This window comes from Petaurus breviceps, unplaced genomic scaffold (genome assembly GCF_028583685.1).
Source record: "Petaurus breviceps papuanus isolate PSGF00001 unplaced genomic scaffold, PetGlider_PUasm1.0 400, whole genome shotgun sequence".
Taxonomy (NCBI): Eukaryota; Metazoa; Chordata; class Mammalia; order Diprotodontia; family Petauridae; genus Petaurus; species Petaurus breviceps.
Genome location: NW_027186316.1, coordinates 2,076,514 through 2,148,602, shown reverse-complemented (window position 1 = coordinate 2,148,602; position 72,089 = coordinate 2,076,514). Strand labels below are relative to the sequence as shown.

The 72,089-nt window shown below is 39.6% G+C and overlaps 1 protein-coding gene across 1 annotated transcript; it reads left to right on the top strand.

Annotated features, from left to right (window-relative positions):
• The first annotated feature begins 50,056 nt into the window (after window positions 1-50,056).
• On the top strand, window positions 50,057-50,854 carry LOC138170962 (zinc finger protein ZFP2-like). The gene is made up of 2 exons (XM_069100380.1): window positions 50,057-50,367; window positions 50,461-50,854. Exons 1-2 carry the CDS (start codon window positions 50,057-50,059, stop codon window positions 50,852-50,854), a joined length of 705 nt encoding a protein of 234 aa, XP_068956481.1.
• Window positions 50,855-72,089: the final 21,235 nt, after the last annotated feature.

The following is a 72,089-nucleotide window of genomic DNA, read 5'->3' as shown; positions in this document are numbered from 1 at the left end:
CTAGTTGATTCCCTTCATTTTACAGAAAAGAAAACTGAGGCCCAGGGGAAGGGAAGGAGAACTTCCAAAATATTCACATCTCCCCAAATATTAAAGTACAGCCTTCATTTGACCTTTTAAATATATCACTCTCCCCTGGAGATTCTGTAACAGTGGGCCACCCCTATCCTCAAAACTAGGATAATTTCCCCTTTTGGACACCAGTTTGAAAAATTGTGTCTCCTAGTGTTCCAGGCAGTGCCATAGAGTCAAGGGACCTGACAGGAGGTCTGCTGGTTAGGAGGGGTTGATGCATCCTGAGCAACCTGCCCCTCAAGTCATACCCTTGGGAAGTCATCTAGGATTCAAACAGGGGGTCCTCTGATTTCAAATCAAGGGTTCTTTTCACTGTGCCTCAGTGGTTTTGGAAATTTAATCATTCCTTTTGTTTGGGGACATTCATTTTTCCTCATTGGTCTTTGCCAGATAAGTGGCACCCAGAGCCCAGAGTATGGTATGCAGAGTATACAGAAAGTGCTTCCCCTTCCTTTCGCCCCACAAACACACAACATGTGGCTCAGCCCCACCTAAGGAACAGAACTGAGTTTGACCTTCAGTTTCCTTACTCCAAATTTACTCTTGCCACTCTAACCACATTGCCAGGCATGCACTGGGATGGAACACAATATTCTTTGGGACCTTCCCATTTTTTGTACTAATTTATCTTTCCAAGCACTGGGTATATCCTGTGGGAGGGTCTTGGGGACTTTTGAAAAAGCCATTCCCCAAAGCCTCCAAGACAAGTGGTCTCCAGGGCCAGAAAGACAGTCTGAAGCCATCCTTGGCAGCCCTTAGAGAGTTTCCCCACCTAGATTCAATAGAAGCAAAGCTAGGCCAGTCCAGGTGCTTGGGAATGAAGAGATAAGCAATGAGCTCCCAGGGGTAGCACTGACTGGTAGCTATCTGAGCAGCTGACCTCTGCTGAGCATTTGCAGGCTGGGGACCAATCCCTTTACTATCCTTCAGTGCTCAGACACCCTTAGTTAACCCATGCATGAGTCATCGAATCAATGTGAATCAATTAATCAATCAACAACAAGAATTTATAAAGCACTAGCTGTTCCAGGCACTGTGCTAAGCTCTGGGGAAAAAGCCAAAAGAGCCCCTGCCCTCAGGGAGCTTACCTTCTTATGAGAAAGTCAACCTGTTTTGATCAGTTACACACAAGACAAGCACAGATTAGATAGAAGGTAACTTCAGAGGGGATGGCACTAGGAGCTGGCAGTGGGGACCAGGAAAGATCTCCCGGTGGAGTCAGTGCTAAATCTAAAAAGAAACCAGGAGTTCTAAGACAAAGAGGTTAGGATGGAGGACATTTTAGGCATGGGAGATAGTCAGTGTGTAAAGGCACAGAGATAGGAAATGGAGCATCATATGCCATAAATAGCATGCAGACCAGTAGAGTTGGGCCATAGAGTGGGAAGAGACAGATAGGAATGAGAAACAGAGTAGTTTATATTTTATCCTAGAGGTAATAAGGGGCCACTGACACTTTATTGACTTGGAAGATAGTATGATTGGTCAGATCCAAACTTCAGGAAAACCACTTTTGCAGCTTAATGGAGGATGGATTGGAATGGGGGGAATTGAGGCAGGGAGGCCAAGTATGAAGTTATTGTCAGAATGAGCAATGATGAGAACCTGAACTATGTGTGTGACTATGTGATTAGAGGCAAGGGGAGATACACGCATATATGATATATGTATATGCCTCTCTTTCCCTCTCTCTCTCTGTCTCTCTCTCTCTATATATATATACATGTAGACACACACACACACACACACACATATATATATATATATATGTAATGTTAGAAAGAAAGAAATTATAAGATTTTGCAACTTATTGGATTGGAGAGGGAGAAAGAAGAGTCAAGGTTGTGTACCTTGACTGCAGAGTGGAAACAGAAAAAACAACAGAAGTAAAACAGCTGGGGGTTTGGGGACAAAGAGGATGAGTTCTATTTTTGGTTTGTTGAATTTGAGTTGTCCCTAGAACATCCTGTTTGAAATGTCAACAGGTAGTTGGTGATATGGGACTGAGTCTCAGGAGAGAGACCAGTGCAGGGTGTATAGATATCTGAGAATCATCCATATAGAGTTGATAATTGAACCCATAGTAATTGATGAGACCATCAAATGAGAGTATAGAGAGAAAGCAGACTAAACTTCTCTCTTGGAGACACCTACAATTAGTTATTGAGACATGGATGAAGATCCAAAATGAGACTGAGAAAGAGCTCTAGGACAGGTAGGAGAACCATGAAAGACTAGAGTCATGAAAACCCAGAGAGGAGAAAGTATCCAGGAGTAGAAGATGGTCAACAGTATAATATACTATTCAAGAAGGAAGAAGATCAAGAAGGGGCCATTATATTGGGCAATGAAGACATCATTTGTATCTTTGGAGAGAGCAGTTTCAGTTGAATATTGAGGTCAGACTATAGAGGATTTTAAGAGAAGATGATGTGAGAAAACACAGAGGAACTAAGTATAGAAGGCTTTTTCAAGGAGGTTAGATGAGAAGGGGAAAGAAATGAGTAGGATGGTTGTTGCCAAACTTTGTAGGATCTAGTGACGGTTGATTTTTAGACATGGAGGAAACCCAGGTGTGCTTGTAGACAGCAAGAAATCAGCCCACAGACTAGGAGAGACTGAAGGGTAGAGGGAGAGTAGGGATGATAATGGGTACATTCTGCTAGAGAAGATGGGGAGGGGATAAGATGAATGTACACATGGAAGGGTTGGCCTTGACAAGAAGGGCCACATCATCATCAGAGACAGGAGTGAAGGAGAAAATGATGGGAGATCATATCAGGGAGATGTGAGAGGAGGAGGTAGAAGAGTTCTTGGTGAATGACCTTACTTTTTCAGTGAAGTATGAGGTGAGATTATCAGTTCAAAGAGTAGGAGAGGAAGATTTAAGGAGAGAAGAAAAGGCTTGGAACAGTCTTTGTGGCAAATAGAATAGTAAATCTGTTAGAGTGAATCATGGGATTGCTTCACCTCAGTGAGAATACAGTTGAGATTAGGCAGCAAGCACCCTAGCATCCCCAGGGTGGCTGCCAACACAGGTTCTTAGATCTGCTTTTCTAAAGGAAAGCAACTCAAAATGAGTTAACAATATTGCTTTAATCAATCAAACATATCATTTACCTAGTTCAGGGGAAAAAGTCAGCAAACTGAACTTCAGAGTACACAGACAGGTTACAAGCAGAAGTTATAAGCAGACAGAGAAGCAGATCAGCAGACAGGCTTCCAGCTGTCTGACCATTACATCCATACCTAGTCAGTTACCAGAGAGGGAAGCATCAACATCTGGGTTTTCAAAGTTGGGGGAATCGATGGCTGCCCAGAGTCTCCTCTGTGAGTGCCAAAACAAAGCCTCACATCAGGGTTTATATTGCTTTCTCCTGGCTCAGAGAATTTAACAACCTTCTTGTCCCACTGCCCAATCAAAAAACATTCCCCAAAACCAAGCCTCCCACCACAGGCTCCAGGTGCACTTAAGCCTATCAAAGGGCCTAAGGGCAGGGAAGATCTTAAATTCCCATTCCTATAACAGCAGGCTAATTTTCTAGTGGGCCCAGTCAATCAATTCGTCAATTAATGAACACTTATTAAGCACCTAATGTATGCCAGGCACCATGCTAAGTGCTAAGCCTGAAGGTTTTTGTGATTTCCTCTAGTTCTGTGAGTAGGAATGGAAAAGGTGAATGGTGAGAATAATCTTGAGATTGGGTTTGGGAGGGTTCCAAAAGCAATAGAATGAGGGAGCAAGGGAATGGAGCATAGATGATGGGAGAGTTGATCTGATTCGCTAAGGGATAGGGATTAGGAAGGGAGGAGAGTGTCACCAGAGCAGGGCTGATGGTCTGGGAAAGGACTGAAGAGTAGAGAGACTATAGGTCATAGTGAAGATTTAGGAGTAGGCTTAGGAGGAATGAGGAGAGATGGGATGATAAGAAATTATAAACACATAAAAGAATTTCAAGAGTTCCTAAACATGGAAATTCAATACTTGTGGGTTATGGCAAGATCAAGAGTATGATGATCTCTAAGATATATATGTACATATATATGTGTGTGTTTGTGTGTGTGCGAGTGTGTGTGTGTGTGTGTGTGTAAGTCTTCTAGAACCTAATGTGGGTTGTAATAAGACATTATAGTCAGCAGCAAGCTATGCTGTGAGGGTTTTTGATAAATGAATCCATGAACATTTATGTCCTAAGTGCTTACTGTAATCATGTCCCTGTGTCTGGTGCAAGGGATACAAAGATGTATCCAGTCTCCACCTTGCTGTCAAGGAGCTAACAGTCTAACAGGAGAGAAACAAGTACATACATAATTGTGATAGGAGGGAGAGTGAAATACGTGCAAAAGGGAAAGCCAGACCAAGTTCCTTGAGACATTTGAGGGGACCTCATTTTTTAGCTAGGTAAGGTAGGTGTAGTCAGGGAAGGCTTTCTGTTCATGTAACAGGTGGCATTTGAGCTGGACCTTGAAAGATGAATGGTCCTTCAGATGGAGATGGGTGCCATTCCAGGCATGGGGAGGATGTAAGCAAAGTCCTGGAGTAGAGAGAGGACAGAAGAAATCCCCTCCCACCCTTTGCTGGAAGTCCGAGTGATTCACCAAGAGGTCCATGCTGTACTCTCTAGGCTTTATTCCTTACTTATCCTTCGCTTTTGAGACTTATGTCTCTATCATGCCATACCACCTTCTCACCTGAGAAGATGACACCACTCCCATGGTTCCCTCTTCTGGTTGATCAGTTCTTCGTAAGGAAAGTTCTCAGGCCAACCATAGTCACTCCTTCATTCCTTTCTAGGTTCCATTCCTGACTCTTCTGACTTCTTTATCCAATGTACCCCCTTCTGGGTACCTTCTCTGCCTTCCCCTCCACTCCACTCCCTTTCTGTTTCCTTTTTATGTGTAGCCTCCCCCACCTCCTATTAAAATCTAAGCTCTTGGAAGGCAGGGACTTGGCTTTCTTTTTGCTTGTATTTATAATCTTAACACGAATAATGGTTCAAGCATATAAGAAGTGCTTTATAACAGCTTGTTGACTTGATTTGAAAAGTGTAGAGGGCTATAAAATGGATTAATGGGGTTATTTTCACAGCTCTTACAATTCCACAAATCACTGGGGGTTAGAAGCTCCTGGTGTTATCCTTGGGTCAGAGTACGTGTCTAGCTCCATGGAAAGTATCCCAGTTCAGCAAATCAGGATTTTCTCTGGCCCAAATCATTCTATATTTCCCTGGCTTGAAAGATGAGCACAAAACTCAAACCCCAGAAATCCATATGGTTCTTAGCCTTTCCTCCCAACCTGGGAGCAGGATGGGACAGATCTGTCCTCCATTTTCAATAGGGTGGAAATGTCCTGATCACCTCTCTGACAATATTTACTATTGTTATTATTTTATTTCTTGTATTTGTTTATTGTCAGCTACAGCAAAGGACTTCTCTGTCTGCAAGTTCTCTAACTAGCTGGAAGAGTTATTAGTTAGAGGTGGAGAGAGGGACTAGTCCTTTACCTGGGTCTCAATCATTTATGTGATTCACTCTCACATGCCATCCTAGCCCATGGATTTACCTATCCATGGTCAGCTGGGGATGTTAACTTAGCTGTTTCTTATATCATTTTTCCTGCCTTTATTGTTACAATGGGACCCCTGAAGATCCTCCAGGTGGGCCTTCAGATGTTCCATCATGGCCCAATATCTCATGAATCTGAATGTTGAGAATATATCCCTTAAATCTATCCATGCTTTGGATACTGGCCTGAATTTAAGATTGCCTGAATGCTGAGGGAGAAAAGCCAGACATCACCTCATTAGTGTCTCATAAGAAGTGGTGCCAGTGGCTCTTTATTTTCAGGGAGGGGTCAGTGGTGGCAACGGGACTAGTTGGGAGATGTGATCAGCAGAGTCTCTTTCTCCTTGTGCTCAGCTCCCCCTGTATTGGCCTGTGGATGTGAAATAAGGGTCAGTGTTTTGTGATTGTCTTTATGTGATGTGGGCTTTCAGTATAAGACTGTAACCACATAGAAGGTAGATGTCTTCTTTGGGGGTAGTAGTTAGATAGAATTGTACCATAGTATTGATAGTATGATAGTATTAGAGAATTACAGAAATTCGTAGTTAGAAGTGGGTTTGGTGTTAAGAAACTGAGGTTCATGTCCCAGATCTGCCCCCTTGGTAGTTGTGTGACTTTGTCTAAATTATATAATTATGTAGTTTCTAAGTTGGAGGGGATCTCAATGGACATCTTGTTCAACTGATACCTGAATCAAGAAAATTCTCCATCCACCCTGACAAATGGATATCCAGTCATTGCTATACAGTGAAGTCATTGGGTACTGAGGCAATCCATTCTACTTTGGGGCAGTTGCTGTCATTAGAAAGTGTGCCCCAAATCTACCTCTGTAACATTACACTCTTAGTGTGCTCTGAAGGCAAGCAAAATAAGGCTGCACTTCGAGTATATGAAGACAATTATTGTAGCCCCTCTACGTCACCACAGCTCACTAGACTTCAGATTCTTCATTTATAAAATGGGGCTGATAAACTCCATCTTACATACCTAATCACAGAATCATAGTTCCCTCAAAATATAGAAGGAACCTTGGCATCTAGTTCAATACTTAGCCAAAAAGCTCATTATAACATAAGATCTTCAAGGAAAGGGAAACTATCCCTTCTTGAGGTCACCAATTCTTTAGGAAGTTTTTTTTTTCTGACAAAATTTAATTTTCATTTATTTTTTCAACTTCCATTCCATCAGTCCTAGATCTGTCCACCAAGAACATGAGCAAGCCTAATCCCTTTCCCACATGACCACTCTTCAGATATTTGAACCCACGTATTTAGTCCTACCCCTAGTAGGACTCCAAGCTAAGCATTCCCATTACCTTTATACTCTCCTAAAGTGACATGGACTGAGTCCATTCATATTGGATGATGGCACTCCTCCTCTGCATGTGTTCTGGACTATCAATGTCCTTTTTAACATGTGTGCAGAATCAAATCCAGATGTGGTCTGATCAGGGAAGAATACAGGGAGACTATCATTGCCCTATTTCTGGGGACTTAGACTCTAAAAGAAGCCCAAGATGTCATTTGCTTTTTTGGGTACCATATCACAATGTTGATTCAAATTGAGCTGGTACTACACTGTAACCTCCACATCTTTTTCAGCCAAATTTCTGACTATGACCCCTTAACCCTCTTTTGTGAAGTTTATTTTTGAACCCAAGTGAAAGACTTTACATTTATTTCTATCGAATTATATTTTAGTAGATCAAATTTAATACTTCTGTGAGCAAATCCTCTGTGGAGGATATGTGAGAGGAAATAGATCAGAATTGCCCTGAACCAAAAGGTATAAATAGTTTACATTTTGCAGTCTAATGGGAGACAACATGCAAATAAAGAAAGAAAGTGACCTGTATACAGGATAAATGGGAGAAAATTACAAAAAAGGCAATAGAATTAGGAGGTAATATTGTATTTCAAAATATAAAAAACAAAGAGGCAGTGGCCATATTTGGCCCTCCCTTGTTATTTTCCAGTGCCTTATGTGACCAACACTACATGACTTTTTTGCCTCCATTTTAAATCAGATTTTATTGGATGATACACCTTCTACCACTTTCTTACATAGGCCATCCCTAGAAACATATCTAGTCTATTTATAGATATTGTGTGCTACTTTCTTACCCTTTGGGTTCTCTGTAACCTCATTTTTTTTCAAGTATGGAGGGTTTCAACATCCAAAGGAAATATGGCATTATGGGGAGAAATTTGGAGTTAAACAGAAGAGGAAGTATAGTATAGTTGATAGGGAGATGGCCTTGAAGTTAGGATCTGAGTTCAAGCCCTGACTCTGAAATATACTGGTTATATGATCCTTGTTAGATCACTCAACCTCTCTGTGCTTTAGGCAGCTAATCCTAAATGGTAGAGAAAGTGGTAACTTTAGTCACTAGTAAGTAGTACATTAGCAAAGGGAGTTTTGTCATCTGGGAGTTCACTATATCAATGAAATAACTGATCTAGTCCAAGTCCCAGTCGATTGTTCCATAGCTCTGGTCACAGCACCTCACAGAAAAGTACCTTCTCAAAACTCAGGGAGCCTCCTTGAAAAGTCAGCCTAAGGCTTACCCAGGAAATGGCCTAATTCCAAAGATGTTGTCCAGTACTTCCTAAGAGTCAGAATATTGCAGTAATAAGTCCTTGACAGATGGCTGAAGATTGTGAATTTAAAACTTCTGACGATGCAAGAATGTTCCACTAATATCATAGCACAAATACTAACAGAGCCTGTCTTACTTATGGACACCGTAATGCCCAATTGGCAATCTACATCATCCTATCATCAGTTACCTCCCGACCAATTCCTGAAATTCCTTCTTCAGAATCAGCATGATAGAATTACAGAAATTCATAGTTAGAAAGCAGCTTAGAGGCCACCTAGTCCAACCCATACCTGAAAAACCATTATCTATAAAATATATCTGATTAAGTCATCTGCTTGAAGTCTTACAGTGAGAGTGAATACTTCTACCTCCTGTTAGGTTAAAGGTTATGAACAGTGCGTTGGAAACCTATGACCTTGAGAACACATGTAGCTTTCTAAGTCCTTGGATGTGACCTTTTGACTGAGTTCACTTTTTATAGAACAAATCCTTTTATTAGGGGGATTTGTTCTGTGAAGTCTGGATTCAGTCAAAGGACTGCACTTGAGAACCTAGAGGGCCACATGTGACCTTGAGGCTGCAGATTCCCAACCCCTGGAACTTCTCTGGTGACTTCTCTTGCATAATTCCTCATTGTTTCCAGAGATGTTTGGTCAATTCAAATCTTCGCTAAGTCTCTGTGTGCCTGTCTTCCCATAGCCCCTCCAACACTGACTATTTCTGTGTTTTATGATATTTGCCAACTTAATGGGTATATGATAAAACCTCTGTGATTTTTTAATCTGCATTTTGCTTTCTGATTGTTTTATTGCCTGGCAACCTTTTCTACCCATAGTAGCCTGGGGGATACAGAATAGCTTGAACTCTTCACGAGTAATCATTTAGTATAGCTTTAATTATCTTTCAATTAATAATCTACTGAGCTAGTGGGTTGGTGTGCTCCCAAAGCTCCACTCAATTTTGTGGTTTTCTACAGAAATGTCATGCATATTTGGGTGCCTCTCATATGCACACAGGGTTCCTTGGTCCCCATTTAGGAGATCCCCATTAGTATCATGAGCCTAAGTAACCTGACCCCTGGAAGGCATGTGACCTTTTCTCATTTCTTTCTGTTCAATTAGCCATTGGTCCATGGAACATCTTGTCAGACCCATTTCCCATAGTGTGACCTTGACGTCCAACTCACCAGCAAAGTTGTTTTCCACTATTACCAGTCTCTTTTCCAGTTACTGCTTCCCAACAATTGCTCCTTCACTGGTTTCTTCTCCACTGTCATGTTGTTTCATCATTCTGCTCCTGCTGCCCTCTATTCACAGCACTCACCATTGTGGGTCCCTTCAGACATGGTCGCCTCCCCTCTACTCCTGATCCTGCTTGGCCTCCTTCTTGTCACTGTCAATGTCCTAAGTTCTTTTTGGGTGTTCAGATGCTTCATTCATTGCTTCTCCTCTTGAGGAAATAATGTTTGCTTTATATCAAGGGTTCTTAACCTGAAGTCTGTGAACTTATTTATTTTTCAAATATTTTGATAACTGTATTATGATATAATTGGTTTCTGTTGTAATTCTCTGTGTTTTATTTTATACATTCAGAACACGATTCTGAGAAGGTGTTCCTCAATGTCCCCCAACTTTATTCCCGGAGGGGCCCTAGACACAGGAAAAAGCTAAGAATCCCTGATGTAGAGGGATTATACTAGAGTGCTCACTGGTCAACCTGGTAATAGCCCTTCCATACATAGAGCCAAAGGACTCCTGGCTTTTTGAAACTTCCCATCTCTTTCACACTTGGGATCTGGATGTCTTTGGCCTTGGAATAATTTTAAGCTTTCTGTTCTTTCTAACCAAGTCCTCCCAGTTCTAGACATCCCCTCACTTCCTCAGAGGCTCTGAGGGCCACATTCTATTCAGTCTTGGAGTCTGAGGCTCCCTGTGCCCCTTCTGGAGAAATTTGAAGGCATCCATCTCTTCTCCCGACCCCTACCCCCACCCCCCAAGGCAGAATGCCTTAAGCTGTTGAAGAATCTCCCAGTGATTCTTTTTCTGGTTGGAAACATACTATCAGAGCATCTTCACTTGTTTCTCTGTCTCTGACATCTCTCTGAGGCAGCTGGATCAGGGTCCATTCATTTATGGAATGGATAAATTGGATATATGGATAAAATATGGTCTTTGAGGGCAGAGACTATTTCAATTTTGTCTTTTATCCCTAGGAACCTAGTACATTTTCTGGCACACAGTAGGTGTTTAATAAAGACCTGTTGAGCAGAAAGTTATGCTAATTATCCTAGACGGTTGTCATAGATATCCAGAAGTTAGGGCAAAGCATCATTCACTCTGAGCTGCCCTGGATTCAAGGCCTTGTGTGGATCCACATTTTGCTCAAAAACACAAGAGACCAAAGAACCTTGAGAACCTCTGATATATTCTAGCGAAGGAAATAGTAGCTATGGAAGAATGGCGGCCAACGATGTACATTGTGGTTTGGATAGTTATAGGGATAGTGAGTGGAAGAATAGAGGTGGAGATTGATAGACCCTTTCTGGTAGCAATGAAGTGATTATGGTTCTGAAACCAGACAAGGGAAGAAGGGTCAACGTGGGTACCCAACATGGTTGGTGATAAGATGGCCTGGGAGGGAAGTATGGCTGGAGCTGGACCTGTATGCAGTATATAACTGAGGCAATCACCAATCAAGCCAGTGGGATTCCATGACAGGAGTTTCAGGTAACCAAAGAGTTAAGTCCTCCCTTAGCATTGTTTCTGGTCTAGGCAGGCTACAAGGAAAGCTTCTGAGTAGATTATAAGGAAGAGAGAGTATATGCCCATGTCCCATCAGCTGTAGTACATATATAACATGCCTTATAGGGTAGTGAGGTGGTGTGGTAGATAGTGTGCTGAGCCTGGAGTCAGGAAGACTCATCTTCCTGAGTTCAAATCTGGCCTGTGTAACTCTGGGAAAGACACTTCACTCTGTTTGCCTCAGTTTCCTCATCTATAAAATGAACCGGACGAGGAAATGGCAAACCACTCCAGTATCTTTGCCAAGGAAACCCCAAATGGGGTCACAGAAAGTCAGCCATGACCCCAAAATGACTGAACAACAACATGCATGTGGTATAACATAACCACAATAGCACATTGCATAGTAAAAGACATCTTATAACTTAATATATAACAATATATGTATATATATATTATAATTACATGCAAAGCATACATGCTAGGTTGTATCAATACTCATCATTTAATTGTATGGCTTGCCCTTTCTCCATTGTTCCTAAAGCATCATAAGTAAATTGGGCCTGGTCCTTTTGCTGGAATTCCCTGAGCTTGTCATTGGCCCAGGCTATCTTTCAATCTACATACACTGGCTCACCCATGGTCCCAAACCTGAACTGATGGATGGTTTGGGATGACTATATGGGGCAGGCAATAGCTAGGACTATGTGATATTACAAGAGAGGAATCAGGTTGGATGAAGCATCCAGAATCTCAAGGAGGGAAGTCCCAAGGCTGTGGTGTAGACAGAATTTCACAGTGGAAGTCCCCATCCTATAGCAGAGATAGGATTATGAGTCACTGAAAGGTCGAGAATGATGAGGGGCAGAAGCCCTCATATGCAGACACTGAGAGCATAAAGGTTTCCTTGTTTTGTGTATTGTTGAAGGCTTTGCAAGGTGATATGGTATCTGGTTGTCCCCCCCTCCCCCAGATACGTGAAATCGCCCAACTTGGGCAGAGTATCTTCTCAGGCCTCATAATTCTGCCATACAATGAAGTCTGGTACTAGCTATGAGCCACCAGTGAGAATAAAAGAGTGATAAGGAGAGTTTTGGCATCGGTGTAACTGGTATAACCTTCTTTAGAGGCTGACCTGTGGTTAATTCTGAGTGCCAGATGGCCACTGGCTGCCCAGACAGAGAAGGCTGCTTTAACAACATAATTCTCATAGAAAAAGAGCACCCCCAGCAGGAGAAGGATACCAGAGTAGAAGAACTAAAAGTGTGCCATGTTTGAGCTACCAGATTTCAACCTCGCCTGTCCTGATGCAGATCTGGGATGAATGGGGAGTATTAAGGATGGTGATGTCAGAGCCAGGATTCCTAGTGGCCATCTTCTACTTCCTCATTATTGAAATGAGGAAACTGAGACCCAGAGGGGATACGTGACTTGTCCAGGGTCCCACATCTAGCAATAGCCCAGAGAGAGAATTTGAACTCAGGTCTATTTTCTCTTTCTTTCACTTTCTATTGCACCTCATAGCTGACTCAGCTAACACCTTTCAGGAGAGCCTAACCAGTATACCTAGCTGGTCAAGTGTTTTTTATGTCTACTATATTTGTTGATGTGCCTGTGAATCCTTTGCCTTTGGCACTTTCTGTGGCAAAGAGATGAAAAATTCTTCCATGCCCAATACCCATGTTGTACCCTGGACTGAGTACCTTTGCCATAGGGTACCCACATATAGGAAGATCATTCATGAATCATACTTGAGTTTTGTTTTAGAAAGTTCCTTGGAGGTTTACTCATTATAACATAGGGGCAGAACCAAAGAGAAAACCTCACCTCCTTTGATGGTCAGACCCCACAAATTTAACCTTATCCCTATGAGGCCAGAATCCCTTGTGGGGTTGGTTCCAGGGCCTCAGATGAATCTAGGAAGCTGCTTCTGAACTCCAGAGGATTTTTTGTGTGTCCTTAAAGGCACAGGCACCAATTTAGAACCTGGGATTGTTCTATGTGTAGATTCCCCTCACCCCACCCCAGCACACAAACAGCTACCCACGCCCCTACTGCTTCAGTAAGGGTAGCTGGTTGAACTCTTTTAAATTTAAATTGGACGTACCAAAAAACCCAAACCCAATTTGGAATTTCCATTTCCCATGCCAACCAAGATTGGAGAGGGTCAAGAAGGGTGGCCCAAAGACATATCTTCTCTAGAAATTGGTTAAGGAAACATTTTTGGGAAGAATAAAAGTAAAAGGGATACTACTCTGTTTTGGGAGACCTGGGCTTGGATACTTGTGCCTTTAACTGGTTCTGTGACCTTGGGAGGTCATTCATCATCTCTAACTTCAGCTTCCTAGTCTGTAAAATGGTTATAATAATATGCTATCACTAAGTTGCTGTAAAGATAGAATGAATGAGTGAATGAATGGAGACCCCAGATGCAAAGAACTTGGAAAGCCTAAAGTCATATTATTCTTTTTATTGTTACTCCCTTCCCTCTCCCTCCCACTGGAGAACCAAAGATGACCTGTTTGGGTAGGTAAAGGCCAGCATCAGAGGAGAGACCCAAGATATGAATGTGCTTGAAAATCTTTGACCCTTGTTTAATGCTGAGTTAGATGCTCAGAAAATAGATTTACCCCCAGTATTCTGCCCCAGAAGAGCCTCTTCTGGAAGGTAGCTGGTTGTTAGAATAAAACATTTCACCCCAGCCTGGCTGGAGGGCAGAAAGACCTTCTTGTTTAGCAAAAATCATGACAGGAGCACAGTCCTCAAGAAACAAATAACTCATTGGAGTTTAAGAATGGCCAATTAAGGAGCCATTCTTTCCTGTTATGTGACCTTGGATAAGTCCCCTTCTTGGCTCTCAATTTCTTCCTCTGTAAAATAAAGGAGTTAGACAAGATGGCCCGCAGCTGCCTTCCAACTCTACAGCTAAGATTCTAGAATCTGTCTAGGACGATGGTGGATATCAGAGCCAATGAAAGATAGTCCTGCCTGGCCCTCTCTTCCTTCTCCCTCCAGATCTTTTCCTCTGTTTGCTCATGACTTTCCCAGTTAAGGGAGACTTCATTGGATATATAGAACTAAGGTTTAGATAGCTGATACCTCCCCCTAGAAGGGGAACAGGTCCTGGGCTCATTGGTGCCCACAGACCAGCCATTTGTCAGAGTAGGTTTGGATGGAGATGGAAAAGAGGAATGGGTCTTGACACAGTTATGCTTGCTGTTCTATCCCTAGTGCCTATCCTACCCAATACACCTTGGCCTGATCAGAGTGACTTAAGTGGGGCATGTCTTTCCCTCTCCCCAACCATCCAATTAAAATAAAAAGATACTGTGTGATTCACAGATTCTCAAGACTGAGAGAGGCCTCCAAGGCAATATCTCACTTTACAGAGAAGGAATCAAAGACCCAAAGAGTCCCAGAAGCACAAAGTTAAAGCCACTTGAGCTGGGCACACTCTCAGAGGTAGTCTAGTCCAATCTATAACTGAGCAACGACCCAGACAAGATGACAACTCCACTTCTTGTCTTTGGGTTATAAACCCCTTGAGATCAAGGATTCTGCCTTCCCCTTCTTCTGGTCCCTTTTGATCCCTCACTGAATGTTGGTGTTTGATAATAGTCACGGTTATATTCAGGATGCCCCAATAAGAGGCCCCCACAAAGACAACCTTCCTACCTTACCAAGGGTGGGAGAATGGAGGGGAGCTTTGGACACTCCATTGGAATTTAGATGTAGAAGACAAAGCCATGTAAGAGGAGGGTATCCTGGATTGGGTCAGAGCAAAGGGTTTGAAGTCTGGGCTCAGCTAGTAGCTCACCATGTGACTTCATATAATTCACCTTCCCCTTAATTTCCTTCACTGTCAAATGAGAGGTTTGGATTAAATGATTACTCAGGGCCCCTTTTACTGTAAACATTATGATCCTAAGGGAAAGTCATCCCTTTGGGGAATTTCTGCTGTTCTTTGTGGCTCAGGGTAGCTGACCCAGATCTTTGGGGCACTTGACCCATGCCCTACCTGCAGACACGCACACTCTCATGCTCTGAGCTGTGGAATTCTGAGCAAACACTGTCCTGATATGAACAATCTCATTGTAGTGCTGGTGTGCCAGCCAGACAGGAGACTCAGACGCTGCTTATGTCCCTGTAATAAATATGAATAAAATAAAAGGACAGAAAAATCCTGCAGACAAAACTTCCGGGCATGAGCTGTCTGAAGGTATTCCCTGGAGATGTTTGTCTTCCAAGCTCAGGCCTCTTTCTTTTATATGGGCTGTCTCACAGGGTAGGTTTCAAGCAACTAGACAGGGAGGTGTTCTGGGAGGGGGGAGCAAGCTGGAGGGAGGGGGAGGGGTTCCTGACATGCTGCCTAAAGTGAAGGAATCCAGAGCCAAGTCTGGGACACTGAAAACAATGAATAAGGGAGTAAGGTGGGAGGTGGGGGAAATGGGAAGGGGAGAAAGGCCACTGACTTGGGGGTCAGAGGACCCCACTTAACTCTGGCCTGACTCATGGCCTTTTCTGTAAAATCTGGGGCTTGGATTACATGACCCCTAAAGTTCCTTCCAGCTCTGACCTTTGATAACCCTGATAACCTTTGATAACTGATCACAGTCCTAGAAGCTGTTTTAGGCTGGAGCAAATAGGAGGAGTCAGCCATCTTCTATGGGGCAGGGCAGGGACAGGGGAGACAGGGAATTGAATCTCATCTGACTTTTTTCCTGGTGGCTGTCTCCATTAAGCACATGTTTCTAGGGAATGCAATCGGGATCGGGTCCACCCTCCCACCCCCAACAGATGATGACCTTTGCTCCACAAATTGGAGGATGTGTCAATGTTTTATGGCTAGTTCTGGTCTGCTAGCCACCTGATGAAGAGACAGACAGTTGATTGGCTATATGGCCAGAACTAAAGTGTAGACCCAGACAATCCTTCAGAGCCATACTCGTGCCTCTGGCTCTTCTTAGGATGGCTGGTATTGGAGGAGGCAAGAACTAGGGCCGCAGGAGAGAGAGGACTCAGGCCTTTTTCTCCTTCCCAAGGGCTGACGCCATGGAATCCATGAGCACATGCTGCTTCTGTCTCTGTTGTATCTATTCTAATGGGGTTTTAGGTAAAGGAGAGGGCTATAAAGCTGTCGGCTTTGGAAGGCCAAGGGAACAAGCTATAATTTTGGGAGCTGTGTCCATGCCAGCATTTGCCAGAAGCCAGATAATGAGGAGTAATAATCAGTCCAGCAGTAGCTGTGATGCAAACTCATCCACCCATCAGCCATGCTGTATCAGGAGGAGGGAAATGATTTGTCAGAGCCCAGAGACTAAGATGGTCTAGGGGACAATATGCCCTCCATCTGTTCTGGGCAGCTAGGTTGCTCAGTGGATAGAGCATTGGGCCTGGAGTAAGGAAGACAAGTTCAAATCCAGCCTCAGATACTGACTAGCAAGTCACTTTCCCTTTGTTGGCCTCTTGTCCTCTGCTGTAAAATGGTGATGATAATAACACCTACTTCTCAGGGTTGTTGCAAAGATCAATGAGATAAAATTGTAAAGTACTTAGCATAGTGCCTGTGTAGCAGCAAGCACCCCAGCGTCCCCAGAGTGGCTGTCAACACAAGTTCTTAGATCTGCTTTTCTAAAGGAAAGCAACTCAAAATGGGTTAACAAGCTTACTTTAATCAATCAAACATATATCGGTTGCCTAGTCCAGGGGAAAAAGGTCAGCACCCTGAACTTCAGACTATACAGACAGAAGTTACAAGACAGAGAAACAGATCAAGCAGAAAGGCTTCCACACTATCCAACCATTACATCCATACCAAATCACAGTTACCAGTGAGGGAAGCATCAACATCTGGGTTTTCTAAGGCGGGAGGGGGGGGGAGGCTCTCAACGGCTGTCCAGAGTCTCGTCTGGTGAAATCACACAACACTTCTCAAAGTGAGCCCCAAAGCAAAGCCTCCCATCAGGGCTTATATAGCCTTCTCCTAGGTCAGAGATTGTAACAACCCTTTTGGACCCACTGCCCAATCACAAAGTGTCTCCTGATAAACAAGCCTCCCACCACAGGCTCCAGGTGCACTGAAGCCTAGGGGCAGGGAAGATCTTAAAAATTTACATTCCCATTACAGCCTGGTACATAGCAGACACCACATAAACTGTTAATTATTGTTGTCATTGCTATGCCTTTGCAATAAATTTGTTGTTGTTCAGTCACGTCTAACTCCTCATAACCCTGTGAGCTATACTGTCCCTGGGGTTTTCTTGCTAAAGACATTAGAGTGGTTTGTCATTTCCTTCTCCAGTGTGTTAAGTCAAACAGAGGTTAATTGACTTGCCCGGGGTCATAGTGTCTGAGTGGTCTAAGTGTCTGAGGCTGAATTTGAATTCCAGTCTTCCTGACTCCAGGTTCAGTGCTTCATCCCCTGAGCCACTTAGCTGGTATAACTTGTTTTAATGAAGCTGGAATATTAATCACTGATAGCTAACAGTTGAGAGAAAACACTGGAAAGAAGGGAGCAAATTCAAGTTGATAGCATTAGAGAAATAGACCCCTAACCCTTCAGGAGTACCTTTAGGATCCTGAGTGGGAGATGTAGCAGCCTTCTGTATTCTGGAAGAATTATCACTACACTTGAGACACATCAAATATGTCCCACCCTTCTTATAGATATGTTCTGCCATTTGGTGTTAGGAGACCTTCTTCTTACAAGTTCAAGCATCTTTTCTTGATGTAAATGTTCAGTCCTCAACTATTATTGGCATAGAATAAACCACCTTGGCCAACACCATTTAATAAATGAGATCAATATCAGTACAGCAATCCATTGACCATCTCTAACATCTGCCATCATCGAAATGGTAAGGTGTCCACTAGGGAACAGCCTTGAGTCCCTGAGAAGCTGTCCCTTGCTTCATGGTTTGCATCATATCTTATTGCCCTTTATCAGACAGTTGCTCTCCAAGGACAGCTACGTTCAATGCAACATGAAATTGTATTCAAAAGGTAAAGAGGATCTGTTCGATGCAATACAGTTTATTCCTGCTAATGGCACATGGTAGTGGACATCCTACACTCCCAGCTATATACTCCCACATGACAAAGATAGCATGCTTCAGAAGTAACACAGATGGCCTTTATTCATTTTATGAGTAATATGATAGCCTACAGAACCAGGCATCTACATTCACAGTTGTCTTCTCTGGCCTGTAGTGTACACTGAACTCATAAACAGCAGTGCTAAAAGCCTTCTCTGAACAAAAGGTAGAGCCCAACCTAGCACAGATGAATATGTCAGTGACTGATGGGTCCAAACACATGGGTTCAAGACTACTCAGTGATAGGTCACTTTGAAACCAAGAACTCCAATTTGTATCAGAGATAACATAATCTAGATATTGAATCCAAATTTATTAGCTATAGTATTTTAACAAAACACCCTTCCCCCCACATCATAAGGGTAATTTGTTCTTGAAAAATTTCTCCTTAGGTAAATTTTCTGTAAAAATAAATATTATACATATACACACATATGCATACACACATGTATTTTTTTTTGTTTTTAGTCATTTTTCAGTTGGTCCAATTGTGACCCTATTTGGGGTTTTCTTGGCAAAGAGATTACAGTGGTTTTGCCATTTCCTTCTCCAGTTCATTTTATAGATGAGGAAACTGAGGCAAACAGGGTTAAGTGACTTGACTAACTAGGAAGTATCTAAGGTTGGATTAGAACTCAGGAAGATTCATCTTTCTGATTCTAAGCCCAGTGCTCTAACCACTCTACCACCTAGCTGCTATATGGCTGTGTATATGTATATATGTAAGTGTATGTATGTGTATATGTATATACACACATATATACATACATATATAAGCCAAAAGAAAAGAAAAACATCATTATCATCACCAATGGAATACATTTTATGTATTACTGAGCTCCCAAATGTGTATCATTTAAAACACCAATTGATACTCAATGACTACGTGACTAAAATTTTAGTGTAAAATGAAACAAAATAAAATTAAAACCCAGAATAGTAAAGACAGAGAAAGAGCTGAAAACAATACAAATGACATCACACTTACCAATCAAGTTGATATGATATGGAAGGGTGAGAGAGAATCCAGGAGGAAAGAGAACCATTTTCACAGTTTCTCCATTTTCAGGGTCATGATGCATCAGGTTATCACTAGTAGCAGATCACAATATCTGAGAGGAGAATGTAATAAAACGTGTCAACTGTATAGCTGCAAAGAGATATCATGCTGCATCTCATTTCTTTGTGCTTAACTGCTCCCAAAGCACATGAAATTTGAATTGTTCCTTGTGATGCAAAGAGGTGCCTCTCATGCCAAAGCAGGGATATTAAAGAAAACTAATTGTACAGTTGAATTCTCATAATTTTTTTTCTTTATTTTTTTTAAGCAATCGGGGTTAAGTAACTTGCTCAAGGTTAAACGGCCAGTTATTTCTGGGTGTGGTGCTGAGTATCTGAGCCTGGATTTGATCCCCAGGTCATCCCGACACTGGAGCCTCTGCTCTTACTCACTGAGCCACCTGGCCTCCCCTAAGCAATTGGGGTTAAGTAACTTGCTCAAGGTTACACGGCCAGGTGTTTCTGGGTGGGTGCTAAGTGTCTGAGCCTGGGATTCGATCTTCAGGTCATCCTGACACTGGAGACGGTGCTCTTACTCGCTGTACTACCTGGCCGCCCCTAGATTCTCATAATTTGAATGGATGTATTTCAGGATATTCCTGTACTCTGCTACAGAAATTGTACCAGAGTTTGTTACAATGAGATTGACACACCAGATTGTGGGAAAATGGTATCATGTTAGGACATAGAGGAGTCCCAGTCTCTCATAAAAAAAATCTGTAAAGCTGTAAAAATGAAACAGAATGAACAATAATAAAGAAAAACAAAAGAAAGTCAGCTACACTCTGATATTCAGTCTAGGATTGAATCTTGAAGAAACTTTGATAAGAAACCAGCCAAAATATGTGGAAGGCACAAATGTAAAGCAGCCTAGTATCACAGCAGCAGCAGCCAAGGGAGGACAGCCCCAAATCCTCAACCGAATAACAGCCCAGAGCAGCATACATGCAGTCTAGGTGGTGATAGAATGTCCCCTAAGATTCATGTGACTCCCTCCTCCTCAACTTTTTTTAATGTGAAAAATTATGAATTCAATCTCAACTGTCCCAAGCCCACAGTCAAGAAAATTCCTAACATTTAGGTAGAAGTTCTATCTCTGATTAACCCTTGCCTTTTTGTGGTTGAGGCAAAATCCAATTGACTTAAATTGCTTGGGTAATGCAACAATACATGTATTATAATGTCTGTAGGTATATGAGAGTATTAGGGACAAAGTTGAGGAAAGAGCTCTTCAGACTTTGCTCTCCAGGGTGCTTGTGTAAACTTGATGACTCTTCTCAATAACTCTCTTCTATGCTCTGATTCAGTTCCACCCCTATCCTTTAAAGGTGTGCTGGAAAGGGCATGCTTGCTCCAACTTCTCAATTCCAGACATTCAGAAATTTTCCCCTAGTCTGAGTTTGTTGCTGTTCAGTCATTTTCCAGTTGTGTCCAACTCTTCATGACTCCTTTGGGGATTTTCTTGGCAAAGATGCTGGAATGGTTTGCCATTTGCTTCTTCTTCTCATTTGACAGATGAGGAAACTGAGGCAAACAGTGACTTGCCCAGGGTCACACAGCTAGAAAGTGCCTGAGGTCAAATTTGAACTCAGGTCTTCCTGACTCCAGGCCTGGCACTCTATCCACTGCAGCACCACCTAGATGCCCCCATTCTGAATTCAGTCACAACTGTCCCAAGCTCCCAGTCAACACAGGCAGAAATTCTATTCAATTTTGAGTGATTTATGCAATCAAGAAGTATTTTTATCTAACAGAGGTAATTCTTTTTAAGTAGATGGGATAATCAATGTAGTTTGTACATATGTAGTTATTAATTTTATATTTGTACTGCATATATTTTGACACTCAATAGGATTATTTCATTCTCTGTGCATGTGTCCCTAGCACTAAGAAGAGTGCCTGTCCCGTAGTAGGAGCTTAATAAATACTTGTTCATTGATTGATTAATTGGAGAGAGGAGGAGGATACATAGAAGGAGGCATGGAATAAAGGTGACTAGTTAATTTCTAAGTCTCTCTCTCTCTCTATGGATACTGGAATATACCAGAGATTTTACTAACTTGTAGAACATACACAAGAATTTGTATGCTCCCCTGCAGTGTGTAACAAGTATTTCATACCCCCCTAAATTGTTCAAAGTACCACAAATCATTTTCTCAGTTTCTTTGTCCTCAATGCAAAGAGGCACTCAGAATAACTAAAATCCTTCATGGAGATTTCATCCTAAAGCTTTGCACCAGTAGTCCAAAGATTTAATATCTATCCTGATTATTTAATTTAAATTGAAATCAGCAGATATCAACTTAACCATGCAAAGAGATAAGCAAGACAGAACAGCTTCAGCATAAAATCAGAGGGGAAAAAATGAAATATGGCAATTCTGGTCTGAAGGGAATTCTCAGTAGGAACAATGAAAAAAACAAAACAGCATTTCTTTTAAAATTATTGAAATTCCCAACACACAAAATATGCCTGGGCTATGCCAGCAAACTTGAACAAAAATCCACATTTTGGAAACTCTTATCCCTGATGAATTCTCACATATTGGGCATGGAGAAGCGGGGAGGGAGAACAAGAGACTTTAACAGATGCCTGACATCATTCAATAATAAGGACCTCTCAATCAATTACTCATTGTTCTAGGGGTAACTGTCAGGCTGTCTGGCTCTCAGAGAGCTAGCTGCCTCTCTCCCTTTTCTTCTGCCTATATTGGAGTGTTATTATTTTATCATAGGTCTGGGACTCGACAAAATACTATATTTTAAAGCAGTGGTTTTTAAGTTCGGGTCCATGAACTTGCTGTTTAAAAAATATTTCAGTAACTATTTTGATGTAATTTTATTTCCTTTGTATTTTATTTTGTGCTTTAAAAAATCTTATTCTGAGAAAGGTTCACCAGACTTCCGAAGGGGTAAAGAACACTTAAAATGATTGAAAAACCTTGCTTTAAAGGAAAGTAAATCAAAAACCCCTAATAAAAAAGAGGATATTTTTAGGTCCCCCGAGATCATGGAACAAGAAGAAGAAACTTCAGGATGGTTCAAAAGAGAAATGTGATGCTTAAAAAGAAATAATTGGGTGAAAATTAAGTACCTAAGTTAAGTACTTAAGTAATTAAGTAACTCTTATAGAAGTTATATCAGAAAGGCAAGAGAACAGATATTTTAGAATATACAAGAGAGAATATTTCTGAAGTAGGAGATTTTCTAAGAGGGAAAACAATAGATTTGGATCTTAAAAAGAAAAAAAAGAGTGGCTTTCCCTCTGAAGAAAAGAAGTGAAGGACAAAATGTTGAAAGGATCCATGAATTCTATGCAAGAGCAAGTAACAAACCATGAAGGCAAAACGTACACAGATCATTTTGAGATCCTAAATATCCCAGAGTAACATAAATTAAAAAGTCCAAATATGATGCAAGAAGCAAAATTGCCCAGAACATTTTGAAAGCATATGGACAAGTACTAATCAATAGACTATACATGTTGCCAACAGAAATAAATCCCAAGGTTGAAACTCCAAAGTTGAATTAATTTTGATGCCAAACAATCAATTTTGCAAGCAAGTAACAGAAGAACCTTTATTTATGAAGGAAAGTCAACATAAATACCCACCATCTCTAAGAAATGAAAGAAAGTAGTGCAGAATTATTTTTAAAAAGCAAAGAAGTTTAGGATGGACCCCCAAAATAATTTATTTTGAAAAGCAGAATCTAATAACAATTGAAAATATGGGGGGCCATCAATATGGAAAATTAGTCATTCTCCAGACAAAGGAAATATGTACCAGATGAACAGTCATTAGATCTAAAATATCAAGATAAGAAGAAGACCAAACAACCTGGGTAAAGCAGGAGTCTTAAAAATTAACACCAAAAACTTTAAGACTTAGAATATTTCCTCGGCAATGCCCTGCTTCATCAATGACCCGACAGTAATAATGAGCTAATTGTCGGATTTGGCTGAAGACTGTCACTAGAGTAAGGATCCTTATACCCACTGTGGTTCTGTCTGACCACACAGCCCTCCTCCTACCTTGCAAATACAGACTCTGATCAGAAACCTGAAGGAAAGATAAAGTGGAGGGATGAATTGAACAGAGTAGGAACCTGTCAGGTAGCTACTTCAGCCATGAAGTAATGGAAACTAGGCATCCAGCTGGGTCCAGTCCTGCACCATGAAGACGAGATTACTCAGGGCAAGGAACAGCCAAGCCAGCAAACACATATATCTCCAATCTTAGGTGGTTGAGGCACCCCTTCACTCATTTTTTCCACGGTCTGTGGTGCCAGTAAGGAGGAGAAGCTGAGAGAAAATGATGAGAAATATATGCAAAAAGGTCAGCGATATCAAAAGTAAAAGTTCAGTTAATAAACAGATAAACCAACAAAGAGGAAACTAATGATTAAAAGAGAAAAGCAACAAGGTGAAACAAAAATAGGACTAACAAATGGCTCATAAAGGAAAGCGAACCTATAGTGCCTGATGAAAGACAGAATCCTGTGGACCCCCCATCGTTCATGGAACAACATTAAAAAATCTTGAAATATCTCCAAGGAGAAATACAACTCTTAAAAGAAGAAATTAAGAATGAATTTAGATCAGAAATTAGAGTTCTTTTTCTTCAAAATCTTATGTAATATTTTATTTTCCCAATTACACGTATAAACAATTTTAACATTGTTTTTTTTTTTATTATCAAATTTTCAGTTCCAAATTCTCTCTCTCCCTCCCCTGCCTCTTTCATTAAGAAGGCAGGTAATTTAACATAGGTTATACATGTGTAGTGATGCAAAACACATTTCCATGTAAGTCATTCTGTGAGAGAAGACAGACAAAAAATACAAGAAAAATAAAGAAAAAGTACCTATGATCTGTTCTTTGAACCTACCAGTTCTTTTTTCTGGAGATGGACAGCGACTTTCATCATAAGTCCTACAGAACTGTCTTGGATCATTGTATTGCTGAAAAGAGCTAAGTTATTTATAATACATCATCACATGATATTGCTGTTATTGTGTACGATTTTCTCCTGGTTCTGCTCATTTCACTTTGTATCATTTCATGTAAGTCTTTCCACATTTTTCTGAGAGCATCCTGCTCATCATTTCTTAAAGCATCACAATCACGTACAGCATATATTTTAGCTATTCCCAAATTGATGGACATATGCTCAATTTCCAATTATTTTCTACCACTAAAAGAACTTCTATTAATATTTTTGTGCCCATGGGTCATTTTCCTTTTTTATCTCTTTGGGATACAGACCTAGTAATGGTATTGCTGTGTCAAAGGGCTTTATAGCCCTTTGGGCATAGTTTCAAATTTCTCTCCAGAACTGATGAATCAGTATACAACTTCACCAATAGTACATTAGTGTTTTACTTTTCCCACATTCCCTCCAACATTTTCCTTTTCTATCATGTTAGCCAATCTGACAGATGTGAGGGAGCAGCTCAGAGTTGCTTTAATTTGGATTTCTCTCATCAGTAGTCATTTAGAGTATTTTATATGACTATAGTTAGTCTTAATTGCTTTGTCTGAAAAGTACCTATTCATATCCATTGGCCATTGATGAATTGAGAAATGGCTCTTACTTTTATGAATTTGTTTCAGTTTTCTATATGTTTAAGAAATGAAGTCTTTATTAGAGAAACTCACTGTAAATTTTTTTTCACAGTAATGATTATCAGCTATGTATTCCCTCCATCTTATTTCCCCCTGCTTGTCCTAATCTCTCTCTCTCTTTCTCTCTCTCTCTCTCTCTCTCTCTCTCTCTCTCTCTCTCTCTCTCTCTCTCTCTCTCTCTCTCTCTCTCTCTCTCTCTCTCTCTCTCTCTCTCTCTCTCTCCTTTCCATTCTCAAAAGTGTTTTTCTTCAGATTTTTACCTCCCCCAAACTGCCGTCCCTTCTATCAGCCTCCTCCTACTCTCTTATCCCCTTCCCTTCCTACTTTCCTGTATGGTAACATAGATTTCTACACCCAATGGAATATGTATATTATAACTTCTTTGAGCCAATTCTGGTAAGAGTAGGGTTCATGTGCTCCCACTTCTCCCATTTTCCCCTCCATTGCTAAATATCTTTCAGGCTTCTTTTATCTCAGATAATTTATCCCATTCTACCTCCTCTCCCTTTCCCCTTCCCCCAGTGCATTATTCTTTTTCATCCCTTAATTTTATTTTTAAGATAATCATACCATGACACTCAAGTCACACCTCTGCTTTCTATAAATACTCCTTCTAACTGCCCTAATAATGAGAAAGGTTTTAGGAGCTATGAATAGCATTTTCCCATGTAGGAATAAAAAGAGTTTAAGCTTATTGAATCCCTTTTGATTTCTTTTTCCTGTTTACCTTCTTATACTCCTTTTGCACCTTGCATTTGAAAGACAAATTTTCTATTCAGCTCTGGTCTTTTTATCTGGAATGCTTGAGAGTCTTCTATTTCATTAAATGTCCATTTCCCCCAAAGGATTATAATCAGTTTTGCTGGGCAGATGATTGTTGTTTGTAATCCTAGCTCTTTTGCCCTCTAGAATATCATATTCAAAACCCTCTGATCTTTTGATGTAGAAGCTGCTAAATCTTGTGTTATCCTCATTATGGCTTTATGGCATTTGAATTGTTTCATTTTGGCTTCTTGAAGTATTTTCTCCTTGATCTTGGAACTCTGGAATTTGGCTATAATATTCCTGGGAGTTTTTATTTGGGGATCCCTTTCAGGAGGTGATCAGTGGATTTTTACAATTTCTATTTTACCCTCTGGTTCTAAAATATCAGGGAAGTTTTCCTTGATAATTTCTTGAAAGATGATGTCTAGGCTCTTTTTTGATCATGGTAAATGCAAATTCATGAAAGAGAAGAACAACCCAGAAGAAAAGAAACAAAACAATAACACCAAAACAAAATATATTCACTTTCTAAGCAAAACATACTGATCTCGAAGATGGGTTGTATAAAAACAATCTAAGGATCATAGGTCTCTTAGAAGAATATGACAAGATGATAAACCTGAACACCATAATAAAGGGCATAATAAAAGAGAATTGCATAGAACTTCTGATCACAGAAAACTTAATATCAATTGAAAGAATTCATAAGTTCCCTCAGGAAAAAAAATTGGCAAACTCCAAGACACATAGTGGTTAAATTTGAAAATTCAATTCAGAAATGATTTCTTCAAGCAATATGGGGAAAAAAACCTTAAAAAAACAAAGGAAAATAATTTCAATTAACACAAGACTATTCTGTACCCACCAGAAAACACAGGAGGGATGGAATAATGTATTCTGAAGAGCAATGGAATTTAGGATGCAGGCCGTAATGATCTACCCTGAAAATCAGAGTTTGAAAAAAAATCAATGTTCACTAATAAAGTAGAGTTTGAAACATTTTTTGGGAAGAAAACCAGAACTGAAGAGCTTATTTGCCTCGGAAACACCCAAAAAACCCCAGAAATGCAGGAGGAGTGAATAAATAAACACACAAGGACAGCAACAGAGTGATAGCAAACAGAACAGTAAGAGTCTTCTTTCTAAATGTACATAAGGAGACAGAGGAAGACAGAAGTCTGGTGATAGGTATCAGTGCAGAGGCAAGCCTGGTGAATTATAGACAGAACCTGATGACACTGCTTACAGGTGATTCAATGTTTTTGGTGGGACTACATTACAAAATTGAAGAGAGGAGCAGAGCAGAGTTATATAGAGGAATGTGTGGTGTTCCTGGGTCAAATTGAGGGCTAGTAATGAGGGGGAGGTGACCCCTATGTTTTAGTAAGATGAGTGCCTGAAAGAGAATGAATGAGGAGAAGGAAAAGACTGAAAAGGGGGAAAATGGAAGAAACCTTGCTTTACTGATAGGAGGGGGTTCCACTGATATGGTTTTATAGATTGAGATATGTCCTTTCTTAAAAGACATGTCTATAAAGGGAGATGGGGACTTTGTGCTGGCTGTGGTCTGGGAAATTTGTTGCGTGAAAAATCTACTCATTCCACCTTGATAGGGGAGGAGTTGAAACTCCTAGATGGTATTTGTGTTTAGGAGAGTGAGAGGGCATGAGCCCAGGAAGGACATTTTGAAGCAATTGGTGGAAAAAATGTTAATTGGGAAAGGTTGCTGTAGATCAGTAGTAGAATAAATAATCGGGGATGTGATGGTAGTAGAGGTGATAACATGGGGCAGTGTCCTCTTGGTCATCTGCACCAATTGTTCTGGGAGGAAGACAATGGGAAAATGGGACACTCAGGACAAACTATATGAGATAATGGCAAAAATTGCCTAGAGGGGACAGCCTAGGATGGATATCTTGGAAATTTTGTTTGTGTGAGGAATAAAGTAGAGACTAGCTAATGATAGGGTCATGAAACAAAGAATGAGGATCTAGAGTAGCCAGGAAAAAAAGAAGATGGAAAATAGAGTGAGAAAAATCCTCTCTGGAGAGGGGCACAGAAAAAGAGGAGAGAAAAGGGAAATCTATTTGACTGAGAACAAAGTGGGGGGGGATGAATTATACAACCAAATAAAAGCAGGAGAGGAAAAGCAACTAAAGTAAAACATCAAAGGGAAAGGGTTAACAAATAGGAGTAAGGGATCATGTGTGAGGGGAAGAGAGTCAGTGGGAAAGGATGACCTTAAAATATTAAGGTTAAGTAACTGAAGGAACATAAATAAACTGTGTTTATTTACAGCAGAAGAGAAAAAATATCATAACTTGAAAAAAATCCCAATATTGAAGATATATGGGGGAAAATATAAACCTAGATCTCATAACTTTAAATGTGAATGGATTAAGTAATCCAACAAAATGAAAAAGAATGACAGATTAGATCAGAAAAAAATATATAATTTCTTGTTTAAAAGAAACACATTAAAAGGGCAAAGACATACAAAAAATTAAAACAAGAAGATGGAAAAATGACTATGCAGCAAATAAATCTAAAAAACCAGGAGTTGTAATCATGCTGAAAAAGCAAAAACAAACATTTGAAAAATAAAAAGGGATAAGCAAGAAAATCCCTTTATGTTGAAATGAACCATAGACAACAGCATCTGTAATTTTAAAATATAATTAATCAATGTATATTCTCCAAATGTTAAAGAAGCATTATCTGAGCTACAAGAAAACAGAAATAGTAACACAATGGTGACAGGAGACTTCAATATCCCTCTTCCAGTTTTGGACATGTCTAAGGGAAATATAAACAAAAAGGAAACAATGGAAGCCAACAAATTGTTAAAAGATTTGTGGCATCTTCTAAATGGGACTGCAAAAGAATACATACGTACATACATACATACATACATACATACATACATACATGTATGTGTATTTCTCAACACCACATGGAACTTTTACAAAAATTGGCTATACACTAGGGAACAGAGATATTGCAGACAGGTGTAGAAAGGCACAAAGAGTTAATAAATCCTTTACAAAGCACAATAAAAATAGTTACTGATTCACAAATAAAAAATGGAGATCCAAACGAAGATATAACACTTAAACCTCAAATAATGAGTAGGTCAAAGAACAAATAATAGAAAAAATTAATAGCTATACAAAAGAAAATTACATTCTGTGGTACTTGATCCCTTTCTCTCCCAGGGCTTCAGGTTTCTCCTCTGAAAAATGAAGAGTTTGAAGAAGCACAAACATTCTATGATGCTATCAATCATTAAATGAAAACGTTTTAAAAACATCTATTATGTACCAGGCATTGTGCTAAGTGCTACAGTTTGAAGAAAGGTAAAAAAAAAGTAGTCCCTGCTTTAAAGGAGCTTACATTCTAATGATGACTCTAACATGCAAATGACTATGTACGAACAAGATATAGATGGGATAAATTTGAAATAATCAATAGAGAGAAGGCACTAACATTTAGGAGGATTAGGTAAGGCTTCCTTTAGAAGGTGGAATTTTGGATGAAACTTGAATGAAGCCAGGAAAGTTATGAGATAGAGATGAGGAGGGAGACAATTCTAGGCATGGGGGACAAGCCAATGAAAATATTGATGTTAATCACCTTCATGAAGTGATGGAAAGAACAGTGGTTCTGTAGTCAGAGCAACAGAGTTCACCCTCCCCCTCTCATATTTACCTGTGTGACATTGGGCAGTCAATTAATCATTTACTAAACACCTTCTATGTGCTGAGCACCGTTCTAGGTGCTAGGTATCCAAATACAAAGACTGAAACAATTCTTATCCCCAAGGAGTTTTTATTCTAATTGAGAGAGAAAAAGTACATATATAGGTATATAAAGAATACATAGAAAGAAGATAATAGCTAAATGGAAAGTGGTTAGGGAGGGAGAACACTAGGTATGGAGGATATTAGCTCTAACATTCCATGTCTTAAGGTCCATCCTGGTTCTGATGTTCTGCATTCCAAGGGCCCTCCAAACTCTGACATTCTGTGTTCTAATGACCCTCTAAGCTCTGACATTCCTCTGTTCTAAGGGTCCTCTCAGCTCTGGAATTCCACATCTTTAGGTCCTTCTTGCCTCTGACTTTCTTTGTCTTAAGGTCCCTCTCATCTCTGACATAAAATTTTCTAAAGCCCTTTCAAGCTCTATTGTTCTAAATTATTTTTCTAATTTTCAAACTTAACATAAATACATAACAATAAAAATAACCCCTGCTTGGGATGACTAGGTGTCACAGTGAATAGAGCACTGGCCCTGGAGTCAGGAGGACCTGAGTTCAAATCTGGCCTCAGACAATTAACACTAGCTGCATGAACTTGGGCAAGTCACTTAACCCCAATTGCCCTGCCCTCCCCCTCTAAAAAGCAAAATTAAAATAAAAAAAATAACCACTTCTTATAAAATCAGTAGTTTTTCCTTTGCCCTGAGAGGTCTCTCTCATCTGTGGGCCCATACTTAGAGAACCATTTCAATCTTGCAGGAGCCCATCCCACAGATGAAGGCATCAGGCTCTTTTGTTTGCCTCTCTTTGGCTTTACCTCCCCTCAGGAAAGGAACTCAAAGCAAGCATCATTTCGGGCTGTAAATCCCAGTCTCTGGCTTGTCCAAGCCAACCCATCTGTGTCAATTTCCATGTGCTTGCAGCCTCCATATTTCCAGTGTACTGGAGAGCAGTTCTATCCCAAATCCTCTTGGAACAAAATCCAAGATTCACTGAGGGATGGAAAGAAAGAAAAAAGGCAGGGGGTAGAGTCACTCCCTATAAGCTCTTCTTGTGCATTGGCCAAGAAAGCAAATGCTTCATCATCCCAAACAGTAAAGTCATTAGGATGAAACAACATAAGTCTCCACATGCTCCATGGCATTGCCCCCTACTGGTCAAGTCCAAAGCATACACCATGGGTTTGCACTTCAATCCACCTCCTGATACAAATGCTAGGAATTGTTACCCTCTTTTGGCAAGAGGCAGAAACCATTTCAGATTTGTCCTACACAAATGAAAGAGGTTTTGAAATAAAAAAGGCACTAAGGCTTGGGTATTTCAGGGAAGAAGCATCACTTTAATGAAAAAAAATATGAGCCCAAACTTTCAGGAGCAGGGAGAATTATGAGTAAATGAAGGATTGGGTCAGTAAAGACCAGAAGGAAGAAGGCAGTTTGGGATGGAAGTTTGAATAAGTTCAGAAACTGAGCAGAGTAAGTTCAGAGAACACATCTGGTGTGGAGACTAAGGAAGAAGTAACTGCTAATAACTGTCTGGGTGTCTAGGAGTGGCCTGACAGTCCAGCCTACCAGAACCAATACTTATCCCTAGAGAAAAAAGCAGGAAGGACAATGCTTCCTCAGCATTCAGAGAAACGAAGCAAGAAAGAACCTTAAAATAATGGCTTACTAGAGTTGTAAGGGACTGCAGAGGCCATCAAGGCCCCTTCATTTGATAGAGTCAAAAGTCAAGACTCATACAATTTGAAGGAGTTGGTCAAAGGCCCATAATAACCCAATGGTAGAGCCTGGACTAGAGCCTGGGTCTCCTCTTTTTTTTCACTTTTTTATTTGGAGGGGGAAGGCAGGGCAGTTGGGGTTAAGTGACTTGCCCAAGGTCACATGGCTAGTAAGTGTTAAGGGTCTGAGTTCAGATTTGAACTCAGGTCCTCCTGACTCCAGGGTCAATGCTCTATTCACTGCATCACCTAGCCACCCCATGTGTCTCCTCTTTGCAGGCTAGCTACATCTCTTTGCACTGGCCCCCAAAGTTTCTAGACCACTTTACACAATGCCAAAGGTTTTAGCTCCACCTGAAAGTTTAATAGAGATCACAGCATGAGTTTTTAGAACTGAAAGTGATTTGGAAATCATGAAGTTTACTGACCTCGTCCCCCCACCAACCACACACACACACACACACACACACACACACACACACACCCTTATACTCATGAGGACACTGACACCCATAAAGATGAAATGATTTCCCTAAGGTTATAGTGATAAGGGAATGTAAATGCTAACTCACTGGAATGCCCTGCTATGTACTAGTCACTGAATACTTAAGAAGTGCCCACCTGTATGCATGCAGAGTCCTGGACTGGTTAGTCCCTTCCTTCAAGGAATTTCTAATTAAGCAGAAGGATCAGACATGCATACACATAATTTTTCTTTTAGATAAGACATGATTTTATTGCTATAGGGAATTCTCAGTGAGGAAATTCCCATTACCAATGCAGATGGGCACCCTGGGGCATTGAGAGATTAAGTGGCAGTCTCAGAGTCATTTTATGTAAGAGGAAGGCCTTGATCTCAGTTTTTTTAAGGTTTCAAGATCAGGTTATCTGTCCATTCTGCAACTTCTGTAACTATAGAAACATCATTTGACATGATTCTTAGCATCTTTAGACCATGTTACATATCCTATCCAACCATCCAAGTCGGCCATCTGGCCATCAGCCAGTTCTAGTACCAATTCTCTACCCTTCACCCCCACTCTTTTCCACCTTTTGCTCTAGACTTAGTAGTAAAATCACTACTGATACTACTGTATTACTACTTTTTTTTTCCTAAAAAGAGTGTGTTAATTGACTTCCTCTTGGTCAACTCACCAGCCCCATGAGTCCTAAGACAATCTCTTCCCTGGGCACCACCCCCATATATAATTAGTCTTTCCTCTTTAGCATGGAAGTTCCTAGGCTTTCTTTTGTGTTTGTTTTCCCAGTGTTTAGAGCAGCATGGAAAACAAATAAGGGCTCAATAAATACCTTTTTATTCATTCATTCATCTATAAACATTAATGTAGCCTATGATACTGTAAAGGTGGAGAAATTATTGTCCAGGGACCAAGAAATGAACATACCCCTAAAAAAGAGTTAACTGGTATCCATCTTCAAATTATGAGTGCAAATAAAATAAAAAGACAAAAATAAGTACCACTAATGTAAGGATAGGGCAACTAGGTTGCCTAACAGATAGAGTCAGGAAGACCTGAGTTCAAATCCAGCCTCAGACACTTACTAGCTATGTGACCCTGGGCAAATTACTTAACCCTGTTTGTCTTGGTTTCCTCATCTGTAAAATGATCTGGAGAAGGAAATGGAAAACCACTTTAGTATCTTTGCCAAAAAAAAACCAAATGGGGTCACGAAGAATTGGACATGACTGAAACTTCTCAACAATAACAACAATGTAAACATGGCTCTCAGGTTTTCTCTGGTGATACGAAGAAAGGACAAGGTAGAAATACTGTGATCCAAAGGATCATTTCATGGGATATTTGGTCATCTCATAATTCAGTGATCATGACAAGTGTTTGCAAAAAGATCATCTTGAAAATAACTGCAGTTTATGTACCAGCATTGGTTGTGAAAGATACCAAGGCCGACATTCTACAAAGATCTTAATAAAACCCCTCAAATTAAAATTCCCATAGATTTGGAGACTTCAGTACAACAATGGGCCAAATGGATGGTGGAAAATATGTTGTAGGAGGAAGTAAGGAGAGAGGCTAATGGTATAGGAACTACACAGAGATCTCATCCCTATACATCATAAATGCTCCCTTTGTGGAAAAACCTCAACATCTGAGGGCACTGGATATGGTGAACGACAATATCATAAAAACTTAAATTGATGGTTGATTTTATATGAACTGATGGGAAACCACTGAGATTTGAAATAGACAAATGACTTGTCAGAGCAAAGATCAAAATTAACACAAAAGTAGAAGGAATGGAAATGAGGAAAAGATTTGATTACAATGAAAATAACTTCAACTCGATGTATTAAATGAGTTATTGATGTTGAAAAATGAGAAATTGATGGATTAACTAACAATACCAATATTATAGCAGTTTATCAAAGAAATTTAACTGATGTAAGTCAATTGGCACAAAGAGGGGAGCCTGGAAACTGTCTTATCCAGAAAATGCCTGATCTCCTTCCCAACAAAAAAAATATGGCAGCCAGTGGCAACACCAGTTTAGAATATAAATATTTATAAATCCTATAGAGAAGGATGGTCAAAGACTAAGTGCCATCTCATATCATCTCAGAGAGAAAAAAATAGGAAATGTAGACCCTCAGGAGCACTTCTATCCTCCCCTCTCCAATGCCCAGTTTCAGGTCACGTCTTAGATGATGATGATGAGTCCAGGTATTCTGTGGGTCCACATCTGGGTTGTGCAATTAGCTCCAAAAACATTTACTGAAATAGCATAATAAGAAAATTTCCAATAGAATATTCCCCCCACCCTCCGTAAACTTAGGGTACACTCTCTTACAAACACTTGCTCCATCCATGGGGATAGTGAAAAAGTACAGAGATCACCCATGAGGGAACCACATATAGGGAACCCATGTAGATTGACAACTTATACCTCCATCACTGCCAAGACCCCTGTTGTTTCCTTGAAATATTACCCACACTACTCCTCTCTGTGGAATGGATGTATTGCTCTCTTGGGTTCACTGGTCCCGCACTCTGCAGGGCACATTGCTTTTCTGGGCTCATTGAGGCAACGCTCTGCTGGGACCATTGTTCTACCAGTCATTTGTACTTTCTATCACCATGAGATTCCAGCTAAACTGTAATCTTTGCTTAGAACACTACTAGGATCTTTTAGAAAGAATCAAATTTCTTACTCAAGGACCAGTAGAAAGTCTCCCCAGTTCTGCTCCCTCTGAGTCTTAGCTGTGAGGCCTTCTATGTCCCGAATATCAGGATCCTGACAACAGGCACAAAGTTCTAATCATTTAGACTTTTCTCCACAGAAGGCAGGAGGTATACAAGTCATGTCCTTGAATTCCCCTTTCAGTTGCTATGCCTATGCCCTGTATTTTTGTCACAAGGCACCATGGCTGATCGGGTGGGGAAGACAGACTAAAACCCTTCCACGTGTTGCGTCTCTATATTCTTCAAGACTTGTGCAATGTCAAAGAGCCAAAAGCATCTCAAGAGCTGAGTCCCCATATTGAACTGTCTCATCACGGTTAGTTCCCTCCTTTTAAATTCAAAGCCTCTTCCTTTTTTCCACATAAACGAGTGGGCAGAGAAGTGGCATTGAGACAATCCCTAGCGAGGAATAAGGCCATAGTCTCTGCCTATCCCCAGCTGTGTTTCTTGACCTTGATAGAGCAAATAGACAACTCAAAATCTAAAGTGCTTTTTATGACTGAAACTTCAATTCACAACAATAAAAGAAACATGCACCTAAATATTGAAACTTAAATACAAAATAAGAAAAAAAAACCCATTGCCATGTGCACAGAAAAACATAAGAGAGGATTCAAAATATACAGCAATAAATTTTCATTTCAAGAAAGCCTATATAATAAATACTACACATTGTGTTGGGAGCTGTCCATCTTTTCTTTGCTTCCTTGTTAGTTTACTTTGTTCTCTGCTGTGTACTTTCTACTTTGTTCTTTTTTTTCTCTTCCTGTCCCCACCCCTAGATGGCTACAATTAAGCATGGATAGACTTATAGAGAGAGAGGTATATATACATACACATACATATATAATACATATATAGACTTATACTTTCCCTAACAAAATCTACTTCTGATCTTTGTTTTTATGTTTGTGTGTATCTCTTATTTCCTATCCCTCCTAGCTCCTCTACTTTACTTCTAACCACTACCTTGCCCTCCTATTATTAACCTGTCCTTCTAAGGATCCTGCCCTTATCTACCCATTCCCACAAATCTAAACCTCCTTCTATACCTCCCTTTGACTATTCCCTCATCCTCCCCTATAGAGGTTCCTCCCTTTCCTCTCCTTTCTTCCTATTACCTTAGTGTTTTATTTCTTTCTGAATTTAGAAGACTTTTATATTCTTCTAGATATATATGTATTGTTTCCTCTTGAATCCATTCCCAACGAAAGTAGGTTACCATAACTAACAGCCCTCCTACCCCATCTAATTATTCTGTTGGTTCTTCCTTTTGTACCTCATTTGTATAAAAAATTACTCTTTTTAGCTGTTTCTAAATGGATTTACTTTTTAAAGTCATATCATACTCTGTTCTACCACAATCTTTCTTATGAATTATGAGTTACTAATTATGAATGACTAATTATACATAATTACTAATTATGAATTACTAGTAATAATTTTACATGTGATAACAATTTGAGACATACATTTTTGCATACATAAAAGGTAAACAGTCTGTTCTCATTGAATCCCTTGTAATTAATCTTTGACATGTACTTTATCTTTCTCTTAGCTCTTCTGTATTAAATCTTCTATTAAGTTCAGGTTTATTATTAAACAAAGTCCTGAAAGTCCGACAGTTCATTAAATGTCCACTTTTTTCATTCAAGATTATGCTTAACTTGGCTGTGTATATTTTGGGCCAGAACCCCAGTTCTTTTGCTCTTCAGTATATAATGTTCTAAGACCCGCAGTCTTTTAGTGTCACCACTGCTAGGTCTTGTGTGATTCTAATTGTGGTACCACCATTTTTTTTCTTATTGCTTGTAATATTTTATCCTTGAGCTGTGGGTTTCTGAATTAGACTATAATATCCCTATTGGTTTTCCTCATAGGATCTCTTTCAGGTAGTGATTGATGGATTCTTTCTATTGATATTTTCCCCTCTTGTTCGAATGCTTCAGGAAAATTTCCTTTGATTATTTCTTTTACTATTGTATCAAGATTCTTTTTCATCATAGCTTTCAGGTAGTCTGATTATTATTCTGTTCTCTCTTCTTGATCTGTTCTCCCAATCAGTTGTTTTTCTTATGAGATGTTTCACACTCCCTTCTATTTTTTCATTTTTTATATTTTGTTTCATTATTTTTTTATTTCTTATAACTTTACTGGCTGTCCCTTTTCCAGTTCTGATTTTTAAGAACCTGTTTTCTTCCTTAAGATCCTCGATCTCCTTTTCTAATTGGTTGGCTTTCTTTTCATAATCTTTTTTTTTTCTCGGATTGTCCTTACTTTTTTTTTTAGTTTTTAATTTCTCTCTTTTTATTTTTAAAATCTTAAGTTCTTCTATGAATTCTTTTTGAGCAGGTGACCATTTGATGTTACTCTTTGGGGTAGGAGAGAGTTTCTTTACTTCAGTATCCTCCTCTGAAGGTGAACCCCGTCTTCTCTATTGCCATAGTAAATCTCTATGGTTGGATTCTTTCTCCTTTGCCTGTATATATTTATTTAAAAATTATAGGGGTGGCTATGTGGTGCAGTGAGTAGAACACTGGCCCTGGAGTCAGGAGGACCTGGGTTAGGATCTGGCCTCAGACATTTCAAACACACACACACACACACACACACACACACACACACACACACACAAACTAGTCGTGTGACCTTGGGCAAGACACTTAACCGTGATTGCTTTACCCTCCCCCTTCAAAAAGCAAAAAAAAAAAAATAGGTTAGTTTTTATAATCACCTGGGAGGATGGGGGAATCATGACTTTGGCCTCAGATCCCCTTCAGTTTTCCCCTCTGGTCTGGAACTGGAATCAGGATCTCCAGCCTCCTGTAGGTGCTCACAGCCAGCATCATCCCTGCCTCACTGCTTCTGCACTCACTGGGCACATGCTGGTTCTTTATTATCCGCATCATGTCTCCACAGCAGATCTGGGTCTGGCATTCCTTGTCAGTGGAGATTTTTTCAGTCTTCCCCAGCTCAGATTGTCCTGAGGTAAAAGTTCCTGCGGCTGGGGCCCAGGAGGCCACCCAACCCAGCTAACTCCAGAGCTTATTTAAATGGATCTAGGACCTATCCTGGAGGTGTTTACTCTTCACAGGGACCAAACTTTATCCTGTGACTTTTCTTTAAATCTCCAATTGTTCCAGGAGGACCCCTGTTCTGCCCCTACTCTTACTTATTTTTAACCTCTCAATATTCGCCCTGAGGCACTATTTCATCTCTTTTTGTGGGGGGAAATCTTGAGACCTTGGAATTTTATGACCTACTCCACCATCTCTCAATTTAGCAGAGATTTGCTGATCTTTGCCTCTCTCTTCTCCACTGCCAGAAAGGGAAAGTCCTCTGAGGGTCACAACTTATAAATGCAAGTTGGGGGAAGGAGATTTCCTCCCACCCTGAGGACCACTTTTCCCTCCACTGTGCCTCTGTTTTATGAGGTGATACAACTCAAAGTTTAAAGAAAGCTTGGCCAGAGATCCAACTAAGCAAAGTTTTCCCAAGGGCATTTAAGGATGAAACCAGGAAGGACTGCAAACATATGAAATGGAAAAGATCTATAAATATTTTTATAACAAACTTGTTAATCATCAAGGATAAGGGAGCCACCACATTTAGGCTTTTAATATCACTATTCCACATGTGTTTCTGGCAGTAATGGGAATGGGACTGGGGAAAATAAGGATGGGAAAAGTCACTGGCCTACACAAAATAGAAGCAGAGGAGGGATGTGCTAGTGGCAGTGCATTTTTGAGGACATTTATGGATTGATTCCCAAAGGGAAGAATACCCACACAATGGGGGAGAAATCTCAGACTTTATTACCCAAAAGGGTCAACTTGGGGAATATCAACATATAACTACCAACACCGTGACTTTCCTACATGTACAAAAAGATTAAGATAATAATCACTGTGTAGCTCTTTCTTTTATAAACACAAGAGCACAAAATATTGGAAGAAGGGCACTTATTTACTAATAACTTTTGGAGAAGATGAAAAGCACTATTGGTAAAAAATAGGATTAAAAACTGAATTTTTAACACATACCATAATAGACTCCAAATAGAGAAATCATATAAACTTAGATGATCACATGAAAGGAAAAAAGAGGGTAAGGATAAAGGAACAAGTCAACGAGTTGGCTTCAAGGAAAGTGCCATGCAGAGCTTACAGAGGACTATAATGGAAGAAGTAATGAGAAGGTGCTAATGGTGGGGAAACTCCACCTATCTGTGGTTAGGGGGAGAATTAATCACAAAAGACAAACTAAACTACTTTGATTATATGAAACTGAAAGGCTTTTGCATATACAAATCAATGCAAATAAATTATCTAGTGGGAAAAAATCTGGGTATAAAAATATAGCTTACAAAAAACAATATCAAAGAGAGAGAGAGAGAGAGAGGGAGATTTACACACACACACATATATACATATATACATGTGTAGGTATATGCAAATACATATACGTATATACACATCTATACATATATACACACGTGTGTATTATATATACAAACACACTTACATATGTATGTGTATATATATATATATATATATATCCTCATATTATCCTCACTACCACCCTGGGAGTTTGGTGTTCTTATTACCATTTTACAGAGCAGTAAACTGAGGCAAACAGCCATGATGTGACTTGCCTAGGATCACGCAGGTAGTAAGTTTCGAAAGCAAGGTTTGAACTTAGGGCTTACTGATTCTAAGTCCAGAGCTATACCATTAGACCATTATAGCTCAAAATTAGTGACAGAGCCATAGCAATCACTTCTAGTCCAGGACTTTTCCAACAGATTACTCTGCCATCTCTTTTAATACTACACCATCCCTAGAACAATGCCTTGGATGTGGTAAGTTCTCTCACTTTAACGAAGAGAAACTGGGATCAAGGAAAAGGTAATCTAACCCCCAATATTTTACAGGGGCCCAGGGAGGGGATGTTACCTGCCCAAAGTCCTGCATAGAAGCTGGAAGGAACATCGGAGGCCAATTAGTCCAACCCCCTCATTTTGTAGTTGAAACTGAGGTCCAGGAATGTGGAGTAATTTCTCAAAGGTTACACATATAGTAATTGGAAAGGATTTTAACTTATGTCCCATGACTCCATGTTCTGAAATCTTTCTGTTACACCAAGGATGCCTCCAGATACAGAGATTAGATGAGATGCTGTCTCTAGCTATTAAGAGTTATGGACTATGAAGAATTACATAGGGCCTAGTGTGACACCTTATCTGATAAAGGAATCCTGTCTAATCTATCTTGCCATCATTGAGAACTCATTACTCTCCAAGGCTATCCAGGCATCCTTGGGACTTCTGTGTTCTTCCAGGCTCTTGGACCTTTGCTCTGTTGTATGACCAAGTGACCTAGAGTGTCCTCCTGAGTTGTAATCCTCTGTAAGCTCTACATGCCACTTTCCCTAAAGCCATCTGTAATAGTAATAGAAACCAAGCCAATACAGGGGGATCTTTGAATTCCATTACTATTACACCATCTCATTGACTTCTTCCCAGAAATCTTCAAAGTTGACAATAAGCAATTTAGGAACTCTGAGTGGTCAATCCAGCTGGAAAGTAGGTACCTAGCTCACCAATTTCCATGACAATTATTCTATAGGTAAGCTGAGAGGTATTCTTTGCCTCAATCTGCCCCCCTATAACTTCCCTCTCCTTACTCTGATTTTTGCCCTTTAAGACCAATAGAACCAGCCCATGCCTTCTTTCTACATGATAGCCCTGAAGGTGAGGACTATATCCCTGCTAAGTCCCCACTATACCAGGCTGAGCAGGCCAATGTCCACTAGATAAGCAGTAAAATGGAAAAGAAACAGACATGTATGAACAAGGAAATAAGAGTTTGTGGTTATGTATGTGTGTGTGTGGTGTCTGTATGTGCCTATGTGTGGTGCATATATGCTGTCTATGTGGTGTGTGGGGGTGGCTGTGTGTAGTGTTTGTGGGTATGTGTGAGGGTATGTCTGCATCTGATGTGTGTACATGGGGTGTTTGTGTGAGGGATGTATGTGTGTGTATATAATATATATATATATAGAGAGAGATATATGTCTGTGTATATATAAAATACATATATTCATAGAGATATGGATATAGATATGTCTCTATATATAGATATATAATATATACATAGAGAGATATAGATATATGTGTGTGTATATATATGTGTGTGTGTGTGTACTGTGTGTGGTCTCTGTATATGTGCTGGTGTGTGGCATCTGTGTCTATGTGGTATGTGTGTGTGGCTGTGTGTAGTCTTTGTGGATATGTGTAGGAGTATAGCTGCATGTGGTATGTATGTATGTGGTGTGTGTGTGTGAGGTATGTGTATTTATCTAATATCTGTATGTGGTTACTGTGTGTGTGGTATCTCTCTCAGGTCTGTGTGTGTGAGGTATATATGTGTGTATAGTATCTGTGTTGTATGTGGGCTGTGTATTTGTCAAAGGGAGGGAAGACACTAAGAAATAGCGAAGGTGAATAAAGATGATGTGGGCTGCTCTGGGATGTCTCTTCCCAGCTTGTACTTGCTGTGGGGAGGAGGAGACTCCCCCGTTGGTACTGACTAAGCACTGAGATTCCCACAAGAGTAGGCCCCCTTTCCATTGCTCATCACCCCAAATTGTTTCCTCCACAGGCTTACTGCCTTCGTTTTCCAGATGGTGAAGTGTGTACAAGAAGGAAATTGGTAGGTAACCCAAGAATAAGTCTTCCTGATCTTAAGGATTGGGACTCTGAGCTAGACAAGAGAAATGATTTGCCTGGTTTTGCACAGCTAAGCAGTGGCCAAAAGAAAGAAGGCTTGGTAAAGACAAAGGTCTGTAACTAGATAGCCCCAAAGGAGAGCTAAGAGAAGACAATCTCCTTTGGAGAGGTGTTGGGTGGCGGGGACCTCAGGTCAGGACCACTACATCTGACATCAGAGTTTTTCCACATATTGACTGAGTTGGCTGAATTTGTCTCCTCTTACTTAAATCTATAATGCTTTGTCACAGAAGAGAAAATCAAGACCAGATGAGGGGAGGAAGTTGCCTGAGTTCCCATTTAGCAGAAGCACGAGTTGGGACTGTCACCTAGGATTCCACTCAGCACTCCCACCCCCACCCTTCAGCCTCTGCCAGCTTTTCTTGCCTTGGTTTAAATGGGCTTGGGTGGACAGGTCTCCTTTCTAACATTCCCACGTGGCATTCCCACTCCTTCAAAGCCAGATGAGTCACCCTAACAGTACCTTGAAGTGTTTACTCCCTCCCAACTCCCCTCCCCCAGCTCCTGTAAAAGCTTTCTTGTCTAGCACAAGAAGAACACACTGTACGACTGAATAATGCACGCTACTTAGCCAGTGTGCACTGTTGGTACACATTATCTCATTATCATCCCTGCTTTCTTCCTGGTAATGTTGCTAGGGGATAGCTGCTGTTAGCTCCATTATAACTGAGGAAACTGAGGCAAAGAAAAGAGAACTCAGAAACTAAAGGAATGAAATAATGCAACATAAAGAGTTCTCTCCTGCATCTGTTCTAAAAGCAGTAATTCATTCCCCTTCCTACTGTAAATGTTCTTCTCCTCCACCCCTAAACCCCACTGTACTTAAGCTTCTTGAAGACAGGCTTTTTCCATCCATCTACCTTGGAGACACTGCTTAGTAAATATTTATTGAGTGAACAGAGTCTTTCCAGTGAAGTGGTCCTCTGAGGACCTGATGCATCATTTCTGGGTACCCCAAGCTCTGTCAGTAAAGCAGCCAGTCATCAAGTATTTAATTAGCATTTCTTATGTACCAGGCACTGTGCTAAGTGCTAAAAAAGGTTAAAAACCATGCTTCTCACTCTTAAGGAGATCACATTCTAAAGGTGGAGACAGTGTGTAAATAATGACATACATTCAATCTACAGAAAGAGTAAATGGAACGAAATCTCAGAGGGAATGGGAACATGTGGGCAGGAAGTGGGGAAAAGGGAGCACGTGAGAGAGGAGAGACAGAGGTAGAGGGAAGGAGGGAGGGAGGAGGAAGAATAGAGATGGAGAGAGGAAGAGAGAGAGGAGAAACAGAGGGAGGGACAGAGGAGGGAGTGGAGGGGAGGGGGAGGGAAGGGAGGGGAAAGGAGGGAAAGAAAACTACTGTAGAAGGTGAGATTTGGATTGAATCTTGAGGGAAGTCAGGTAAGTCAAGAGGCAGAGATGAGAAAGGAGAGCAATCCGGGCACATGGAAGAGCCAGTGCAAAGGGTCATAGTTGAGAGGTAGAATGTGATGGATTGTCCCATGTGAGGAATAGTATGGTAGACTAAAGCACATAGGGGGTGGGGGTACAGGTAAAGTTTGGGAAGAAAACTGGAAAGGTAGGATGTGGCCAGGTTGTGAAGGGCTTTAAATGCCAAAGAGAGTAGTTTCTATTTCATCCCATTTCTATAATATATTTATAAAATTATACTTAATTATTAATTTCTAGTATAATATAATCATGCAATTATATTTCAATAATATAATCAAACAATTCACACATATTTAGAGTTGTTTGGTTTATAAGGTGCTTTCCTCACTACAACCTTGTTTGTACCTAATTTGAGCACTTATCCCCTTTTGTAGATTAGGAAATTGAGCCCCAGAGAAGTTTGTGACTTGTTCATTGGTGCACAGATAGTATTAGAGATAGATTTCAAACACAGGTCTCAACTTTAAGGCTTCCTATGGAAGGTGGGATTTTAGCTGGGACCTAAAGGAAGCTGGGGAGGTCAGTAGTCAGTGGAGGAGCATTTCAGGCATGGGGAATGGCCACAGAGAGTGCACAGAGCTGAGAAATGGAAGGTCTTGTCTGTGGAACAGCCAGGAGGTCAGGGTCACTGGATCCAAGAGTACACATTGAGGAATAAGGTATTATTGTTATTGTTGTTATATCCTGGAGGTAATATGAAGTCAAAGGATTTTATTGAGTAGAGGGGATGCCATGTTCAGACCTGTTTTTAGGATGATCACTTTGGCAGTTAAATGGGGGTTGATTTGGTACAGGGAGAGACTTAAGACAGGAAGAGGAAATAGAAGCCTTTTGCAATAACAGGTGTGAGGTGATGGGGGACTATATATACAAGGGTGGTGGACTGTGCAAACAGAGGGAATAACATGTACATTGTGAAGTTGTTTAGGGAGAAAATGGAAAGATTTGACAACATACTAGATGTGTTGGGTGAGTGATAATGTTGAGTTGACAATGATACATATGTTGCCAGCCTGGGTGTGTGGGAGGAGGCAGTGCCCTTGACTGCTATAGAAATGTTGGGAAAAGACAAGAGTTTGGATGATAGATGATGAGTTCAGTCTCATACATGTTGAGTTTGACATGCCTATAGGATGTTGAGTTTGAGATGTTTAAGAACCAACTTATGATGCAGGATGGGAGCTCAGGAGAGATATTGGAAATAGATATAGAAATGTGGGAATAATCTGCAGAGAAATGATAGCTGAATCCATAGGAGCTATTGAAATCACAAACAGTAGAACACTGAGGGAGAAGAAAAGAGGCCCAGGACAGAGCCTTGTGGAACACTTTCAGTGAGTGGAAATGACCTTGAGGAAGATCTAACCAAGGAGACTGAGGAAGGATTATACAGCAGAAGAAGAAGCAAGAAAAAAAGAAGACGAAGCAAGAGAGAATAAGGTCATGAAAAATTAGAGAGGAGAGTGTGTGGGAGGAGTGACTGACAGTGCACGGAGGCCAGGAAGGATGAAGTCTGAGAAAAGGCAATTGAGATTTGGCCAGGAGAAGATCATTAGTAACATTGGAGAGAGTGGTTTCAATTAAATGATGAGGTCAAAAGCCAGATTGCAGAGTTTAGAACTGAGAAGAGAAGTAGAGACACCAACTAGAAATGACTTCCTAAGAAGCTTACCAAAGAACGGTAGGAGAGATAAAAGGTCAGCTAGGTGGCGCTGCAGTGGTTAGAGTGCTGGGCTTGGAGTCAGGAAGATCCATTTTTGTAAATTCAAATCTGGCCTTAGGCAATTACTAGCTTTGTGACCCTGGACAAGTCACTTAACCCTGTTTGCCTCAGTTTCCTTATCTGTAAAATGAGTAGGAGAGAATGGCAAATCACTCCAGTATTTCTGTTAAGAAAACCCCAAATGGGGTTACAAAGAGTTGGACATGACTGAAAAATGACTGAGAAAAGGAGAAACGTGGCACAAAAGCTAACAGGAATGGTAGGATCAAAAGTGTAAGTTTTTTTAGAGATGGGAGAGACATGGGTATGTTTGTACACATAGCTAGATTTGGAGTCAAAGGTCCTGAGTTCAAAGCCCAGTTCTGTTCTTTGTTATTTGTGACCTTGAAAGGCAGTGTGTGGTGCCCTGGAAATTACATCAGCTCTTGACTAAGAGTCCCTAACTCTGCAACTTACTATCTGTGTGACCTTGAGCAAATCGCTTTCCCTCCCTTTGACTCATTTTCCTTATTTATTAAAATTGGGGGGGAGGGAGTTGGACGGGATGGCTTCTGAGGGCCCTTGGAGTATTAGACTATGATACTACATGAGCCACTGGACAAGTCTCTTCCCTTCCTTGTACTTCAGTTTCTTCTTCTGGAAAATGATGGAGTTAGAAAGTGACCCTCTGAAGTCCCTGCCAGGGTTAAATCAAGGATTCCCATGATACATCTCTGTCATTCTGCCATCAGTCTGATGTAAATACAGGGAGATTTCAAGCAGCTTTTTTTGTTTGGTTGTTTGTTCTTGGTGGCAAAGAATCAGAAATTGAGGGAGTGTCCATCAGTTGGGGAATGCCTGAGCAAGTTTGGTATGTGAATGTTATGGAATATTATTGTGCCACAAGAAAAGATGGGGGAGATGGTTTCAGAAGCAATGGAGAAGACAGTACTAATAACGGATTCAAAGTTAAGTGAACAGAACTAGGACAACAATTTCTACAATATAACAATATTGTAGATAAAAACAAATCTAAAAGACTTTAAAACTCTAAATAATTTAATGATATGATAAAAAGACTTGAGGCCAAGTCAATTCTACCACTTTTAGCTGCGGATTTCCTCTTAGTCTCTCTAAGCCTCAGTTTCCTCATTTGTAAAATGAGCTGGAGAAGGAAATGGCAAGCCTCTCCATTATCTTTGCCTTGAAATGACCTAAGTTCAAATCTGGCCTCAGACATTTACTAGCTTGTAACCCTGGGCAAGTCACTTAACCTTGTTTGCCTCAGTTTCCTCATCTGTAGAAATGAGCAAGAGAAACAAATGGGAAATAACTTTAGTATCTAGGCCAGGAAAACCTCAAATGGGATCATGAAGGGTCTGAAATGATTGAATAACAACTAGCACCTACCAATCTCAGAGAAATCTTGAGAAGAAAGAATTCTACAACTTTCAAGAGATATAGAAATATGCATTTAAAAATCCATTTTATTAAAATATACTTAGAACAATTGACTCAGTGAGGGTAATTGGTCAAGGTCATTGGAATAACTGGTTTTTGAACCTGAAGATGAAAAACCTAGTATAGAGACAACTTTCCTAGTTATGATTTATCAACATCAAGACCAAAGCTACAGTGAATACATATGCCAGCCTGTAGTATAGTCACTCTGATTGCTTTTTTTTCTGTTGTTTATTGTTTTTGACATGACCCAGGACATAGAAGGTGCAACCAGGAACTGTTCAGCTGTGACAGGAGTGTTCACTGCCCATGGGCAGCAGCTAAACATGCCAGATGATAGTAATTATTTTTCTTTTTATAGTTGGCTTCTTTACTTCATGTGAAGGAGCAAACAGAGGACATTGGCACCCTTTGCCAAAACAGCATCAGTCTAGAATAACAGACCCCAGATACTTTCAAATCCTTTACTGAATAACTTAGCTAAGGCTTTGATAGTTCTCATAGTGCTCAGGGACTCCATGGAAAGATTTTCCAGCTGTTCTGTCATTTTCTGCTTGTGTCCCTCCTCCTTTCTCTGGGCAAGGAGTCAGGTTTAGGCAAAATACCCCAGTCATAGAGCAAACAAGTGTTAAGTTCTCCTAACTCCAGGGTTCTTGACATTAACCCTTGAATCATACAATTTATATGTACCTTAGATTGAAAAAGGACTGCCTATCCATTACAATATCTGATCTCTCCCAGATGTAATATTGCATATTCTAAGGCCTCACTCAGACTTGACTTTCTAGGTTTTTTCTAGGTTTTAAGGTGTCGCCCTGCTATGACATTTTATGTTATAGGTTCTAAAGCTCTTCCTAACTCTATCATCCTATGTTCTTTGTTCCAAGGTTCACCCCAGCTATAACTTTCTTTGTCCTAAGGACCCTCCCAACTCTGATATTCTATGTTCTGAAAACTTTCCCAGATCTACCACTCTATGTTTTATATTATAATATTTTTGTCCCAAGTCTAATATTCCATGTTCTGAGGTACCTGACAGCTCTGACATTTTGTTCTCAGGCTCTGGTGGTCTATTATTAAAGGTCCTTTCCCATTCTGAAATCGTTTGTTCTAAGAAATGATCCAGATTTCAAATGTTATGTCCAATAACATTTTAAGGTACCTTCAAGTTCTGAAGCAGCCACTGCCTGGAGTTGGAAGATTTTAGTTCAAATCCTACCTTAAAAACTCACTAGCTGTATGACCCTGAGCAAGTCACTTTACCTCTATTTATCTCCATGTCCTCAATTGTCAAATGGGGGTCATAATAGCACCTACCTACCTTGTTGGGAGGATCAAATCAGACAGAATTTGTAAAGCACTCAGCACAGGCCCTGGCACATAGAAGGTAGTTAATGAATGTTTCCTACTTTAAAATTCTTAGTCTATATAGTCTAAGGCCCCTATGTTCTATGCTTTAGGATTTTCCAGTTCTGAGATTTCTGTGGATGATATTCTAAGTCCCCATCCAGCTCTGACATTCTAGGGTTTCTATTTTAAGGATCCTTCCAGTTTTGAACATTCTAGGTCCTTCCAGTTCTGACATTCTTGGGTCTCTATTTTAAGATTTTTTTTTTCAGTTCTAAATATTCTATGTTCTTTATATTAAGGTTTCTTCCAGTTCTAAACACTCTATGGCCAATAATTTAAGTTTTCTTCCTGATCTGACATTGTGTTCTGAATTTTTAGGTTCGTTCTGGTTCTAAACATTCTATGGCCAACAATCCAAGGGTCCTTCAAGGTCTGGCATTATATGTTCTGTATTTTAAGGTTCCTTCCAGTTCTAAACATTGTAAGTTCTTTATTTTAAGGTTCCTTTCAGTTCTAAACATTGTATGTTCTTTTTTTAAATTTTCTTCTAATTCTACACAGTCTATGGTCAATAGTCTAAGGTTCCATCCAGTTTTGACATTCTATGTTCTCTATTTTAAGATTTCTTCCAGTTCTAAACATTCTATAGTTAATAGTCTGAGTATCCTTCTAGCTGTGACATTCTAGGGTCTTTATTCTTAGGTTCCTTACACTCCTAAGCATTATATGTTCTCTGCTTTAAGGGTCCTTCCAGTTTTCACATTCTATGGTCTACATTTTTAGGTTCCTTACAATTCTTTTTTTTTCTTTTTTTTGAAGGGAGGAAGTCAGGGCAATTGGGGTTGACTTGCCCAAATCACTTAACTAGCCCACGGCTAGTATGTGTTAAGTGTCTGAGGCCAGATTTGGACTCATGTCCTCCTGACTCCAGGGCTGGTGCCCTATTCACTGTGCCATCTAGTCGCCCCTCCTTACAATTCTAAACATTATATTGTCAATAGTCTAAGGGTCCTTGCAACTTTGATATTATATATTCTCTATTTTAAGGTTCCTTCTTGTTCTAAACATTCTATGACCGATAGTCTAAGGGCCCTTCTAGTTCTTACATTCTATGTCCTCTCTTTTAGGGTTCCTTCCAGTTCTAAACATCCCATGGTCAATAGTCTGAGGGACCTTTCAGCTGCAACATTCTATAGTCTGCACTTTAAGATTCTTTTCAATTCTAAATATTCTGTGTTCTCTATTTTAAGTTCCTCCAGTTCTAATCATTATGTAGTCAATAGTCTAAGGGTCCTTCCACCTTATACTTTCTATGTTCTCTATGTTAAGTTTCCTTCCAGCTGTGACATTCTGTATTCTGAATTTTTAGGTTTCTTCCAGTTCTAAACATTCTATGTTCAATAATCTAAGGGTCCCTTTAGCATCGACATTCTATGGTCTCTACTTTAAAAGTCCTTCCTGTCCTAAACATTCTATGACCACTAATCTAAAGGTACTTCAAGTTCTGACATTCTATGTTCTCTGTTTTAAGGTTCTTTCCAGTTCAAAACAATCTATGACCTCAATTTAAAGTTTCCATCTTGTTCTAAATATTCTATGTTCTGTATTTAAGGATCCTTCAGGTAAACTTTCTATGGCCATAAACTTTCTATGGCCAATCGTCTAAAGGTCCTTCCAGCTCTCACATTCTATGTTCTCAATTTATATATTCCTTCCAGTTCTAAACATTCTATCATCAATAATCTAAAGGTCCTTCTAGTGCTTTCTATGGTCTCTATTTTCAAGGTCCTTCCTGTTATAAACATTGTGTGGTTACTAAAGATCCTTCTACTTGTGATGTTCTGTGGTTTTTATTTTTAAGATTCATTTCAATTTTAAGCAGTCTATGTTCTCCATTTTAAGGTTTCTTCCATTTATACATATTCTATGATCAATAGTCTGGGGGTCATTCTAGCTCTTGATGTTCAGTATCGGCCATTTGAAGTTTCCTTCCAGTTCTAAATATTCTGTGTTCAATAATCTAAGGGTCATTATAGTCCTGACATTCTATGGTCTTTATTTTAAAGGTCCTTCCAGATCTATACATTCTATGATTTCTATTCTATGGGTCCCTCCACCACTGGCATTCTATGGTTTTTATTTTAAGTTTGCTTTCAAATCTAATAATCCCATGTTCTTTATTTTAAGGTTCCTTAATTGACATTCTATTGTCAATTGTCTCAGAGTCCTTCAAGTTCTATGTTCTGTATTTAAATGTTCCATCCACTTGTAAACATTCTATGTTCTCTATTTTAAGGTTTCTTCTAGTTTTAAACATTCTATGATCACTCTTCTAAGGGTTCTGCAAGCTGACATTCTGTGGTCTCTATTTTAAGGTTCCTTCCTGTTCTAAACATTCCATGTTCATTGTCATTTCAGTTCAAAACATTCGATGGCCAATATTCTAAGGGTCTTTCAAGATCTAACATTAAATGTTTCCTATTTTAAGGTTCCTTCCAGTTTTATACATGTTATAATCACTACTTTAAGGGTCTTTCCAGTTCTAACATTCTGTGTTCTCTGTATTAAAGTTTCTTCCAATTCTAAATATTCTATGGCTCATAGTATTGAGGTCCTTCCAGCTCCGACATACTATGTTTTCTGTTTTAAATTTGCTTCTAGGCCTTCCTCCAAAGGCCCAGGGGACCAAACCACCACAGGCCTGGCCTGGCCTCCTTCCCCAAGGCCCGGCCCGTGGGGAGTATCTGGGAGGAGCATGGACCATGGAGGAAGGGACCTCCGCCTGCCAGGAACCAGTCACATTCCCAGATGTGGCTGTGGAATTCACTCAGGAGGAGTGGCGAAGCTTAAATCAATCTCAGAGAGAGTTATACAAGGATGTCATGCTGGATAACTATCGAACCGTGATTTACCTGGGATTTGCAGTCTCCAATCCAGATGTGATTGACCAGTTGGAGCGAGGGGAAGTAGCTTGGACGCCAGAGGGAAGCCACCCAAAAAACACCTCTCCACATAGTAAATATGTTGCTCAGCACCAGAAAATTTGTACTTTAGAGAAACGTTATCAATGTAATGACTGAGGGATGACCTTCCTTGAATACAAACAACTTGTCCAGAATCAGAAAATATGTCCTAGAAGAAAACTTTATGAATGTAATGAATGTGGGAAGTCCTTCCTGGAAAACTCCAAATTTATTGTGCCTCAGAGAATTCATACTGGAGAAAAACCTTTTGGATGCCAAAAATGTGGGAAGACCTTCCGCCAGAACTCACAACTTATCCAACATCTGAGGATTCATACTGGAGAGAAACCTTACAAGTGTATTCAATGTGGGAAGGGCTTCCACCAAAGTTCAGACCTCATTCGACATCATAAAATTCATATTGGAGAAAAGTGTTGGAGATAAACCTTTTGAATGCTGTGAATGTGGGAAGGCCTTCCACTTGAGGAAACAGCTTATTCAGCATCACATGATTCACACTGAAGAGAAACCAAATATGAGAAGACCTTTGGCCGTAGTGCACAACTTACTGCGCATCAGAGGATTCACACTGGAGAGAGACCTTATGAATGCAATGAATGTGGGAAGGCCTTCAATGACAGCAAACAGCTTATTGTACATCAGAGAATTCACAGTGGAGAGAAACCTTATGAATGTAACAAATGTGAAAAGACTTTCCGTCTGAAGACACAACTCACTAGACACCAGAGAATTCATACAGGACAAAAACCTTATGAATGTAAAGAATGTGGGAAGACTTTCCTGGAGAGCTCAGCACTCATCCGACATCAGAGAGTTCATTCTGGCGCAAAACCTTATGAATGCAAAAAATGTGGGAAGGCCTTTCTCCAGAGCTCACATCTTACTCAGTATCAATGACCTTGTGAATGTAATGAATGTGGGAAGGCCTTCAGTGTGAAGACACAACATACTCAACATCATAAATGTCAAATTAGAGAGAAATCTTTTAAATGAAATTAATCTAGAAGGTCTTTCCTTAAGTGTTAACAATTTACTCTCAATCAAAAAATTCTTATATACAGAGAAATCATTCATCTGGGAAGACTTCCCATCTGAGGACATCAAAGCTGACCTTTCATTAGGGCACCCATACTGGAGAAAACCCTGGGAAGGTGAGAAGTCCAGCCAAAGCACAACTTTCTGGGGATCCTAAAATTTATAGTGGAAAGAAGCATTATCAGTGTAATAGTTATGCTAAGAACTTCTGAGAAAGTAAAAAATGAAATGAGCAGCAGAGTATTGGATAGAAGATTTATTAGTGTGTTGCATATGGGAAGGCTTTCCAAAAGAATTTTGAAAAACTGAAATTCAGAGAAAAATTTCCTAAATGTACTGAATGTAGAGGTTTTCAACCAGAGTTTAAAATTTAATCCACACCAGGAGATTCACATTGGAAAGAAATATTATGAAGGTAGGAAGGCCTTCCAGGGTCAACTTTCTTAGCTTCAGAAAGGGGAGAGAGATTATCAACATAGTGATTATGAAAGGTCATTTGAGAAAGCAAAAATCTTAATTGAGTATCAGAAAAAATTATGGTAGAGAGGAAACTTGTCATTGTATTGAATGTGGGAAGACCTTCATCAGAGTTCAAAACATATTTATCAGAAAATTCACAGTAGAGAAAAAAATATTCAATCAACTGTGGGAAACTTTCTACCACACCTCTCATCTTGACATCAGGGAATGTTGTGTTCAGATGAGAAACTGAGTATATTGGGAAGACCTTTCCTCAGAAATCACAACTTTTCTTGATCGAAAAACTCATAATGGATACAATGAATGTCTTCATTGGGAAATGCTTTCCACAGAAGCAAAAATCTTAATGTAAGAAATCTAGAAGGACTTTTATAAAATATTATACAGGGGATAAATAAAAACAACTGGGAAAATGACAGCTAGGTGATGCAGTGGCTAGAGCTCAGAGCCCAGAGTCAGGAAGACCTGAGTTCAGATCTGGCCTCAGACACTTCCTAGCTCTGATCAGGGGCAAACTACCTAACCCAGTTTGCCTCAGTTTCTTCAACTGGAAAATGGAGATAATAGTGGGACCAACCTCCCAGGGCTGTTGAGGGGATCCAATGAGATAATGTGTAGACTACTCTATAAACCTTAAAGTGCCGTATAAATGCTAGCTATGAAAAGAATTGCTTCTAGCACAGACACTCTTTGGCGCTTATTTTAAAGATCCTTCTAGTTCTAAATATTCTCTCATCAATAGTCTAACACTCCTTCTCAGATTGACAATCTATGTTCTTCATTTTAAGTTTCCTTCTAGTTTTAAACATCCTATGTTCCCTATTTTAAAGTTCTTTAGAGCTCTGACATTCTATGTTCTCTAATTTTAACGTTCCATCCAATTCTAAACATTCTATGCCAAATAGCGTAAAGATTCTTTTACCTCTGCCCTTCTATGCTCTCCAGTTGAAGGGTCATTCCCATTCTAAACATTCTATGGTCAATAGGTTATTATACTTCAATCTCTGTCATTTTATTTGTTCTGTTTTAAAGGTTCTATCAGTTCTAAACAATCTATTTTTCTACTATACAATTATTTACAGTTCTAAGTAATCTATGTTCTCTATTTTAAGGGTCCTTCCAATTCTAAACATTGTATGATCAATAGTCTAAGTCAAGACTTCCAGATAAAATATTCTGTGTTTGGTGCATTAAGCATACTTAAAGTTCTAAACATCCTATGCTAAAAATAATATGACAGTCCTTCCAGCTGTAACATTCCATGGTCTATGTTTTTTTTTTGATGCTTTATTAACTTCTGATTTACATCATTCGTTTCTGCCAGATTTTGAGTTACAAATTTTCTCCCCGTTTTTCCCCTACCCACTGCCCCAAAATAGCAGTCCCACAGAATATCCCCTCCTCCAATCTGCTCTCTCCCATATTTTCTCCCATACCCCTTTCGACTTTTCCAGTGGATCTCTATGCCTCAGTGCCTGTATATCTTATTTCCCAATTACATGTAAAATGGTATTAATAATAGTATAGATAGATACACACACACACACATATATATATATTTGAATATTTAATTTTAAAACTTTCAATTCCAGATTCATTCCCTTCCTCCCTTTTCACCCACACTTACTGGGAAGATAAACAGTTCAGTATAGGTTGTACCTGTGTGGCTAATGCAAAAACAATAACATAGTAGATATATTGTAAAAGACTGCCTATATTTCCCTCCCTCCTATCTCATCTCCCACTTGTTCTATTCTCTACTTTGATCCCATCCCTTTTCAAAAGTGGGTGCTTCCAACTTCCCTCCCCCCCCAGCCTGCCCTCTCTTCCATAATCTCCTTCCCCCCCTACTCTCCTGGAGGGTGAGATACCCTATTTAGTGTGTATTTCACTCCCTCCTCAAGCCAAATTCAATGGGAATAAGGTTGACCCATTCCCTTTTGCCTTCCTATTCTTCCCCTCCATTGTAACCATTTTCCCTTTCCTCTTCTGTATGAGATAGTTTACCCCAGTCTTTCTCTCCCCAACTCCTCTCATTATATTCCTCTCTCACCTCTTAATTTCACCTTTTAAGTATCATCCCTTCCTGTTAAATTGGTCCTGTGACCTCTATCTATGTATACCTGTAAAGATATATAAACACATTCACATATGTATTCATATGCCATGCCCATATACTCTCATATATAGACATATATTTCTAATCCCTTCAACTACTGAGAAAAGTTTCATAAGTTACAACTATTGTTTTTCCATGTAGGAATGTTAATAGTTCAACTTTGATAAGTTCCTTATGATTTTTTTTCCCGATTTACCTTCTCATGCTTCTCTTGCTTCTTGTATCTTAATGTCAAATTTTCTATTCAACTCTGGTTTTTTCAGCAAGAATGCTAGAAAGTCCTCTATTCCACTGAACGACCATATTTTCCCCTGAGACATGATACTCAGTTTTGCTGGATAGGTGACTCTTGGTTTTAATTCCAGCTCCTTTGACCTCCGGAATATCACATTCCAAGCCCTTCAATCCCTCAGTGTAGAAGCTCCCAGATTCTGGGTTATCCTGATTGTGTTTCCACACTATTCAAATTGTTTCTTCCTGGCTGCTTGTAATATTCTCTCCTTAATCTGGAAATTTTGGAACCTGGCTATAATATTCCTAGGGGTTTTCTTTTGGGGATCTTTTTCAGGAGGTGATTGGTGGATTCTTTCAACCTCTGTTTTGCCCTCTGGTACTAAAACATCAGGGCAGTTTTCTTTGAGAACTTCCTAGAGGATGTTTTCTAGGTTCTTACTTTGGTCATGGCTTTCAGGTAGTCAAATAATTTTTAAATGATCTCTCCTGGATCTATTTTCAGGTCAGTGGTTTTTCCCATGAGATATTTCACATTGCCTTCTATTCTTTCATTTGTTTGGATCTGTTTAACAGCATCTTGATTTCTCATAAAGTCATTAGCTTCCATTTGCTCCCATCTAATTCTGAAGCAATGACTCTCCTCATTGAGCTTTTGAGATTCTTTTTCCATCTCACAAATTTGGCTTTTTAAGGCATTCTTCTCCTCATTGCCTTTTTGAGCCTCCTTTGCCATTTGAGTCAGTCTTTTTTATAAGGTATTATTTTCCTTAGGCTGTTGACTCTCATTTGATAATTTTCTTGCATTGTTCTCATTTCTCTTCCCAATTTTTCCTCCACTTCTCTTACCTCCTTCTTCAGGTCCTCTCTGGCCTGTAACCAGCTTGTATTTTCCTTTGAAGCTTTTGGTGCAGGAGTTCTGACTTCACTGTTTTCCTCCTGTTCCCTACTTTGCTCCTTCTTGTCCCCAAAATAGGAGTGTAATGTTGCAATCTTCTGTCTGCTTTGTTTCCTTTGCCTGCTCATTTTGCCACTCAATTACTTGACTTTTGGGCTTTTTGCTACAGTAGGACTCTGCCACCAGACAGGGGAGCTTTCGTCCCAAACACTGGGGTTTTCTCAGCTGCCGGAGGTATTAGATGGGTGCCCTCTCTGAGGTCTCCGGACACTCTGGCAAGCTGGACACACACCCCAGGACCTCCACCCTAGACTGCAATCCAGATCCAAGAAGGTTAAAGCAAGAGCGATTACCCCTCAGACTGGTGCTTGGTCCCCCTACACTCTGCAGGCCAGGAGCTGAAGGTGCCATGTGGTGCTGGCTGGCTGTTGTCTCAGCAGCTTCTTGCCTCAGGGGTAAAATCCACATACTCCCACTTACTGGGTCCCAAAGTCCAGACTGCACTGACCTCTCACTTTGTCCTTCGCATCTATGTGTTCATAAATCTGGAAACTGCCACAGCTGCTGCTGATCTGGAGTCCCTCTGGCTGGTGGCTGGTCAGGCCCGCCCTGGGGCTAAAGCCTCAGGCATGGGGCTGGGCTCGGCTCCCAGAGCGCTGTGCTGGTGGATTCGTGCCGACCTGCCGGGCTGTCCTCAGCGAGAGGTTAGCTTCTCTGCGTCATTTTGTGGGTTCTGCAGCCCCAAAGTTTGTTTAGAGTCCCCTTTTTATATGGATTGGGGAAGGTGGAACCTGGAGCCGCAGGAAGGTCGTGCTTCTACTCCGCCATCTTGACTCCGCCCCTATGGTCTATGTTTTAAAGGTTACTTCAGTTCTCAAAATTCTTTTTAAATTTATTCTTAGTTTTCAACATTCACTTATTTACATAAGATTTTGAAATTTTATATAGGCTCTACATATACATTCATATTAAGCCTGTTTTCATGTTAGGCATGTTGTAAAAAAGAATTAGAACCAATAGGAGGAGCCATCAGAACGAAGAAACAAGCTAAAGAGAGAGAGAGTAAATAATATGCTTCCATCTGCATTCAGACTCCAAAGTTCTTTTCTGGATGTGGGCAGCATTTTCCATCATGAATCATTTGGAGTTGTTTTAGATCCTTGCATTGCTAAGAAGAGATAGCTCTATTAAATTAGTCATCACATAATGTGGCTGTTACTTTATACAATGTTCTCTTGGTTCTGATCATTTCACTCAGCATAAGTCTTTCCAAGCTTTTCTGAAGTCTGCCTGCTCATCATTTCTTATAGCACAATAGTATTCCATTACAGTCATATACCACAACTTGTTCAGTCATTCCCCAGCTGATGGGCATCCCCTCAATTCCCAGCACTTGGCTACCACAAAAAAGAAGTGCTATAAAAATTTTTGTACATGTGAGTCCTTTTCCCATTTTATGATCTCTTTGGGATACAGACCTAGAAGTGGTATTGATGGGTCAAAGGGTATGCACAGTTTTATAGCCTTTTGGGCATAGTTACAAATTGCTCTCCAGAATGGTTAGATCAGTTCACAACCCCACCAGCAATGCATTAGCATTACGATTTTCCACATCTTCTCCAGCATTTATCATTTTCCTGTTTTGTCATGTTAGCCAATCTGATAGGTGTAATGTGTTACCTCAGAATTGTTTTGACTTGCACTTCTCTAATCAATAGTGATTTAGAGCATTTTTTTTCATATGACTATAGATAGCTTTAATTTCTTCCTCTGAAAACTGCCTGTTCATATATTTGGACTATTTATCAATTGGGGAATGACTTGTATTCTTATAAATTTGACTCAGTTCTCTATATATTTTAAAAATGAGGCCTTTATCAGAGATGTTGGTTGGAAAAATCTTTTCCAATTTTCTGCTTCCCTCCTAACCTTGGTTATATTGGCTATTTTTGTACAAAAATCTTTTCAATTTAATGTAGTCAAAATTATCCGTTTTGCATTTTATAATATTCTCTATCTCTTATTTGGTCATAAATTCTTCTGTTCCATAATTGATTCCTTGCTTTCCCAGTTTGCTTATGGTTTCAGTGTTTATATCTAAATTGTGTATCCATTTTGACTTTATTTTGGTATACAATGTAAGATGTAAGTCTATGCCCAGCTTCTGTCACACTATTTTCCAGTTTTCTCAGCAGTTTTTGTCAAATAGTGAATTCTTATCCCAGAAACTTGGGTCTTTGGGTTTATTAATCAGTAGAGTACTATAGTCATTGACTACTGTGTCTTGTGTACCTAATTTATTCCACTGATCTATCCCTCTATTTCTTAGCCAGTACCAAGTGGTTTTGATGATTAATGCTTTATAATACAATTTAAGATCTGTTACAGCTAGGTAACCTTCCTTTCATTTCTTTTCATTAATTGTGGATTTTTTGTTCTTCCATATGAATAGTTCTAAACATTCTATGGCAAATATTCTAAAGGTTCTTCTAGTTCTGACATTTTATGTTCTCAATTTTAAAGTTCCTTCAATTTCTAGACATTCTATGGCCAATAATCTAACATTCCTTTGATGTATGATATTCTATGTTCTCAAATTTTAAGGTTTCTTCCAGTTCTAAACATTCCTTTCTCAGTCATCTAAATGTCCTTCCAGCCATGACATTCTATGGTCTACATTTAAAGGTTCCTTTCAGTTTTAAACAGTCCATGATCAAAAGTCTAAGGGTTTTACCTCTGACATCCTATGAACTATATTTTCAGGTTGTTTTCAATTCTATTGTTTCTATGTTTTACAATATAAGGTTCCTTCCTGTTCTAAACATTCTATAGCTAATTGTCTAAGGGTCCATTAGTCTTTGATATTCTAGGTTTTGTACATTCAGATTCCTTCCAGTTCTCAACATTCTGTGGTCACTAGTCTAAAGGTCCTTCTAGCTCTAACATTCTATTGTCTCTATTCTTAGGATCCTTTGAGTTCTAAACATTCAATACCCAATAATCTAAAGATCCTTCCAGCACTGACTTTCTATATTCTATATTTTAAAGTTCTTTCTAGTTTTAAATATTTTATTTTCCCTTTTTTAACATTTCTTTCAGTTCTAAACATCTTCCATTCAGTAGTCTAAAGGTCTTATCAGCGTTTATATTCTTATTGTTCTATCTTAAGGTTCTTTCAAGCTCTGACATTCTATGTTCGCAATTTTAACGTTCCATCCAGTTCTAAATGTTTTATTGTCAATAGTCTAAGTATTCACTCAGCTCTAACATTCTATGTTCTTATTTTGAAGGTTATTTCCTCTTCTAAATACTCTATGTTCCCTATTTTAAATTTCTTTCACTTTCTAAGAATTCTATGGTCATTAGTCTAATGGTCCTTCAAGCTTTGACATTCGAGAGTATCTATTTTAAGATTCCCTATAGTTCTTTCTCTTTTTTGCTTTTTGGAGGGGAATTGGGGTTAAGTGACTTGCCCAAAGTCACATGGCTAAGTGTGTCAAGTGTCTGAGTCTGGATTTGAACTCAGGTCCTCCTGACTCCATGGTTGGTGCTCTATTCACTGCACCACCCTTCCCTACAGTTCTAAACAGTCCATGTTCTCTATTTTACGGGTCCTTTCATTTCTAGACATTCTATGTCCAATAGTTTAAAATTTCGTCTACCTCTGATATTCTATGGTCTTTATTATAAGGTTCCTTCCAGTACTAAACATTCTATGGTCAATTATTTAAGAGTCCTTTCAAATCTAACATTCTATTGTGCCTGTTTTAAAGGTCCTTCCAGTTCTAAATAATCTATGGGTAATAGTCTAAGGTTCCTTCCACCTTCTGTACTCTCAATTTTAAAGTTGTTTCCTGCTCTGAAAATCGATGTTCTTTCTTTTAAGGGTCATTCCTGTTCTAAACATACTATGTTCTCTATTTTAAGCATTTTTCCATTTCTAAAAGTTCTATACTCAATAGCCTGAGGATCCTTCTGGCTTTGACATTCTATGTTCTCTATTTTAAGGTTTCTTCTTTTCTAAACCTTCTATACAAAATAATCTAAGGGTCCTTCCAGCACTGACATACAATGGTCTATATTAAGGGTTCTTCCAATTCTAAACATTCAATAGTCTAAAGGTCTTTCCATCTCTGATATTTTATGTTCTCTATTAAAAACGTCCTTCAATTTGTAAACATTCTATGGCCAATAATCTAGGGATCCTTTCAGCTCTCACATTCTAACGTATGTATTTTAAGGTTCTTTCCCATTCTAAACATTCTATAGACACTACTCTAAGGGACTCTCTTTCAAGGTTCCTTTCAGTTCTAAATATTCTAAGGTTTTTATTTTAAGGTTCCTCAACTTTCAAACATTCTGTGTCCAATAGTTCAAGGTCCCTTCCAAGTGTGATATTTTATGATCTCCAGTTTTAAACACTTTGTGTTCTATCTTTTAAAGTTCCTTCCTCTTCTAAACATTTTATGGTCAATAGTCTAAGGGTCTTTATAGCTCTGATATTCTATGGTAGGCCTGTACAACCTGCAGCCCATGGACTATTCTCATAGAATATTAAGAATTGGAAGAAACTTTAAAAAAGAATGTTCAGATCTCAAGGTAACCTTAAAATAGAGAACACAGAATATCAGACCTTGAAATAGTATTAGCATAGGTACCACAGAATGTTTAGAGCTGGAAGGAACCTTAAAATAGAGATCATAGAATGTCAAAGTGGAAAGGCCCTTAGACTAATTAGTGAAAGAATGTTAAGAAGTGGAAGGATATTTAAAATAGAGTACATAAAATAGAGCTAGAAGAACCATTGGACTATTGATCACAGAATGTTGAGAATTGGAAAGACCCTTAATGTATAGACCATAGAACATCACAACTTGAAGGACCCTTAGATTACTGGGGGTTAAATGTTTAGAACTGGAAGGACTCTTAAAATAGAGGACATTGATTGTCAAAGATAGAAGAAACTTTAAAATTGAGAACACATATTATCAGAGGTTGGAGGAACCTTTGACTATTTAACATAGACTGTTTAGAATTAGAAGGACATTAGAACTGGAGACCATAGGATGTCTGTGCGGAAGCAACCTTTAAATTGCTGACCATAGAATGTTTAGAGCTGGAAGGACTTTTAAAACTGAGAACATAGTATATCTGAGTTGGAAGGACCTGGTGACTCAACCATTGAATGTTTAGAACTGGAAGGAAACTTATAATTGAAATAAAACACAAAAACCAAAATGTCAGAGCTGTAAGGACCCTTGGATTAATGGCTATGGAAAGTATAGTACTTGAAGGACTTTTAAAAGAGAGAAGCTAGAATGTCAGAACTAGAAGGACCTTTAGACTATTGACCATAGAACATTTAGAATGAGATGGAATCTTAAAATAGAGAACTACAGTCTCAGGGCTCAAAGACTATTCACCATAGAATGTTTAGACCTGGAAGAAGCCTTATAATAATAAACACAGGAAGTTTAGAATTGAAAGGAATCTTAAAATAGACACCATGGAATGTGAGAGCTGAACCTTAGACTATTTACCATAGAATGTTTAGAACTAGAAGGATCCTCAATATGTAGAACATAGAATGTTTATAAGTAGAATGAACCTTAAAATAGAGAGCATAGATTGTCAGAGCTGGAGGAGCCCTTAAACTGTTGGCCATAGAATGCTTAGAACTAGAAGGAACCTTAAAATAAAGAACATAGTATTTTTTTAACTGTAAGGAACCTTAAAATTTATACCATAGAATATCACAGCTGGAAGACATCTTTAAAATATTGACCATGGAATGTTTAAAACTGAAAGGACCACTAAAATTGAGAACATAGAATGTCAGAATAATAAGAACCTTTAGGCTGTCAACTGAATTGAACAGATATTTAACCTGTAGATGTCTAGAGCAAAACAGAGCAGTCTAGAGAAAGGAGTCAGGAATCAAAGAGAAGTTCAATTGCAAACTAAGGGAAACAGCTTGCAAATAAGGAGGCAGATTAGACACGTGTGCCATGGCCCTTCCCCTTGGGGGGGACACAAGGCAGTGGGGCTGAGCCTTGATTTTTATACTTGTGGTTAGGCAAAGAGTCAAAAAGTGTCATGCAACAAGAGTGGTGAGGCATAATATCAACAGTAAGCCACAACAGCAACAGTGACGACCAACAACAAGAATAAAGCAAGGTGGTATAGTGAGAAAAAGTCCATTCATAGCAGGGCTTCATGACTGGGCCTGTTGGTGCTTGCCTAAGCTCAGGGATTATCAGTTTTAGAAGGTGAGCACAAGGAATAGTTGTTATGCCAAGCTGTAAGCTTAATGAAATATAAGATCTTCCCCATCCATTGATAGGACTATGTGACTACATGTATTCCCTTTTTGCTTTGGAACAGGAGCCACGCTCCCAGGTCGAAAGGTACACAAGAATTTCAATCATGGATGTCTTGCTGCTTTGAGCTCTGACCCAGTGCAAAGCTGTGACACATTCTGAGTCACATAGAGTCTATATAGATGTAGATAGATAGATATGTATAGACATATATTTATATAGACATATATGCACATATATGTATGTACATATCTGTTTATATAGACTCTGAACATATATGTATGCATATATGTATGTGTGTATGTGTTATGGGAGATTTGTATTGCCTTGGGGGAAGAACTTGCTTACAGGAAGGATTTAACACTTTTTGGTACTAACCTAATCAGGCACTGAGTCACAAGGGTTGTGATGCCTTCTGGGTCTGAGCCATGTACTGGGAGGTTGGTATTCTACTTTGGGGCTCACTCATGGGAAGAATCTTTCTTTGTGATTTGGTGTATCAGCAATGCCATTCACAATGCCTATAGAAATTACAGATATGCTGATATAATTATCCATCACAAAATACATCAGGCTTGCTATATGGGGGAATAAGCTAGAAAATTTATTAAAATACCAAAAGACTGAGTCCCAAAACCAGAAAGTGAAAGCCATCTGGGTAGTTATGAAATTGGCACAGGTAGATAAAGTAGAAAGCACCCACATTCTCAAGCCTTTAAAACAGAACAGGCTACCTCAGGCAAAGGTCCTCCTCTCCCCACTCACAGCAACCTCCCAGCGTCCAGGAAGCGTGCTCCCAGCAGCTCCGGCCCCTGGCAGTCCTCAGCAGGAGTCCTTAGCAGAAATTCTGGCTGATTCAAAAAGGGCTTCGCGCTGCCGCCGCCTCTGCCTCTGCTGCTGCTGCCACCGTCGCCACCACTGCTAGCCACTGCAGGAACTCTAGTTTGGCTTCAGCTTCCTCCTGCTCCGTCCCTTCCTGCTATGTCAGCAAGTCCAATGAGGCATGGAAGATCTTTAAATCCCATAACCCTTACATTCAGCCCCAAGATCTTTCATGTCCCTTACTTGGCAAAAATACAGTAGGAATAACTGGTGTCAACAAAATTTCACAACAATATAACAAGAATAGGACACAATAAACACAGAAAACCATATTTTAGGGTGGGGCTATGTATGTACCCTTGTGGCAAGCAGGTGAAAGTATATTGTCTACCCTGCCAAGTGAAAGCGAATTGGTCCCAGTGTTTAGGGTTTATTGGGATGGTGAAGAAGGCATTTGCCAAGTCAATAACTGCATACCAAGTCCCATCATATTTCTGGATCCTTTCTATTAAGGTGATGATATCTGGAACAGCAGCATACAAAGAAGGAGTCACCTTATTCAACTGTCTATAATCACAGTCATTCTCCATGTCCCATATGATTTTCTTACTGGACAGACAGGATTATTCCATCTTGTGGTTGTAGGGACTAACACTCCTGCTTCAACATATTCCTTTATAGTAGTGGTAATTTCATCTTGCCCACCTGGCACACGATACTGTTTTGAAGTAATTACTTCAGAAGGTTCAGGTAAAGTGATTGGGTCCATTTTTAGTTTTCCCCCTAAAACTATATTAATTCCTATCTTCCTCACAGTAAATTGGTATCTCCCTTCAGGTAAATTCAGAGTCATGCCTCTCAATACATCTATTCCAATGATGTATTCAGGAATGGGTACAACAACCACCATATATTCTTTCTTAGGTAACTGCCCAATTTTCATTGTTATTTTAATTTGTCTGGCTGATATTTCAGTGCCTCCTAGACCTGTGATGGTAATAGGAGTTCCATGTTTAAACTTATCAGGGTTTCCATAGATAAGTGTGGCCTCAGCCCCAGTATCAAGCAGTGCCCTAGTCATAGTAGCTGATCCATTCTTCTAATATATTGTTAAACCAATATGGGGTCTGCAATCTCTTCTGCATATTTCTTTTATCTGGGCTGGGGCTTGGCCTATCTCCTATTCCCCCTGAAGGGGGGGCAAACTTGGATACAAAGATTCAGATTCAGAAATACCTGCAGGGGTGGTTCCTGCTTCCCTGTTCATTCTAATGCTAAGTACCTTTTCTTGGTACAGCTTATGAAGCTCTTCAGTTGGAATGCCATCTAGTCTTCTAAAATCCACGCCTGCTCTTAATAGAGCAGTAAACAGTTCCCTTCTTGTTGGTCTATTTTGTCTCTGAATCTTCTGGCTGTTTACTCTTCTCTCTCAAGGCAATTTGTCTTTTTCCCAATCCCCTAAATCACTTAATTGTGAAATCTTATCCAGCACCTCTGAAAGAGGGTGCCCTATTTCTCCAATTAATAGAGTCAGAATTAGGTGCTTATGTGCAGGAGGAGCCATCTTCACTATGATATTTCTATGAGGAACTCCTAGGGGGGTATCATAATATGCATTTGCATCTCCAATCATGATAGCAGTTTTCATTACCTCCTCCTTTAGCTTTCTCATACAGTCTCTAAGTGAGTACCAGGGTCTGTCTCCCCTAGGCCACATAGATTCAGTAGGATATTGCTTTTTGCATCCCTCTGCAGCTAAGGCTAGCAGATTAGTTTTGTTGTTACCTCCTTGCATATGGTGATTCCTAAAAGCCTGGTGTACAAAAGGATTCTGACTGATACTTATGAATTTTAAACAGTCCTCACTGTCCAGTGTTATTCATCCAGAGCCTTCATCAGTGATTCTTACTATCCAAGACACTAAAGACTCCCCCATTCTTTGGGTAAATCTATTCAATATATCAGTGATCTCCTGTTGAGTGAAATCCTCAATTATCTCCCTGGACTCTGTTTTGCCCCGGTGGTTCTCCTGTCTTCTTCTTCGTATGGGGAGGGCTTCTACATTAGAAGACTCCTCATCTAACCTTGCTCCATTCTCCTCACACACATTCTCCTGGAAGCTGTCAGGGCAACTCTGCCCAGCCTGTACAAAAACTGCATGCACATTCCTTCTGCTAGTTTTTTGCTTCCTTTTAGCTACATGAACAGTAGCTTGCTCCTGAACCACATGAGTCCCTCCAGTTTGCTCTTCTGAGTGCTATGACACAGAAGAATCCTTAGGCAAACCAGCTGACTCCCTAGCCATCCGAGCTCTTTCCTCCAGCAGCTTACCCCTACTTTTACACATAAGGCGATAACTTGTTAGCAGCACCCAGCCTCTCCTGCACACTCCTGCCAGATCTTTGCCTGGTTCTATGGGTTTTCCTTTCAAACATCTTTCCAAATCTCCAGGCTCTCCTTCTTTTAGCCTTGGTTCCCAGTTTTCACAGGGCCCTGTGCTTTTAGCCCATTCTCTGGCTAGAGAGGAATAAGGCAAATCCTCCCATCCTGGAATAGCCATTTCTCCCTCTAAAGCCCCACTACTTCCAAATAGAGACCTGACATTTTGTGATCCCATCCTGGTCACCAAATGTATCAGCAATGCCATATTCACAATGCCTATGGAAATTACAGATATGCTGATATAATTATCCATCACAAAATACATCAGGCTTGCTATATGGAGGAATAAGCTAGAAAATTTATTAAAATACCAAAAGACTGAGTCCCAAAACCAGAAAGTGAAAGCCATCAAGGTAGTTATGACTTTGGCACAGGTAGATAAAGTAGAAAGCACCCACATTCTCAAGCCTTTAAAACAGAACAGGCTACCTCAGGCAAAGGTCCTCCTCTCCCCACTCACAGCAACCACCCAGCGTCCAGGAAGCATGCTCCCAGCAGCTCCGGCCCCTGGCAGTCCTCAGCAGGAGTCCTTAGCAGAAATTCTGGCTGACTCAAAAAGGGCTTCACGCTGCCGCCGCTGCTGCCTCTGCTGCTGCTGCCGCCGTTGCCGCCACTGCTAGCCACTGCAGGAACTCTAGTTTGGCTTCCGCTTCCTCTTGCTCTGCCCCTTCCTGCTACGTCAGCAAGTCCAATGAGGCATGGAAGATCTTTAAATCCCATAACCCTTACATTAGGCCAGATGAGAGTCCTGTTGATATTTTTAAGGAGCCTCCCCCCCCCCCAGCTTGGTGAACCCAGATGTTGGTGCTGCCTGGTCTGGTGATTGTGTATCTATTCATTTGTTTAGACAGTTGGAGCCCTGTATATTAGATTCTTTCTTGGATATTCACTTCTTTCTCTGCATTGTTTAATTAAGGTAAAATAGCAGACCCCTTTGAAGCTATTTTTCTTTTAGAAAACAGGTCAAGGAACCTGTGGTGGCAGCCCTCCTGTGTGCTGGTGTTATTGCACTTACACCGCCACAGCAGCTACAAGTATCATTTACAAAACATGTGCTAAGGGTACAGCTTGCTTGCTGGACCTTACCTATAGAAAACAGGGTCTCTCTTAATATCTGGAAATTTCCCCCTTTTGACCAAAAGGAGGAGACCTGAAAAAAAACACTTACCCTTCTGAGCAATAAAGGAGAGGCAGGTATAAGCCAAGATTCCATGATAGGCCAGCTGGGACAGGACAGGATGTTGTGGCCAGGGGGTTAATTACTTGAGGGAACCTGTTGGGGAAGTGTGTCCCAGGTATGATTGCTAACTATTGTACACTTGCAAGCAGAAAAGGGAGGGAGCAAGAATGTGGAGGGTGAAATGCCAACACACACTTGAATCAGCACCTTGGTGTTTGCACACATAATAAAAGGGAAGAGGAAAAAAAACTAGGATGGTATACTCAGCCACCTTCTGGAATCTTGTAACAGCTGTCTCATCTGGATGTTGGCTACTTCTGGGTCTGAACTAGACAAAACCTGAAGTTTCTGGAGAGATCTGCTCTTTACTCAGGAGCAGGGACTGTCTTCAGATGATCTAGGAGTCCACACCCACTAGTTTGGCAGCTGTTCAAGTAGCCAGAAGGACCTTAGAAGACATATAGTTTGATAATTGTGAAAAAAAAAATATCCTTGTATCAATCAACAAAGTTTTCTCACAATTCCCATGAATACATAATTCCATTAAATCAGGTACAGATCAAACTACAGAAAGATCTCACAATGGACTAGCTCTGAGAAGGGAGATTTACATGTCACCAAGATAATGAAGAAAACTTAAAGCTCATGTCTCCTTGTATCCTAGTAAACCATTCCCAATATCCATTTAAGCAGCACACTTTGAGTCCCAGATGGTTCATGTAGTTATCTGATCTCTAGATATCTTTCCTTGGACAATAGGCTTCATTCTCAGGATGGCTCTAAAGGGGGCTCTGCTTCCAGATGGTTTTGACTTAATGTAATGTACTACAATCACTTAAAGTCAGTTCTCCAATCTTGAGACTTAAAAGAATTTCAGTTTATGTACCATTTTTTTATTTCTATCCTTACCTAAAGCCTGTACCTGATATAAGAATTTGAAAAAAAATTATGAGGGTCCAACTGAAAAATGAACTCTTCTGCTGTTTAAGATTATCAGACAGATATCTTAAAATGGGGAAAGAGTTTCACATTCTTTACTATTATCAACACAACTTATGTGTAAATTCTTAATCCAATGTTAAGAACTTTTTACTAAAACTTTCCCCAATCCTGAGTTTCCATGATAGATAAATTTGGAAGTGAATCCTATAATCTTTTGCTTCCTTAAAATTTACTATTCCATTTATGTAGACAATTTTACATTACATCTCTGTCTTATTACTTTATCTAATCATTTTCCCCTTAGGAGGATGTTAACTCTGCATTATAATTGGGCCAGAAATACAAGTTAAAAGTACAAGATGTTCATACTTGTATCCTATTATAGTAACTCAGAGATGTTCCAGAATCAATCTATTATTTAATAGAATTAATATTATATCTACAAAACTTCTTGATCATAGAAATTTGCTATAAAATGAAAAATAGGGACATAGATATAAGAATGTCATGCATCATAGTAAACTACAATCCCAGAAATTTTTACCTTAAATAATAAAATTTTACTGACCTTTACTTATGAATTGGAAGTACTCATATTCTGGGGATTCAGATATACACCAAATATCTGCTAGTTGACTCAGCATTAATATGTTGAAACTCCATCTTTAAACCACCAAATACACTTTAATAATAGCCAAGAATTTTCAAATTAAAATTCACTATTAAACTTCTTATTATCTGTTTATAACAAATGTACCTCATTAAATATTTAACAGTTTTTGAATATCATTTTATCACATCCTTTTAAAAGTCTAATTCATGTGTAACAACATCCAAATTAAAAATGGCTTTGTCTAATAGTATTTCTGTTACAATGGTCTCTCAAATTTCATAATGTAACAGAATTTAGAAATACAATAATAACATATATCAATTCAGTTGACTGCATTTTCAGATCATCCCATATAAAAATCATTAATCTTATTACCTTTGGTATTTTAGACCCATTTTGGAGTTATCAGGCATGGAGCAATTACATTCAATTAAAGAAATAAAAATAATGTACTTCTTTGCATATGCTAGTCACTGTGTTAAACACTTTACAATCATTTTATTTTTATCCTCACAACAATTCTGGGAGGTGAGTCCCATTATTATTTTTGTCATTATAGATCAGGAAACTGGAGAAAACAGGGAGAAAACAACTTGCCTACAATTGCACACCTAATATATTTTTTACAAATGGACCATTATTCAAGTTTCCCTGTCTTTTCCCAGTCTTTTTGACACCTATATTTTGGAATCTGACCTGAGAGGAGAGTGGTTAACAGGGAGAAGGAGAAGGTCTCTGACCTGGGGGAATTACCATAGATCTTGGGTTTAAATACTGTTTTCTCTTTTCATGGTAAGAAATGTCATGGAAGGGGGAGTAGAGCCAAGATGGCAGAGTAAAAGCAGGAACTTGCTTGAGTTCCTGCTCCAACAACCTCCAACACCTATACAAAAATGACTCTAAATAAATGTTAGAGCTACAGAACCCATAAAGTGCTAGAGAGAAACAAATCTCCCACTGAAGGCAGCCTGGCAAGCCAACAGGAAAGATCTGTTGCACCGGACTAGGAGCCAAGCACAGTACCACATGGTCCATGCCATTGCAGACACAGGGCAGCCCAGACTCACACATGGCCCAGGCCAACCAGAGAAGACTTCAGGAGAGTGAATCACTAGCAGGTGTGGTGGTTTCCAGACTTCTCAAACCATAAACACCAAAGAGAAAGTAAAAGGTCAATAGGGAACTCTGTTGGAACTGGGTGGGAAGAGTGTGGTCCAGCTTCTGCACCTGGGGCAACAGAATTGGAAGCAGACCAGTGGCTGCAGCTGTTGCCACATGGCTGCCTCTGGAGCTCCTGGTCTGAAGATTATAGTGGGACCAAGCATCCATTCAGAGGACAATCACTCTTACTTTGACCTGTTTGAATCTGTGTTGCAGTCTTCGGTGGTGGTCCTGTGGTGCGGAACGACTGTTTGCCAGAGCTTGTGGTGGCTGTAGAGAGGGCACCCTCCTCATAGTTCTGACAACAGCTTCAAAACTCCCAGAAATTCAGGACACAGCTCTCTCCACTATGGAAGCAGAGTTATACTGTGGCAAAGAGCTCAAAATTCAAGTAATTGGCTGTCAATATGAGCAAACAAAGGAAGTACAATCAGAGTATAGAATTTTCATGGGGGGACAAAGAAGATCAAAACACGGAACAAGAAAAAGACAACAAAGTCAAAGCTCCTGCATCAAAACTTTCCAAGAAATATATGAACTGGTTACAGGCCATGGAGGAGATCAAGAAGGATTTTGAAAATCAAGTAAGAGAAGTGGAGGAAAAATTGGGAAGAGAAATGAAAATTATGCAAGAAAATCATGAAAAGAGAGTCAAGAGCCTGCTAAAGGAGACCCACAAAATACTGAAGAAAATAACACCTTAAAAATAGACTAACTCAAATGGCAAAAGAAGTCCAAAAAGTCAACGAGGAGAAGAATTCCTTAAAAATCCAAATTGGCCAGATGGAAAAGGAATTTCAGAAACTCATTGAAGAGAATAATTCCTTCAAAATTAAATTGGAGCAAATGGGAAGCTAATGAATTTATGAGAAATCAAGATACTATAAAACAGATCCAAACAAATGAAAAAATAGAAATCAATGTGAAATATATCATTGGAAAAACCACTGACCTGGAAAATAGATCCAGGAGAGATAATTTAAAAAGTATCAGGCTACCTGAAAGCCATAATAAAAAAAAAAAGAACCTAGAATTCATCTTTCAAGAAATTCTCAAGGAAAATTGCCCTGATATTCTAGAACCAGAAGACAAAATAGAAATTAAAAGAATTCACTGATTGCCTCTTGAAAAAGATCCCCCCCCCAAAAAAAAACTCCTAGGAAATTTATAGCCAAATTCCAGAGTTCCCAGGTCAAGGAGAAAATAATACAAGCAGCCAGGCAAGAGAGGCATGAGAAGGTAAACAGGAAAAAGAAATCATAAGGAACTTATCAAAGTTGAGCTATTTATATTCTTACATGGAAAAAGTGATAACTGTAATTTAGGAAACTTTTCTCAGTATGAGAATAGTTGAAGTGAATAGAAATGTGTGTGTATACACATATATACATACATGTGTATATGGGAGGGTATATGGGAGTATGAATACATACATGTGTGAGTATATATGTGTACAGGTATATATAGATAGAAGGAACAGGACCAATTTAATAGGAAGGGATGATACTTAAAAGGTGAAATTAAGAAGTGAGAGAGGAATATAATGAGAGGAGAAGGGGAGAGATAGAATGGGGTACAGTATCCCATATAGAAGAGGCAAGGGAAAATGGTTACAATGGAGGGGAAGAACAGGAAGGCAAAAGGGAATGGTTCAACATTTTTCTCAATGAGTTTGGCTTAGGGAGGGAATTATATGCACACTAAACAGGTTATCTCACCGTACAGGAGTGTAGGGGGGGAAGGGAATGAGAGAGGGGTATGATGGAAGGGAGAGCAGGCTAGGGGGGAGGGAAGTTGGAAGCACCCACTTTTCAAAAGGGACAGGATCAAAGTAGAGAATAGAACAAGTAGGAGGTGGGATAGGATGGAGGGAAATATAGTCAATCTTTTACAATATATCCACTATGGAAATGTATTGCATAGCTACACATGTACAACCCATATTTAATTGCTTATCTTCCCAGTAAGGGAGGAAGGGAATGAATCTGGAATTCAGAGTTTTAAAATCAAATGTTTAGATAGATAGGTACTATTATTAATAATATTTTACATGTAACTGGGAAATAAGATATACAGGCACTGGGGCATAGAGATCCACCATGCCCTACTGGAAAATTGGAGGGGAGATGGGGGAAGAAATGGAAGAGAGCAGATTAGAGGAGGGGATATCCAGTGGGATCGTTATTTTGGGGTGGTCGGTAGGGAGAAAAACGGGGAGAAAATTTTTAACTGAAAATCTTGCAGAAATAAATGAAGTAAACTAAAAGTTAATAAAGCATTTGATAAAGTAAGAAAATAGAGCAGACAAGGCATTTGCCCTCAAACTTTTACATTTTAAGGAAGAAACAAATCGTCATGAGGGTGCAAAGCATTAGAACCTTTGGGAAATTTGTAAAAAAAAAAGTGAAGCAATAAAAAAGAAGTAAAATTTTCAGTGAAGAAAAAAAAATTAAATAAAATGAAAAAAAAGTAATTCTCCAGGAAAATTGTCCTGATATTCTAGAACCAGAGGACAAAATAGAAGTTGAAAGAATCGACCAATTGCCTCTTGAAAAAGGTTCCCAAAAAGAAAACTCCTGGGAATTTTATAGCCAAATTCCAGAGTTCCCAGGTGAGGGAGAAAATATTACAAGCAGCCAGGAAGAAACAATTTGAATACTGTGGAAACACCATCAAGATAACACTAGATCAAAAACTTCTACATTAACAGATCAAGGGCTTCAAATATGATATTCCAGAGGTCAAAGGAGCTAGGATTAAAACCAAGAATCACCTACGCAGAAAAACTGAGTATAATGCTTCAGGGGAAAACATAGTCGTTCAATGAAATAGAGAATTTCAAGCATTCTCGATGAAAAAAAAACAGAGCTAAACAGAAAATTTGACTTTCAAATACAAGAAGCAGGAGAGGCATGAGAAGGTAAACAGTAAAAAGAAATCATAAGGAACTTATTTAAGTTGAACTATTTATATTCCTACGTGGAAAATGATAATTGTAACACATGTGACTTTTCTCAGTATGAGGATAGTTGAAGGGAATATATATGTACATATATGTATACATACATATATATGTAGGTATAGGAGGGTATATGTGTATACAAATATATGTGTCTGTGTATATGTGTACACATGTATAAATAGGCAGAAGCACAGGATCTGTTGAATAGGAAGGGATGATATCTACAAAATAAAATTAAGAGGTGAGAAAGGAATATATTGGGAGAAGGAGAAAGGGAGAGATAGAAGAGGATAAGTTATCTCATATAAAAGAGGCAAGAGAAAACTGTTATAATGGAGGGGAAGAGCAGGAAAGTGAAAGGGAATGGGTCAACCTTACTCTCATTGGATTTGTCTTAAGGAGGAATAACATACACACTCAATTGGGTATCTTACCCTACAGGAAAGTAGAGGGGAAGGGAATAAGAGAGGGGATGATAGACAGGAGGGCAGTTTAGGGGAGAGGGTAGCTAGAAGCAAACACATTCAAAAAGGGATAGGGTCAAAGCAGAAAATAGAATAAGTGGGGGGTGGGATAGGATGGAAGGAAATATAGTCTTTCACAATATAACTACTATGGAAATGTTTTTTTGTAACTACACATGTACAACCTATATTGAATTGCTTGTCTTCCCAGTGGGGGTGGGTAAGGAGGGAAGAAGGGCAAGAATCTGGAAATCAAAGTTTTAAAAACAAATGTTAAAAAAATATTTTACATGCAACTAGGAAATAAGATACACAGGCCCTAGGGTATAGAAATTCATCTTGACCTACTAGTAAGTTAGGGAGGGCATAGGGGAGGATATAAGAGAGAACAGATTGGGGGAAGGGGTATTCAGTAGGTTTTCTGTCTTGGGGTGGGGGGTAGGGGAGAGATAGGAAGAAAATT

Coding starts and splice junctions, on each gene's coding strand:
- LOC138170962 (XM_069100380.1), top strand. CDS start 50,057: ATGACCTTCCTTGAATACAAACAACTTGTCCAGAATCAGAAAATATGT. Junction 50,368..50,460: donor AAAATTCATATTGGAGAAAA/GTGTTGGAGATA, acceptor TTCACACTGAAG/AGAAACCAAATATGAGAAGA.